At 39.7% G+C, this 72,089-nt stretch overlaps 2 protein-coding genes and 1 long non-coding RNA gene across 15 annotated transcripts; all 3 read right to left on the reverse strand.

Moving 5' to 3' along the window:
- Positions 1 to 2,685: 2,685 nt before the first annotated feature.
- LOC128015500 (uncharacterized) lies at positions 2,686 to 12,279 on the reverse strand. 12 transcript variants are annotated; one of them, XM_052599365.1, is made up of 7 exons: positions 8,896 to 12,268; positions 8,482 to 8,601; positions 7,614 to 8,306; positions 7,374 to 7,442; positions 7,096 to 7,264; positions 6,884 to 7,016; positions 2,686 to 6,657 (listed from the first exon to the last, which is right to left on the reverse strand). In XM_052599365.1, exons 1-6 carry the CDS (start codon positions 9,077 to 9,079, stop codon positions 6,887 to 6,889), a joined length of 1,365 nt encoding a protein of 454 aa, XP_052455325.1. In that variant the 5' UTR covers positions 9,080 to 12,268; the 3' UTR covers positions 2,686 to 6,657; positions 6,884 to 6,886. The 12 variants fall into 12 exon arrangements, 3 of the variants coding, with proteins under 3 accessions (XP_052455325.1, XP_052455324.1, XP_052455322.1); XR_008183934.1 differs by lacking the exon at positions 7,614 to 8,306 and having other exon boundaries at positions 8,896 to 12,279; XR_008183929.1 differs by having other exon boundaries at positions 7,374 to 7,689; positions 8,896 to 12,279.
- A 7,615-nt stretch (positions 12,280 to 19,894) lies between these two features.
- On the reverse strand, positions 19,895 to 21,981 carry LOC128015142 (uncharacterized). Its single transcript, XR_008183809.1, has 3 exons — positions 20,747 to 21,981; positions 20,560 to 20,665; positions 19,895 to 20,482 (listed from the first exon to the last, which is right to left on the reverse strand). It is a non-coding gene; the product is annotated as an uncharacterized LOC128015142 (long non-coding RNA).
- A 6,861-nt stretch (positions 21,982 to 28,842) lies between these two features.
- LOC128015501 (uncharacterized) lies at positions 28,843 to 33,712 on the reverse strand. Of its 2 annotated transcripts, XM_052599366.1 has the most exons (8): positions 33,619 to 33,712; positions 32,600 to 32,670; positions 31,960 to 32,271; positions 31,530 to 31,847; positions 30,952 to 31,077; positions 30,483 to 30,512; positions 29,964 to 30,010; positions 28,843 to 29,792 (listed from the first exon to the last, which is right to left on the reverse strand). In XM_052599366.1, the coding sequence occupies exons 2-7, from the start codon at positions 32,661 to 32,663 to the stop codon at positions 29,973 to 29,975; spliced, it is 888 nt and encodes a 295-aa protein (XP_052455326.1). In that variant the 5' UTR covers positions 32,664 to 32,670; positions 33,619 to 33,712; the 3' UTR covers positions 28,843 to 29,792; positions 29,964 to 29,972. The 2 variants fall into 2 exon arrangements, with proteins under 2 accessions (XP_052455326.1, XP_052455327.1); XM_052599367.1 differs by lacking the exon at positions 30,483 to 30,512.
- Between the last annotated feature and the right edge of the window lie 38,377 nt (positions 33,713 to 72,089).

Raw genomic sequence — 72,089 nt, forward strand, 5'->3', positions numbered from 1 at the left:
AGCTTTTTCAGTCTTCACATCATGCAATAACAGCACACTATCAACCTATGCAACCTATCACCCAGCAGCATATGATTTCATAGCAAGAGAGAGTAGAAGAAAAATATTATTTCAACGTGAGTTCAAATAAATATACTTACTTACTATATACTTACTGGCCACTTTATTAGGTACACCTGTTCAATTGCTTGGTAACAACGCAATGCATTTAGGTATCTAGATGTGGTGAAGATGACTTGCTGAAGTTTAAACCGAGCATCAGAATGGGGAAGAAAGAGGATTGAATAGACTTTGACCATTAGACAGCTGCAGCATATCCAGAAGGCTGCTGCCAGGATTCTGACTAGAACCAGAAAATCTGAGCATATCACACCACTCCTCAGGTCCTTACACTGGCATCCAGTTGCATTTAGGATTGATTTTAAAGTACTTTTACTTGTATATAATTCACTAAATGACCTAGGACTGAAATATATTTCAGATATGCTCACTGAATATAAGCCTAACAGACCACTCAGATCACTAGGATCGAGTCAGTTAGAAATACCAAGGGTTCACACAAAACAAGGGGAGCCTTTAGTTACTATGCCGCCCGCAGTTGGAATTAGCTTCCAGAAGAGATCAGATGTGCTAAAACACTAGTCACATTTAAGTCTAGACTCAAAACCAATCTGTTTAGCTGTGCATTTATTGAATGAGCACTGTGCAATGTCCAAACTAATTGCACTATATTTTCACTGTTTTTTTTTTGTTTTTTTTACCTTGTGGTATATATCTGTAAACAGGAGATTTACACACATATTTATATACAGATTTCTGCATTATTTATACAGCTGTATAAATAAAAATATGTACATGTTTACATAATACTTGAGGGATATATATGTATAACATATAACATAACATGCAAAGTAGAGTCTTTTTAGTTTTATCAAAAGCAACAAGTAAAATAGGGTGTTTTTATAAAATAAAATTGTAACTTTAATTATTGTCCCCTAAGGGGGAATTATTTTCCACAGCACTGCCCTCGTTTGACACACAACATAACATTACATAAAAATAAAAATACAACCCTTATGATAACCCTCAGCGATGTCTGTTTTTGAGATTCATGCTTCTTCCAAAAAGGGCCCTCCTGCACCTCATAGCCCTGTACATGCGCCCTGAGGACAGTGGGGCTAAATACTCATTAAATGGATGTGTGGAGACCTATTCTATTGAAGTTGCGATGCGTTTAATAGCTCTGTCATTGAGTTATGTGAGGTTGGGTGTTGAAAGACTTATAACTTTCGCAGTAATATTGGACACCTTTGTACGTTTGGCCCGGTTTTTAACAGAAAGCATGTTGAAAAAACATGTAGAGCAATACAATAGAATTGGCTGAATGATGCTCTGATAATGTAACAATTGAGAAGCAAAGTCCTTTGAGTGTGAGGTGAAGGGGTCTGACTATCAGCTCTTTTGTCTTGCTGACGTTAAATTTTAGATGATTATCCTCACACCACTGGGAAAAGTGTGCGACAGTGGTGTAATAGTCCATAATGGAGTTGTTGTCTTTAAGAAGGGCAAGAATGGATGTGTCGTCAAGAGTATTTTATGCTTGGTGATGCACTGATATTGTCATTTAGAAAGGACTTAACACACAGCCCTGCGGTGCTCCAGTGTTGATAGTGAGAGCAGAAGATGTGACTGAGCCCACTCAAACTACTTGCTGCCTGTTGCTAAGAAAATTGTGTACAGTGGAGATATTGAGATGATGCAGCTTCTGAATCAATAGATGCCTTTGGACGGAATTAAAAGCAGACCTAAAGTCCACAAAAAGTATCCTAGCAAAGTTGCCAGGAGAATCCAGGTGCTGAAGGAGAAGATCGAGCAGACAGGCTACAGCGTCCTCTATACCGCTTTTAGCTTTATATGCAATTCAGCAACAGCTTCTCCAGGCATTTCACAATTATGGATGTGAGGGCAACAGGTCCGTTCTTGTTTTGTGTTCATATTGGAAAATTAATTTTCCAGTCTGTCCTTGTACTTCAGTTTTGCCCTGAGTACCTCATTCTTGATATTGCAGTTTGCCAGTTTCAGGTTAACCCAATTCTTCTGTCTGAAGGCTTTATGTTTTTCTTTAAGGCATTGTTTTATTTGGGGGGGTAATCCATGGCTTGGAGTTGGGATATGTCCTTACTGTTTTAACAGGGATGCACGTGCTGATACAAAAGTTTATATAATCAATATTAACAGAAACTGTTAATCAGTGCATGCCAATGAACCCTCTAAGAGGGCGATGGCATCCCCTGACCACTGTGGGGAACAGTAGCATTGTGGACTATGTCGTTTTAGTTGTTGTTTGTGCAGCAGGGGGCCCATTTTTCGTTGGTCACTTACTCAGTTGGATTTGATTGTTGACAATTTGGCATGATCTTGGATCATTTGGATCTTCGAAACTCATCCCAGACTTGCTGTCATAGCAACAGGCTTGTAAGGTTAAACCTGCTCGGAGGCTTATTTCATGTAAACAGGATTAGATCACATATTTTTAACCAGAACTTTCATTAAAAATTATGGGACTTCTAAATTATTTGTTGCACTTACACTAATTAGACCAGAAGATGTCGCAATTGTTTATTATTATTATTATTATTATTATTATTATTTATTTTATTTTTTTTTCAACAAAAACGCTTTAGAAAGAGGAACTAGGAGCTTTTTATTTTAACAATGTAAAAGTTTACATTTGCAATGACACTCATTATGCACATAAATAAAAATGACAGTATCTTACAATATTTACATAACACAATGCCAATCATAAGAGTTCAATAGTTACATCTCCAGTTTGGAGTTGGGATGTGGAAACAGATTTAACTAAAAGGTTCTGTGGGTGAGTTGGACATTTGTTTTGGTATCACAGACATGAAGGGGCAAAAAAACTAAACATAGACAACAAAACAGGGTGTGATTGTAACACTCTTCCACACTCAATAACCATGAACAAGGTTTCTTTGAGCAAGGTAACAAACCCCAACTGCTCCCTGGGTGCTGCAGCAAAAATGGGTGCCCACTGCTCCATGTTTGTGTGTGTTTTCACTAATGTGAATGCACTTGGATGGGTTAAACCCCGAGCACAAACTTAGTTGTCTAATAAAAATCTATACACCGCATCACTCATGCCATGGTTTCACAAACAGGACTTAGATTAAGCCAAGATTAGGCTATAGTTCAATTAGGACATTTAGCTTTTACAAACATAAAACACAACAGGTATGCATCTTGAGACAAGACAATGGGACATGACATAATTTAGGAACAGTCAGAGCTACACTGTAAAAAATAAATGTATTTTTACAGAAAAAAACGGTAGAATTTAACAGTATTATGACATTTTGACCAGAACTGTGAAATTCCATAAAAATGCTAACTTTTACATCTAACATACATTTTCCCTGTTTTTTAACTATTTAAATTTGTTACTGCAAAAAAATTACATTTTCCTTTAAATAACAGTAATTGTTGTCTATTGTTATCCTGACATGTCCTTAAAAAAACATTCCTGTATATGTTTTGGTCAGAGTTGAAAAAAATTTAGTTTTACAGAGAAAACCAGTAGAATTTCACAGTCATTTCTCATTTTCATCAGAACGGTGAAATTCCACTAAAAATGCATACATTAACACCAAATATAGCCTACATTTTCCCAGTTGAATTAGGCAGTGACTATGCACTAAGTGCAAAAAGCAACAGTTGTGATTTACACTAAAAACAAATAGCTATATATTCTATTTACATCATGTAAATGTCACGAAAGTTTGCAATAAGTGTAAATAGTAATTAGATGCTATATTCTATATTTTGGCAGATTCTGTTTGCATCTCAGTAATTGTGTACATTAACAGGATGCAATAATAGTATTAAGTGTTTTATTAAACACTCGTTAGACACTTTATTTCTACTTCATTTTTGTTGAAAATAAATGCCTTTTCGATGTGATTTGTGATACCAAAAGGTATAAAATACAGATTCGAACCAAGGACTTTGAAACAAGCATCAAATAAACGAGGCTTCCACACTAGTGCCCGTGCCACTGAAGACATTAGGTTAAATTGCGCATCTTTTCTAAACTTTATTGGTGATCCATTCGTGATGTTGTTTCCTTGATTTATAGTCAGCATTTAGCCTACTATTGTCTACTAGTGTTGTTATGCATATCATACATATCGTTCGTTTGTTAATGTTCGTGTGTTGTTTATAAAACCTGTTGTTGTTTTTTTTTGTTTTTTTTTTTTGCCGCTGTGGTTAATGGTGAAAGGCATCAGTTTTCTCTTGTGCCTGTTAGAGCATTTTATTACTGTGGGGTCAGTTGTAGCTTAGTGGTTAGAGAGTCGGGCTTGTAACCCAAGAGTTGCCGGTTCGAGTCTCACGGCCAGCGTGTTGCGATTTATCCTAATTGCTCCCTGCACTGTGTGTGCTCACCACTCACTGGGATGGGTTAAAGAGGTCACATTTCGAGTATGCGTTTCACTTATTGGTATCCCCATCCAAACACACACTCCTGTCCAACCCACTTGTTACACCACTTTTGGAAAACCATTTATTGTTAAGGTAAGCTAATTGTCATGATTTCCATATCAAAATCCGAAATAACCAGAAGTAGATGCTATTTACTACGGAGCCCTCAAAGGGACGTGGTGGTGGAAATTTTTTTGCAAATCTTTTGCCTTCCCCCGAGAAACTTAGCGTTCCCACGTAAAACCTGTTTTGAGCTCGGACAGACCCTTCCTGTTTAATGTCCCGCTGGCAGTGTTTCAGAGCTCCGTATACGTTAATGGAGCGTTTCGTAGTGTTTGAACTTGGACTCAAATATAAAGAAATGTGGTCAGTTCTTAACTCAAGAAGGAGTTTAGTGAAGTTGGTAATATTCACATAGGCTATTCGAACTTCCCTATTCTTGAGCTAAACTTTAAAACACAAACGACACCTATTTAAAATCACAGTCACCTAGACAACGAGCTACAACCCAATTAATTTTTACGTAATGCTATTTACATTAGGTGTAAATAATTTTCATTTAAAAAATATAATTATCAAATTTGCAGTAAGTGTAAATACTAATTAGATGCTATCTATATCGGCAGATAGTTGCACCTTACTATTTTTGTAGATTAACAGGATCCAATAATTATCAGAGTGCAAATGATTATATTTATTAAAATTGTTAAATGGATGCTACATTGTTGTGAGAATAAAAGCCCTTCTACACCGACCCCTAAGCCTACCCAATTAATACTTTATTTTTAATAAACACTCTTCTCTTAATAAAGCACTTTATTTCCACTTTTCAAACATTTTCTAAATTTTCATTGCAAATAAATGGCTTTTTTTTATCACAAAAAAGCCAAATCTATAAGCCAGTGGTTCTTAAACTTCCTCGGTGTACATTAGTCAAAATAAATTAATTTGTTCTGATAACCACAAAGAAAGTTATACAACCTGAGAGTACAAGACAGATTTTCAGTTTTATCACATTAAAGGTAAATAGCAAGCATCTTAACTTAAAATGTGCTAATATTGTTTTTGGCAGAGAAAATACAACTAACTTCAGGATGAATTTGAATGTTTTCTACGAGTAAACTATCAATGTGCAAGAACAGAATTGCAGCAGCTCCCTTCCATAATGACCAAATAAAAAATAAGTGCAATTAGCAACCATTACTGGCAGGTCAGGCACAAAAAGGGTTAAGGGACGCTTTCATAAAGGAAATTTCCTACAAATGCATATCCAATAAAGATGCAATAATCACTGTACATGCCTTTCTATCATGTCTTCTGAAAACCCTGACACATTCAGAAAGTGTGCACTGCCACAAATAGTTAGCAAATCTGGGCTTACATGTTTTCATGCCATAATCTTTTTCTAGTGAATTTATTTATTTAAACCAAATGTAGAGGGACATCTTTGTATACTGTGTGACAGAAGTAATGCTAAAAACTAATTAAAAATACTCTTGAAACACAAATTTTTGTAAAATGTTATACAATAAATTATGGTAGCCAGGGTAACTTCAGCTTTTTATTATATAGCAAACCTTCAAGATCAAACAATGGAAAAACACTTCCCAGCAAAAGTCATGTTTTAGAAAACAAATTTGTTCAATTTAAAAAAAAAAAAAAAAAAGACATTAATTCTGATAATCCTGAACATGTCACATGGAGAAAATGGATAAAGCATGTTTCAGAACACAAATGTGTTCAGTTTAAAAGAAACAAAAACACTGGGCCTGGATTCTGATAATTTTGAAGTTGAATGAATTATCAAGTATTATGTGAATATTGTATATGGGGCTTTAGCTAATTTATTGATAAACGATGTACTAACTGTAGATGTAAATTTTATTATGTAATGTTTTGTGACCAGTGTGATTTTAGCCCGTGGGACTACGGATGGAAATTAGCCTTTGGCTACAATCCAGCATGTTTACATGCATGTATTCCATGTTTGTTCATTAACATGCACTGTCCCAATCAAATAAATAAATATAAACTAAATCCTAATCACGTCACAAGGTAATAAAAATGATTTAAGCAACAAAGCGCTGCACTGAAGTACAAAAAGTCGGTCTGTCCTGTTCTTCAGCGAAATGTCAATCTTCTGAAAGACCACATCTGTGGGGACACAAACAGTTACAATTAAAACCCAAACCAAAAGAAGAGCAGAGACAGCAACAAGCCTTAACCAAATACTCTCAGTTTTGGCCACAGACAATTAAATCACATTTATTGGAGTTAATTCTAAAAATGATTGGACCTTTGGTCCACTTTATCATCGATGAATGATAAACACTGAAGATGTAGTCTACCACTACTATACAAGACAACAGAGCTTCTATACCTGTTACTCTCCCCAATCAAATGCAGCAATTTTTGATGTCAGACTCAATACTCTGGGGTTGACAGAGTACGCTCTCTTTTTCTCTCTCTTTTCCACCTTGGTACCTTTAAGAGGATTTATCCTAAAGATGCACCTTTAAAACACAACACAAACAATATCCTTAAATAATTGTTGTATGCTTCTTAACCAAAGGAATGCAGTCTATGAAATACCTTTGCAAGAATTCTAGTGTGGCTCCCAGTTCTACAGGGTAACTGATGTTCAATGTATAGTAAAGAGAGAACATCAGATACAGGGCTTCTGTAAAACTCAAGAGATGGTCATTTACAATCATCTGGTCTACTGCTACCATGTACACACTGGCTGTCAGTGGGTTCTCTCCTTTGAACAAACACAAAATCAGTAAGACATAATATTTAACAGAATGTGAGTTCTGATCACCCAAAACCAGGAATTATTGTGTTGCAAGATCATAGTAAATAATACCCACCACACACTACTATACATGGTGTTGCTGGAAGCTGTTCTGAGCATATATCACTTGGAACAGAGGTGTCTTCTACCATCACAAGAAAGTGGTCTTGGTCATTTTTGAAATGGGTTAGCAGCAACATCACGGCCCCACAAACATGATCCCCTCCAGCTCTATACTTTGTGAGGATTCTCCCTGCTCTGCTTGCTCTTTCTGTGCACTGAAATTGAAAGTAGTCCAATATTCTTCTGAACTTACTGGAAGCAGATTCTTCAAAGCTGTTGTTTATGTCAATGCCAGTGAGCTCTTTAAAGTGTGCTTTCATTCCTGCTGGCTGAAAAAGATATGGCCACTCATCAAGTAAATCTTTGGTTTCCTTTCCAGATTGGATGCTGTTTCTTTGAGGGGTGTATGTAGAAGTCATTAAGTCATAGATTGTCTTTACATCACTTTCATTATTTTGAAACATTACTACCAACTTCTCTTTCTTTTCCTGCTGCAATTCGGATGTTTCTCCAACTAGCAGTTGTGGATCAGAATTTATACAACCATATAACAATTTTCGTTTCTTTGTTGATACTTCTAGAGTACCACAAAGTGGTATACTAATAGCTTTTGCTCTTTTCAAATTGTCAATTCTACACACCAGTTGTTTGAGGAGAGAATCATATCCACTTCCTACAACCTGGGAATTAATCTCATCTCTGAAAGACTTTGGGTATGCAATCACCATTTGTCGGGCTATTTCTGATACATGTTTTTTTGCTGGACATTTGCTGACTTCCAGGATCTCAGAAGCAACAATGCGGACCAACTGTCTTCTCTCAGAGCAACTTGGCCTTTCGCCATTTTGCAACTTTCCCATAAAACTTGCTGGCATTTTTTGCCATGGATCATCAAAACTATAATGCCAGTCATGGTCATAAAACGAAGTTTCACAGCTACTGTCACCTAGAAGATAAGCCAATGTCCACAGGTTACAGGATAAACACTTTTCATGCAGCTGTAATTTTTTGGCAAAATTGCCTATTCCCAAGCTGCAGATTTATTGAAGTTTAATAACGGACAAACAGAGATGGCATGGGGCTTTGTGGGTTGTTTAATGTTGTATCAGCGTTTTACTCACGTCTTCCACTTGAAGAGCTGGATGGTGAAACTGAGCATCCAGGAGCAGGTGAACCTGATGCATTAGAATTGTATTCAGCAGACAAATCATTTGCAGTGTTTTGCAGAGTGGAGGCAATATCTACATGGCATAAACAAAACTGCATTAAAAACCATACTGCAGAAACAAGAAACACATTGACATACTGTAATACAAGTAAAGAGTACAGCTAACAAAGTACAGAATGAAAGAGACTGGGGTGTTGTTTCATCTAATTATATGCATGTACACAAGTCAACATTTCAAGTGGATCAAACCTTTCATAATAGTTGTCTTAAAACCAATACCTGTTCTTGTGAACTTAATGAACTTTTTGATCCGCTTCAAATGTTGACTAGTGTATATGTAAAAACAACCATTGATTTGAAAACTTACTTGGGATTTGAGCTATTAGTTTTCTTGCTTCAATCGGTCTCAGAAAGCCACCTAGATCATCATCTTTCAAAAACTGTAGGTCATCTATGGTCTCCACACCTAGGCTGTTCAAACCCTCTATGGCTAGCTTTGAAGTTATAGGGTTTGGGAACACATTCTCAATAAAAGTCAACAATGCATCCATTTCTGTTGGGAGAGGACAGTTTATCCTTTTTACAGATGAACAACGCTGTGCTTCAGAGTAATGACCTTCAGTCCCATAAAACTGTACTCATTTAAGGGATAATAATCCAGACATTCCTCAGCTTTTACACAAATTAATTCCTTTGTCGCAGACAAAATCTCATAAAGTCCATAATCATGCAAATACACTGAGGGGCGGGGAGTCACAAGGAAAGTCACCTCATCATCTTTCACGAAAATCAGCTCAATCGGTCCAAACTGTAAAATAGAAAACTCCTCTTCACATTTAAGGCAAATTAAGTTTCCTTTCCTGTACAGGGTACCCTTGTATTCTACACGTGTGGAAACAAAGTCTGGTTCATTAAGCAAGCTTGTCTCAACAGCTTTGCACACAGCATCACTGTACAAATGAGGAGAGTATGTGGCCAAGTCAACACTTTTAAGCTTTGGTGAAAAAAAGGACCGTGAGTGAAGATATGCTTGAAGAAGTTGATGGTTGTGTGACAATGTCTTGCATACATTTTTGAAGTTCTGTGTTCTTCTCACACTTCTTTTGAAGTAGGAATGTTTGCTTTCAAATCTCAATGACCACAAACGAATTAAAGGTCCAAGACTTAAAATGAGTGACGTATAGTGAAGCATGTAATGATGTTTTGGTTTCAAATTTTCACCAGGAAACAGCTCCTTTCTTGTTTCCAGATATTCTGGTATTAAGACATTGAGATATGCAATCTGTGCTGTGGTAATCTTGGGAGCACACACTAGCTCAACCAGTTCTTTCAACTTAACAGTCAGTTGCCATACAGGGTCTTGTGACTCTACTCGGTCTCCAATTATGACAGGAAGAAATCTGAGGAGACACCAGTTCTCAGCTGCTTGACCACCTAACTTTCTGCCTTTTTCACATATCTGGGAGGGGGCAGAACCAGCATCAGAACCCACATATTTGAATTGTGCAAGTCTCCTGTTCAGCTGTGTATATGAAAACCACTTCCTTTTTACAAAGTTTTCCAAGAAAATGCCAAGATCAATAACTACAACGCCTTCAAACAAATCGTGGCCAAGGCATGGGGGAAGGCCAGGCTGAGCAACATGAAAATACTTGAGAGAGTTGAAAATGGAGTCAAACTTCAACCCATTAACAACATTTTCTTCGGTCATCCTTAGAGTTTCCACTGCCGCCTTATAGGACTCAACTGTGCGATTGGGAAAGTCTACACACACATTCTGAAGTTCACTGCGAGATACCAAGCAATACCTACAGCAATGCTTGGCAGTACTGAAGTTCTGTGAGTACCCACCGATGCAGTGGGACCCCAAATTATCACCGATAATAGCCACTATTGTTGCACGTACTATGTCACCTGAAGATGTCACAAATCCATGCTCTTCAAGTTCTTTGACATCTGCCAACAACTTAGCAAAAATCTTGGTTTGACCAAAATAGTTAAAGTCTCTCTCATAACACAAAAGTGATAACTGAATGTTATCAATGCATGATCTGTAAAATGGCTCAAAGTTGCCAAGTGTAAAATACACTCCAATCATTTTGTGTCTTTTTTTAGCTGACCCAAGGGGATTCACAATCTCAAAGGCATCCTGGTACAAGATAAATTGGAGTGTAATCTCAGGCTGCTTAAACAAGTCATTGGATTTGAATACAGAGCCATCACAGATGTCAGAGAACACAGAAGAGTGTACATGCTGATGTCTGGCACACTGCTCCCACACCACTGGGTCTATTAACATGGTTTTTAAAGTGTTCTTCAATGGAATATACTGTGCATAACGTTGGTTTCGGTTCTCATCACGACCAAGACACATACTTTGTGGATGCACGTACGAAAATTTTTTCTGATAATACTGTCTTCTTTGGTATTCTGTGGAAAGTAATGAATTACAAGCTGAATGTAAATCTTGGCCTTGCAAAGTCTGCACCACAGATTCAATCTCACATTGTGAGAGGGCCGTTTTTGACTTGAGTATTTCCCTGAACATCTTCTGTGTGTACTGATAACAGATATAATTTAAACCACTGAATTCCTCCACAATCATCTGAATGGTTGACGATGGCACCAGGTATTTTGCTTGTAGCTGCATATAAAACAGGCAGAGATTTTTCATGTACAATGACTTTGCGTTACATTTCATCAGGGAGTCTGTGAATTCACTTTCATCAACCTCCTCCTCAGTAACATCAAAAAATGCTGAAGAAGGTTGCTCAGATAAAGTATCCATAATCCGTAATTGTGCAAATGTAGAAGTCCTGTGCTTTCGTGAAACATGGGCAGTGAAACTTGATCTTAAACTGAATTTTTTGTCACATTTTTCAAAAGGACAACACACCACCTCTCCCTTGGCTAAATGTGACCTGAGATGAGAAAGGACATTGTTCATGTCTGTAAATTGTTGTTGACAGTCTGTATTGTTGCAAACAAACGTGCCCGTCGAATCATCAAAATGAGTATGTGGTCTTTTGTGATGGCGATAAACATGAGCTTTGAGAGCATTGTATTTTGAGAATTTACATTTGCATTCTGGGAAGCAACATGGAAACTGAGCATTTGCTTCATGTCTGTGTACGATTTGATGATTAACATATCCCTTAACTGTCTTCAGAGAGCAATCACAAAATTTGCACAAATAGATCATCATCCATATGGTTAAAGGTAACACACCTCATAAGATGAAATCCGTTGTCCATGCATATGAGTGCTCTTAAATGATCGTGAAAGCAACGTTCTAAAACAACAACACAATTCTGAAACCTATTTATACTTTTTAATGCAACTTGCGTCAAACATTAAGAATAAGATTTCAAAACGTATGTGATTAGCCATTGTAATTGTATTCACCTGTTGCCAATTAACTTTTAAATTACGTTGGATGATACGACAACAGATTTTTTTTAACACTTACCATTCACCACTCGACATCGAGGTCCATGATTGTTTTGTTGACATTCTGTTATATATTGCATGCATACAGCAGAATATGTTGCCTAAACGGTCACGTTTACTCACAACGCTTAACAAAGTCACTTACGATTTTTGAAAACAAACTGACGCCTGTAAATATTCCAGCGAACCCAACTCCGCTCCGTGATTTTTTCCTTGAGGTATTTGTACGCTGTTTTGGAGCCATGATGTGCCACCTGCAGTTAACAGGCTGCTGCTTTGTTTCTTGGCTGATGCCGTTGGGCCGAGGCCAATGATTGAGAAGCAGTTTGACCAATGGCGTGCGTAAGGCGGGACTTAACAAGAAAGGTCAAAACAGTGCAGAAACGCACACCAAAAATTGTCTACCATAGAAAGCAAAAGAGGAAATTTCCTGCGACATTGTGAGGTCATCATACTGGGTAAATATGCTGGCATGTAATTTTAAATATAAAATTGTAATCAACAAGTGTTACTGTATTTACGTTGTTTCTGCTGTTTCAGTGCACCCTTGGCCTTGTTAGTGGGTGAGGTCACATTACTAAACTGTCTGAAGAAGTAAGGTGTCATGGACCATCATAAAATGTGCATTACATATTTAATGAACAAAAAAATTTTTGAAGTAAAAAAACTATATTTTTTTTATGTACGAAACTCAAGAACATATAAAAAGAGTAACATGATCATACATGATAATGAATATAGATATGTGATGTATGATATATAACCATTTTCTCTCTTATTTTTTAAAGGCATCAACATGGAGATTGAATTGGAGACCATTGTTCTGTTCGAATTGTAGTTTGTGGAAGATGCAATGATGAAATTAATTTGAATTGTCAATGTTGTATTTTAAGCATATAAGCGATGTTCAGATGATGGTACTGTAGCACTGTTTAAAGTTTTTAATATTGTTGTTATTTACAATGGAAACTACTGTAACAGAAGAAAATAAAGAGGGAAAAATACAAATTATTTTCTCTAATTACTTTTTGTGACATATAACATACATTTCATGAACTACATATAAAATTATCTGTGAGCCATAATCAAAATCAAAATGCTGTACATCCCTTTCAAAATTATGGTCCATCACAGTTCATTTTTTCAAATAACGGTCAACACATGTTATTTCAATTTACAGTCAAACTGTTAAATAATGATCAAAACATGATTTCAGTTTACAGTCAAAACATGCTTTATAAAGTAATGTTGTCAACATGTCATTTATATCTACATTCAAATCATGTTTAGTTAAACAACTGCTACACCAAGTTTTTACATTTACAGTTAAAACATGTTTTATTAAATAAGGGTTTAAACATGTTACGTGAACTTACAGTCAAATAATGCCATTACATTTTATGGTCTATGCATGTATTTGCAATTATACAGACAAAATATGTTATTTCAGATTACGTTTTAAACATTTTATAGTACTGTATGGTCAATGTTCTTTTTTCCTGTTGCTGTGTAAGCATGTTACTTCAGTTCATGAGGTTTTACCGGTATTTTCATTAATGGCAAACGTTTGGCACCCTGTGCTGCCATGCATTTGCTCGTTTTTTTTCATGTTTTTTTTTTACAGTGTAGTTTTTTTTTTTTTTTTTTTTTTTACTTTCAGTTAAAACAGCTCAAACATGCATTTTAGTCTGGAATGGGATGAAGACTTGTCTGTGAAACCAGGGGTTAATCTTAAAAGAACTGTAAAAGAACATATGCCATTCCAGTATTTACTTAAATTTTAACAGCACAATGTTTTACATAATGGAACAAATGAAGTGCCTGGAGGTGCATTTCATTATTGTCTACGTCCAATATACTTTCACTTTCCATGAAATGGAAGAGTTTCTAGTAAACAGTAGTCAGTCCCCACCACATCACCACAGAGCCTCTCAATTATTTGGTTATGAGTGCGCCTGCCTCTGATGACACTGCCTCTTTCTGATCCCCTGAAAATGTTCATCATGACACAGACAGCATTGTTTTTTCCTCCATGATCTGCCCTAACCCTTTAAGGCACTCCATATCTGGCCATGGCGTTTAAGAAACAAACTATCACAATACTGCTGGCAGCAATTAAAAAAGTCCACGAACAGGTTATTGCTGACAAGACATGACATTTGGTAAAGGGGGAAATATTACATTATCACTAAATAAAATGATCAGTGCTACTACACTAGTGGCGAGACAGATCACAAAACTTATCACCGAACCGTGGTTTGATTAAAGGCAATTTTATTTTAAAATGCGCTACGCTGCTGCGTAGCCTCTCTGTATTCGCCACTCTACAGACTTGCTCAATGTCCCGCCCACGGCGCTATCTGATTGGTTACACCGCCGGTCCGCTGGGCAGTGGAGTTGCTAAATTGGCGACTTTGTCCCTAGATTTAGCAACTTGTTTTTTTTTTTTTTTTTCAAAAAAGCGACAAGTGACAAATCTAGTGACTTTTTGGTCAATCATTATTAAGTCTCTGAGACTCTCTGGAGCTGCCGTACGAGCACTAGGTCTCTCTTTCTATAGCGCGAGCCTCTCTCTGCATCTGCGAGCGAGCACAGAGAGCAGCAGCACTTTCAGTTAAAAAAAGAAATATATTCTGTTGCTTCTAATTCTAAATCTAATTCACAGCACAACCACTGACTTTATCGTATGTGTATTTGATTTCATTAGTGCAGATTAATGTTTGAGAGCTGATTATGTAGTCTGAATGGACCGCGTTTCAGTCATTATAATATTCATTCCATTTTCTGACAACAGAAACATTCAAATATAGTAATAAAAACAGTTTTATTGAGAATTAAATTAAATGGCTAAATTAAATTGCAGTATGTGAGCATAGGGAGGCAATACAATACGACGCACTTACGTCATACATATGCTAATTAGCACATGACGTCATCTAGTTCATGTTCTCATTATTTATTTTTATGAAATTAAAATGTTTCAAAACATCCCCCCTCTGTTTTTTTCACAAATCTCACCCTGAGTATAAGTCATTATAAACAGTAACTATTTCCCCACTGGATTCAACAAATGCCTTTGTAACTGGTTTTATTGTTTTTGTCTCATCCTGCCAGGACATGGCATCACAGTATGTTTAGAGACGTGACATTTCCTTCAAACGCTTGAGGTATTGGGCCAATCACAATGCACTGGATAGCTGGCCTATCAGAGCACACATCGCTTTTCTGAAAACGATGAGTTTGTAAAAATCGACACCTTTCAGAAAGGCGGGGCATAGAGGAGAAATATATTAAATATATTAAAGTAATATGCATGTTGTTTTACTCATCACCCAGCTTGGTTACCTTTTAAATGTATTTTTTTTTTTTTTTTTTATGAAATGTTTACAAGCATTATATTTAGTGTAATGTTTGCATGCATTGTTTTTAGTGTATCTAGTCTCTGTATTGTGGGAAAAAAAAAAACATTGCAATGTAAAATGCAACAATATATGAGCTTCAATAATCACAATGTACAATTTTTTATTATTATTATTTTACTCTGCATAAAAAGAAAAGATACTGGTAACACTTTCTATGAAGCCCATATTTATAATACATTATAAGAGTATTCTCCTGGAATGTCCCAGCAATTTTTATGTATTATATATATAAAAAAAATAAATAAAAATAAAAACACTTGTATCATCTCATGATTAATCATAACAACAGTTTTAATGTATTATATTATTTAATTGTCTGTGGTTATAGATTTTAAGAGTAAGATGATTTGCAACACGCAATGAACATATCAATAGTGTTTTTTTTTTTTTTCTTTTTTTTACCAAATAGGGAAGTAAAAGAACAGGCAGGAATACACTGAGCGCCAGCCTCCTGCTCACTCTCGTGAGGCCAATAAGGAAGTGACTAAAAGTGCAATTCATCGACTGGCCTCTTGAGGCTGGCTGCAAAAGGGAGTCAGTCCCATAGACTCCCCATGTTAAAATGCTCAACTTTACAGCAAAAAATTAAAAAATAACGTTTACAGCCTGGTGCAAAAAATTATTTTGGCCTAAATAGCAAATTTTGCCCTTCATGACAACTGTGATGGGGGTGAATTTTTTTTTTTTTTTTTTTTTTTTTTTTTTTTTTTTTTTTTATATAACCCATCTGTTTAAATTATATTAAAGAGTAACTAAACCCTAAACCAACTTTTCTTAGTTAATGATCTATAAGAACGGGGCTTTATTAGTGCTGTTCATTGATTCAAGTAACTTTTTTGACATTTGAGTATAAAGTGTTTTAATTCTACAATATATGGTGTAAAAACGTCTAAGTGCTGTCCTCTTCAGGTTGAACGGTGGCTACCGCAGTTGATTTTTCCTATTGGATGTTGCGGTGGCAAGTGACGTAAGCGGTGACAGGTGACGTAAGCAGTTTCCAGCTCACCACGCCCCTATGTACGAGTTACCACGCCCTTGGCAGTATAAAACCATCTTGTTCCATCAAAATCACTGTAGTGAGTCAGGAGTTGGATTTGCGAGTGTTGAAAACGACCAGGATAGACTATTATAGCATCTATTTAACATAGCAATTATATAGTTATTTAGATTATTTTGTGTATGTAGTTAATTAGCATAGTTGTTAGTGTAACATTAGTATTGTTAGAAGCACAGTTAGTTTGTAGCATAGTATTGCATCAGTTAGGATAGCTTCAGGTTAGCGTAGATTTATCAGTATTTAGTACATTGGTTAGGATGGTACATAGGTGTAGCGTTGCTGGATGCGACAGCACTGCTGGACTGCATAGTTTTCCAGCCGACTTTAAAATTAGGCGCCAGTGGTTGCGTACACTTGGCCTGGAAGACCGTGAGTTCCCGGCCTAGAGCTTGAGTGTGCAAACTGCATTTTACGCGGGATTGCTTCTCCAATGCAATGGAGGTGGAAATGGGCTTCTCCACACAGCTCGCGCTGAAAAGTGATGCGGGACGCGGGAGTTAAGACCGCAGTTTGAGCCAGCGGGTGGAATTGATTTGAACAGACACCTCGACATCCTCAACTTCAGGTGAAGTTGGGGGAGAAAATTCTTCTACTTCAAATATCGCTCTGTTGCAAAGCTACTTGCGTCACTACAGTCACTCTCCATTTTAGCGACTCTGACAGCAGCTGTCAATCAATCCGTCACTCTGGGTCTCAGGTTCACGCCGCACTCGCTCAGCCCTGCCCTAGGTTCGTCCCCTCTATCTCCGCTGTGATCTGCCCACTTTTCAGCATTTTTCAAATATTGCCAGTGGGTGGAGTCAGGCTCTGACTAGGGGTTTAGTTACCCTTTAAGACTTAAAGTTCTTCATAATTAAGGGCATGGCCACGTGAGTGACAGGTGGTTTGCCGCTGCTGGCACTGCCGCCACGCTATGTGGGCGTGGCTTCAGCAACCAGCTCCCGCCTTTTTGCCCATTTTCGATCAAACGGGAGAGTCACTCGGTGACGCACTGCCAAGATGGCGACAGCTCGCTCTGCACCAGGGGGGCAGGGTTTCATATTTTATTCAAGTACCCCTGGGCGACGCCATTGGCTAGTGGACCTCTACCTGCTGTTAGCATTCCATTGACTCCCATTAATTTTGGCGTCACTTTGACAGCGAATAACTTTACATCCGAGGCATTTAAAGACTCAATTTGTCCTTTAATTATTTCTAAAGAAACACAAAAATGTACAATTACCTTGTATCTTACGGTATGGTCCCGTAGAAGCAGCTCTTGTAAAAAAATAGGCTAACGATTGCGTCATAACCTGCGACTCTCTGTCGCACAGTAGAGAAATTACCTTGTGGACAGGAGGAGAAGCTCGCAGGCAATCTTTTACTGTCTATGAGGCTATCGGGGGGACGTGGAGGCATAAAGTCAAGGGAGATAATTAATCAGAATACTTACCAAAATTTGATCCTGTTCATGCTCGCCTTCTCTGGAAGATTCGGTGGGTGATTCAGATTTCACTTGGCACAGCTATTAGAAGACTTACAGTTTGCTCACGTGACATCCACGTCATCAGGCTCAGTTTAAGTCTGCACAGTACACCTGACCCCCAGGAAGTGTGTGCTTCTAATTGACTTCACTTGACTCCGTTGAATCCAACAGGATCACTGTGTCCATTTCTTTTACTGTCTATGCTCTGCACACTTTAAGCTTCAAAAACAGGCTTAAGGGCTCTATGGGTGACATCACGGACACTACGTCCATGTTTTTATACAGTCTATGGAATACACTGAATAGCATTTGGGTTAGACCAGGGGCCCATTGCACAAAAGTAGAATTAAGAAAGTCAGGATAACAGAACAGTCGCGGCTTGACCTAGTTTAATCAGTGCATCCTGGCTTAATCCATTGCACGTTTGTTGAGCCAGGATGAGAACACGCGGATATGTAAAGCCAGCTTTATATAGTTTGGATAAATGCACGTTCATGGCATTCTTATAAAGATCACGAAATCGATCACAGATTCACCGATGCAAAATGGATAAAAACCATGTGGCATACTTTTAGCCTAATGAGCAACAGCTTCTTATGGGACAGTATGAAGAAGTCAAACATATAATATGTAAAAAAGGCAATACAGCTGCTGTAATAAAGCAAAGAGGGAATGCCTGGCAAACAATAGTGGACCGATTGAATGCACAAGTAGTCCAAATAACCAGTGCTCCATTGAAACCCTCATAATTACAATCCAAGGAGTTTCTTAGAATTTTCAAAAATAATTGTATACTTTGCTTTAAATGTGACCACTGGACATGCATTTAACATGAAGAATAATTGCAAACACTTTACCCACTATGTCCATCTATTTGATCTATTTAGTTTCTTCTATAATCTGTTTAATCTTTTTACTCTTATGTATTTGTATGTAGGTTTTGTTTCTAATTAATTTGATGTAATCTATAATCAGATAATTTGCTCTATTTTAGCCATTTAATCTATTTTATCATTTGTATCTATCTATTTCTCTTAAATAACAAACATGTCTGGCCAAAAAAGGACTTGGCAGCAAGTCAAGATTAAATACAAGAATATTTTGCAGGCTGGTAAGTGACTTGTTTGTGGAGAACATAGGTGACATGTTTGATGACATTTTATTGTCTGTGCTGATTTTAGCAATAAATAAAAAAAGTCATATATCTGGTACGGGGGGTGGCCCTCCAACCCAAGACTTCACCACAGCAGAGGAGTTGGCCCTGGACTTAAATAAAGGGAAGCCAGTGATTGAAGGGATCCAGAGAGGGATAGCCACTGACTCGGGCCCAGCAAGGTATACTGGCCTCCTCATACAAGGTTATGTTACTGTGTGACTTTGCCTTACCTTGCAGTGGCTGGTAAGACCCGTACACTTTTGGAGCCACCAGACTATAATTTGTAGGTGAATACTCTTTATTAAATCATAGGTTTTGCATGTCCTGTCAAAAATATCAATACAAGTAATGAATATGGCAAAGGGAAGCCACATCTAAAGTGTTTTTTTTTTTAAAGTAAAGTGCACTTCTGCCGATGATGAGACTGTGTCGCTGGACTCCAGAAGGCTCGGGGTATCATGTCAAAAGAAATAGACACATTTAAGGTTCATAATAGATAAGAAGTCAGGGAAGTGGTACTAATAGAAAATATTTTTTACAGGATCCTGACACTGGGCAGCCTGATAACATAGTGAGTATTGCCTACAGTAAATTTACATTATTGAAATAATTCTGCTATGCTATGTGTTCACAAAAGAAAGCTGCAGAACATGGACCTTGAGATGCAAATGAAACACAAGACTGAGGAAACTGGAACTAGAAATCCAGAAACTAGAAAGAGAAGTAAGTGACTTCAGTTCATACTGGAACCATGACTTTAACACAATGTATTAATCATCCTATTTTTTTTCTCTCCAAAGCTCCAAGCTGACAAGTGATAACAGCAAAATAACATAAAAATATTCCAAAGCCATTGTGGTCTTTGTGTGAATGTCAAGTACACTATAGTTATTGATTCAGTGAAGTGGAACTAGAATTTGGGAAGATAACCACTGTGTGTGCTACCGATGCCAAATAAAATAGAGGTACATATGAAAGTTATATAGCCTACATTATCCTTTATTAAGGTATGGGCTAAATCAAAACTAAATTAACTGAAATAATTTGCAATGTATTGTTCTCTAACAAGTCTACCATTTCTGTTATCTGGGAATATGGCAGCATTGTCCCAATCAACATCCAAAGCAACTCTGTGAACCCTTTCTTTTCTTAGGCTGGCAATATTGTGAAGCACTGTGCAGGCAACAATCACATCAAATGCTCTGTCTTGGGAGGCTCTCAGGTGGTGCAGGCACTGAAATCGTGATTTCAGGAGGCCGAAGGTCATTTCAATTTGAGCCCTGGTTTTGGCATGGGCATGGTTGTTAGCTTGCTGTGCTGGGGTTTGGGGGTCTGTAAGGGGAGTCATCAGAAATGTCTCACAGGCATAGCCTTTGTCCCCCAGCAGCACACCAGAGAACTCACCTGCGAATACAAAACATACTTCTTACAAGTACTGTACTCTTGATGTTCAAGGTGCTTAAAAAAATGGGGTGGATTACCTAGAGAGAGTCTCTGGTAAATTCTACTGGCCCGAAAGATTCTGGAGTCATGGACTGAGCACTTTGCCTCTAAATTTGTGATAAGACAGTCAGCATCACAGATCATCTGTAAAAATATATAGCCTATTAAGGTCATTTAATGCAAAGAATAATTATGTAGCAGACAGTAACCATAAGTCATTCTTACCTGAACATTGACACTGTGGAAGGATTTCCTGTTAAATTAATATCCCTCATGTGCCCCTGAGGGGCGTTGGATATGAATATGGGTGCAATCCATTGTACCAATTACATTAGGAAAAGCTGTAACACAAAATAATGGGTGTCATACTGTGGCTGTGCTAATGTAACATTTCATTATTATTCATGTTACCTGCAATCTTGTAGAACTCATCCTTGATGTGGATGAATCTTCTGCGACCAGTGAAGGTGATAAATATGTGCACAAGAGATTTCATTGCCAGACTTACATTTCATATTGTCTGGCAAATAGTGGATTTATTGAGGTTTTCTGCATCACTGACAGAATACAGAAACATGCCACTTGCAAAGAATCGCAGTGCAACACAGACCATCTGTGGGACAGTGAGAGCATGGCTTCATGCTGTCTTGTGCTGTATGTTTGGACCCAGCAGCCTACACAAATATCTGATGCCATCACCTGAGAATCTGTACCTCTCAGTCAGATATTCGTCTGAAAAGGCCAATGGGTCTGCCCTATCTCAGAAGACTATTTCACGCCTGAATGCTCGTCTGAGTATTGAAACTTCCTCATCAACTACATCATCAACAAAGGGCAAGGCATTGTGAATAGGAAACACACAAATCTTTAGTCTATATATACTACATACTGACATTCAACAGTACATTTCTACTCTATTCTTGCATATACAGATATACATAGTCTATATTCTATTTCTCATATTGCATAGTATAGTTATTTTGCACTGTGTTGGCATTCATTGTGGACAGCAAATAATTATTGCTCAGGAAAATCTGCTTTCCTCACTGGGTGTATGACAATAAACGCTTTGAATCTTGAATATATTCATCAAACCTCTGACAGTGAAATGAACAGCAGTTTTCAATTATAACTAAAATAACAGTACGCATACTTAGATGAATGACAGTATATCTAGTATTTTAATGCAGGACCTAAGTGACTAAAACACATTAATATCTAGTAGGATTTAGGGAGGAACTAGCCAATAAATCACTAGGATTAATCAGGCTAACTGCAAAGTGTCAATCTCCATAGAAACTTAATGTAGATTAATTTAGCCTGCCTTCATGCAACCGAGTCAGGGCTAAATTCAGCCAGGATAACTGGAAAATCCCAGCTTAATCCCTTACCTTGCTTTTGTGCAATACCCCCCAGGGATCTCCAACCCTGCTCCTGGAGAGCTACCGTCCTGCAGACTTCAGTTCAGTTCCCTGCTCCAACACACTTGTCTGTAATTATCAAGTAGCCCTGAACACTTTGATTAGCTGCTTCAGCTGTGTTTGATTGGGTTGGGTTAAAATCTGCAGGACAGTAGCTCTCCAGGAGCAGGGATGGAGACCCCTGGGTTAGACATATATGACAGCACATAGGACTCTGGAAACACAGGGCTTAAATAGGGTTACATCAGGACAGGAACAGGAAAACCAAATAAGGGCAATAATAAACATTGTGCATGGGGGAAGAAAACACAACACAAGACATGGAACAGAGAATGACAATTTCCTAAATTTATAATGTATTAAAAGTCTCATATCTTCCCATTGTTAACTTGGTTGTTTCTTAAAGACAAGAAAAGGGCAGACAAAAAGACAGACAAAGCTCTTTTAAATAATAATGACAACAACAATAATATATATATATATATATATATATATATATATATATATATATATATATATATATATATATATATATATATACAGTACAGACCAAAAGTTTGGAAACATTACTATATGTTTTTGAAAGAAGTTTCTTCTGCTCATCAAGCCTGCATTTATTTGATCAAAAGTACAGAATTTTTTTTTTTTATATTGTGATATATTATTACATTTTATAATAATTGTTTTTAAATTTATTATACTTTAAATTATCATTTATTTCTGTGATGTAAAGCTGAATTTTTAGGATCATTATCACATGATCCTTTAGAAATCATTTGTAACGATAAAGACTTCCTATTCATCGGGAAGAAGGAGGCGGGAACCGGCGCACAATCAAAATACATTTTAATATCCAAAATAAACAAAACAGCGCGTCAGCCCCTCACGGCGACTGACGCGCACAAATAAAAGCAAACACATAAAATAATGTCCCAGGCCTGGTCCTCTCTCGTCCTTCACGGTCGTCACTCCAGTTTTATATCCTTCCATCTCCTACGTGGGACTCAAGACCGGCGGTGGGGCGCAGGTGTAGCTCATCTCCAATCACTACACCTGGCCTCACTCCTTGTTCCCACGCCTCTCGGCCCCGCCCCACTCACCACATCATTCTAATATGATGATTCATTGTCAAAGTTGGAAACAGTTCTGCTGCTTAATATTTTTTTCAGAAAATGTGATACTTTTTTAGGATGCTTTGATGAATAAAAAGTAAAAAAAAAAAAAAAAAAAAAAAAAAGCTATGTTTTTAAAATATAAATATTTTGTAATAACAAGGTTATCTTGCAAGCAAGGTTGGGGGTTCGATTCCCTGGGAACACATGATAGGTAAAAATTGATAGCCTGAATGCACTGTAAGTCGCTTTGGATAAAAGCGTCTGCTAAATGCATACATTTTATTTCATAAAATTTTAAATTTACTAATCAAATGTCAGAAAAATACTAATTAGAAACAGACATACAACCAATTTGTGTTTCAACCTAGGTAATAATGTCATGTAATAATGTAGAGAAGGCTGATCAATCACTTTTGATTTTTCCAGAGACAGTACACTAAACCTTTTGTTTTTGTAATTAACATGTTTAAATGGCAACACCGCGAACACTTCAGAAGGATGCAGAACTATTCTAAGATCTTTAAGATCTGCTTGGATTAAACTCACTTTTAATTTTCCCTTTATTTAAAAATAAAATTATATATAATTTGTCATTTTTAGTAGTCATTGTATGCTGTGGCAGATATCATGTGCGTTACAAGCTTCTGTTTGAAAAGAGTGCTCGTGTACATGTAGTGTATGTGTGTGTGTAGAAAAAAACGATTACAACATTATACAAAACTGAATTAAATTAACCTATGCATTTTACATATACATCACATTTCTCATCAATATGGTTAACAATAAAGATTAATAATAAGGAAAATAAGGATCGTTAAATCCCATCCTACTGTAGATAAACAGAACATCTCCGCTTATTAACTAACAATCATGTGCCTCATAGAAGCACAAATAAAGATATAGCTGCAAACACAATCCAGTGACGTCAACCTTGGTTTTGATAAGCAGTTATTTTACGACACAGAACGCATTGGTGAAACTCATGCATCTAGCAAGAACTTAATACACAGAATAATCATATTGATTCAAGCATTTAAAATTTAGGAATTAATTAAATGTCAGTAATGAACAAGACTGCACAAATTATAGCGATCACGAGGAAGGTCCGCATACAGTAAAGTGAACAGTGTACAACACCCCATCAGTTATATTCAGGTCTAGTGCCACCTGCTGGTGCAGTTTTGTAATTTCTTAGAGAAAATTAAGTCGTTATAACGAGAAAACGACTTTCATTATGTCGAGATAACGAGAAAATTTTAAAAAAGTTATAAAGAGAAAACAACTTTCGTTATGTCGAGAGAATGAGAAAATTAAGTCGTTATAACAAGAAAACAAAAAGGAAAAAAAAATATAATGCATGGCCGCTTACAACTTCCATACAAATAAGCTATTGAATCTCTTTAAATTGATTCTCTTTAATATTCTCAAGATTTATATAAAATTAAAAAATACTGAATGCAAAAGCACTGCAATGTAAAAAAAAAATTGGAAAAAAATTCATTGTAAAAGTGTAAAAGTTTGGCCGTGAAAAAAGTTGTAATACTATAAGTCTGTGATAGAGACTTATAGTGCTACAGAAACTGTATTTAAATTAAGTCTATTCTTTCACCCACGCTGCTAATGCATGACTAATCAGCAATAAATAGCCCCCACACAGGGGTGCTGTGGTCTTAAGACTCTTCCTGTTCATCTTCCGCTTTCCATCTGATATTCACGCTCAACCAAGGTTTTTGTCAGACCAGAGGCCTGTTTAATAAAACAAGTTTACCAAATAAGCCAGGCTTATTTCGATTAGTCTGACTTATTGTGTTGATTTGATTCCATAAAGCAAATTTAAGCAAATAATAATAATACTAATAATAATAATCAGGTGGGGATCCCCAGACCAATACAATTAGTGTGCTTTCTCTATTTTAAAACCCAGGAGCCGCCACTGACACTGAAAGTGTTATAATTAGTAACTTACAATGTTTTTTATCCTGTTAAATATAAAGTCAATCGTATCAAAAATATTTTATGTCATAAAACCCATATGGTAGGCCTACTTAAGTTAAATATAACTAATAAACAACTCTTAACATTAGTCTACTTTTCCCATCGCCCGTTATAGATAAGCTAACATGATCTATTTAAAGGTACAAAATGCATGAACTTACAAATTGTTGAGAGTGAAAATATTTCATGATATAGTTAACATGTTTGGGATTATAAAAAAAAAAAGGAAAAAATAATTAAAACAGCCTACATAATATATATATATATATATATATATATATATATATATATATATATATATATATATATATATATATATATATATATATATATATATATATATATATATATATATACAATAATACAATACAATAATATATATATTATTTACTTTCTTTAACAAATGTTACAATATCACCATATATCTTACTAGCTGTTTTCTCTAATAGGCCTGATAATGTAAAGTCAGGGTGTTTTACCTTCTTCAGTGACTGAATGACTTCCTCTAAAATGTTTTGACTAAATTTTCTCATGGATTATAATAGTTATATCCATACAACCTTTCAGTCCAAATCTTATTTATAATGAATTCATAATCTGCATTTATTTGATCTACCATATAGTTCATGCCATTCTGTATAAATGTTTCTAATCCTCCTTCTCTGCTGTGTTCTCTGTCTTTCTTTTATATCCCTTTATTTTGAAATCCAATTGTGGTTTTAACTTTAATGACTGAACAGAAGAGGTACACAATTATTTGTTATTTCAACAAATAATCTATAAAACCCACTGTGTGAGTTCCATGGACTATCCACCAAAAGGGAAACTATCACTACAAGAGGACTGCTACCATTTAATAAGATGCTATGTGCAATGGAACACACCCTGTGAAATACAGAGGCCCACACAAGGGACTTTTCCACCACATAAATTCATTTGAAATATCTCTCTGAAATAAAAAACATATTTTAGGACACTGTCTCTACTATTCATTTGAGACATGTACAAACATGTATTTTATTGTGATGTGTGGGTCGGGGCCGAGAGCCGTGGGAACGGATTGAGGTCTCGAGTCCCACAGAGGAGATCTGAAGGATAAAAAAAGAGGATTTACAACAGTGAAGGACAAGAGTGGACCAGGCCTGGATTTTATTTTATATTTGGTTTTTGTTTGGATGTGACATAATCACCCTTTTAGATTCAGGAATTCCAGAAGAAAATGAGATAAGAAACTTCGAAAACCCACCCTTGTGTCAGGCTTTGGTCTAGTCTTTACATTCAAGATCCTCTGACTCAAACTGGTTCTTTACCATCAACTAACTTCAACAGAGAACTGGAATCCCAAATTGCATCAGGACTCTCTTTCAAACCACTGTCAGAATCACTTTCCTCTGACTTCTTTCATTTATTATTCCTAAGCTTATCCCATTTTTCATAATGCCCGTTACCTACTTCCATTTTTTTTTATTCATCTTCTCTTCCGTCCCTTCTCTTTGCATTCTCCTGTTCATACACATTCCAATTGTTGCCAGCTACTTTGGGATCTAAGCATCTTGCGATCCGAGCATCCACCCCACACAACCCGGACTTTGCGTTGACCGCGTGTTCCCCAACTTCAACTCACACCTGCTTGGATGTTTCTAGTAATCCTTAAGACCTTGATTAGCTGGATCAGGTGTGTTTGATTAAGGTTGGAGCAAAACTACAGAGCTGTGGCCCTCCAGGATTTGAGTTGGAGACCACTGCTCTAACTGGTCTGCATTTAGGCAGCAAATAAACATTCATGTACATGTATGTATTTATTTGTAATATAGTGCACAACAGTATATTCAGAAACAAGAGACACAAAGTAAACTGCATTCAAAAATACAGCCATGCTACTTGATAGTAAACAACATGTACATAAGCAAAATGTATGTTACTTATTAAACTGAAGCACAAGTGATGTCTTTCTGTTGTCCATCAACAATATCTGCATATTTAATTTCTTCTTGAAAGGAGGCTACAGGACAAAAACAATGGGAAAACAAGGTGGGGAAGGGTTTGGGGAGTGATTAATGTAAATAGTTTGTGTAAGTAACTGCATGGTTGACTTTTCAAAACCATTTCAAATTGGTCTTTAAACACGTCATAACTTATCTTAAGACTTATATAGGCAGTCCACATTCAATTCAGTCCCTGTTGGGCATCTGCGTTACCGCTGGTGACCATAAAACTCAGTTCCCCAGAAAATTACAATGCTGGAAGATGGAGAATATACTGCCAGCATACAGTTTAAACACACCATCAAAATCTGCAGATAGATCACAAATGTATTAAGTAAAAACTATATTTTTTAAAAGAAGTCAGCTAATCAAAAAATTAACTAATTTAAATAAACAAACATCATCCCATGTGAGTTCACTTCTTTAAGACAATTAAATCGCCCTCTCCCGCATCCCAGTCACAGCCGTCCTTTTATTGGGAACATATTTCTGTACTCACCGAATGTCTATCACTAATTAGTTAATTTGATGTAATTAGAAAAATAGGAGGTGTGGCTTTGAGAGAGAGAGAGAGAGAGAGAGAGAGAGATGCAGAGAAGGGTGACATGAGGAACAAAATTGAGAACGCTGCTTTAGAATTCTGGTTTTGAAACTTGTGAATCCGTTTGAAGACAGAATTGTGATTCATATATGAACAGATTTTTACGTGCACACCTAGTTTTATCTCCCTCTTTTATAAAGCGGCACAACATGGCCTCACCCCCTTTGTTGCGTGTTCCTCTGGGCGGGGTTTATCTGGATTCATGACATAATGAACCTGGGAAGAAGCTTGTTGTAGTCCCTTACCAGCCATTTTTGTAGGCATTAAACTGCCAGAATTTTAAAATATTTCATTGAACATTCAGAGCCGCACCTTTGCAGATAATGTTCATGCTCAAACAGTAACATTACACACTAAATAACGTTAAAAAAGTGAAATCACAATCAACCACCCCTTAAATAATTAAATTAAATTTGCATGTTGCACAGTTAACGGTCACATGACATGCAGGGTAAACATATTATTTATTTTTTAATAAGTTTTTTAATTTAAGTGTTTTACTTTGTTGTTATTTTAAATTATTTATTTTAATTTATGACATAATTACTACCTTTTCATTAAACTTGTGACTCTTCTGCAGTTCCTTCACAAGCCCCAGCTTAGGAAACCTTGAAACGTTGTAATATAATGTTCAGTGCACTTCATTATATTTATTTAAATTTTATCATTTGAGATTAGTCTATTTAAATCAATATGATAAACTAGTAGGTCAAAAGCAATCTAAAAGTAATCAAAAAGTAATCTGATTATATTACCTTAAAATTTTAAAAAGTTATGGCACTGAGACTAATTTTCAAGTAATTTATCCAGCTCTATAAATGAAATAAATGCACAATAAATAAAAAAGGAAAACAAATAATAATAAATACATTTAAGAATGTAAATGTGCATTGCTCATTGTTAGTTCATGTTAGATAATGCATTAATTATGGTTAACGGATGAGGCCTTATTGTAAAGTGTTACCAAATAACTGTTACAAAAACTCTAAGTCTAAAAAGAAACTAGGTCAGTTAGTAACTGTTAGACTAGAACATCAAAAATTGTCCACTTCATCACTGTTTTTGTTATTATTATTATTATTATTATTATTATTAATATTATTATTATTATTATTATTATTATTATTATTATTTATAGAGGTTATTGAAAAAGATACCAGATACCCATCAGCTGTAAAGTGACAATTTAAAGATAGCAAGAAGATTAAATGTATTTTTTTCCTTTATTGCAGAATGGTTAAAAATACATTTGTACATTACATTTGTATACATAGTGGTTAAAGATTAAACATCTCTCTACAGTTGCTGTACTCACTGAAAAATCACCACATTACAAGTCAAGCATCATTCACTTCACTTTTAAATGATCAGAATCTGAAAATGAAAGCTAAATGTCAGACTTATTTGAAAGTTACTATCATTGAGGTGAAGTGTAAGTGACCAGTGATACAATGGTAGCAGTATAAACACGATTACAAAAAAAAAAAGTGTATAACATTTTTTACATTAATGTTTGATTCATAAAACTTAGAATAAATGTTTTTAATTTAATTTAATTTGTAAAACACTTACCTAATAAGCCTGAATATTGTTACTAAGATGCATTACAGGACAATATCACCACAAAACCCTCAGTGAATTGTGACAGTAAAACCCAAAAGTGTCAGTAGTGATGGAAAAAAAACCTAGAAATATATAAAACACTTTTTACAAAACTATATTTAGATTTCGATATTGTAAACTATTTCTTAAAACTACAACTGTCATTTTATGAAATTTGTAAAATAATCATGAATAATGATTTCTTACCAGGCTTAAGAAAGCATTTGCAAAATTCCTCAAATGTTCAGAAAACCTCCAAAACCCTTTTTAAAACTCTTGTTTATATTGATGTTGTCATTAATTTGACAAGTATTAGTGTATATGATCTCTAAAGCCACAATTAATCTTAAATGTAAAGAGAAGTTTACAGATTGTTAAGTCTTGTATGTAATCTTACAGTCATTACTTGCCCACATATAACAAACAGCTGCCATTTTCCTTACGCCTTCACTTTGGTTTCGGTCAAATGGCGGCTGCGCTGACCTCAGTATGAAAATCAGGCTTTATAGTTTCAATTTCATCTCCTGATATTAGAAGCTTCAATTCCCAGGACTAATAAAAAAATAAAAAAAAAAACAATAAAAAACACATATATAAAGTACAAATTTCAATCATGTAACTAAACTTACAGGCTAAAACAAATAAAAAACTGTTAACCATTAAGTGAAAAAACATGTGTAGTATTGTTTTGATCTTTGCCAAAATGCAAAAATGATATCCTACCTGATGTTACTATTTTTCCGGATCATCACCGTTTCCTTGTTCATAACCTATTTAAAAATAACATTTCATGCATTACTCACTAATAGGAACTTATAAATATATTAGTGCAGTATAAACAGTAGTATCTGTTTGCAGTCACTGGGACTGCAGAAGCTTATCCCACTAACCACCAAAAATGAGAGGGTTGCACCAGAAAGAAGAATTAAAACCTGTGCCAAACAAACCATGCAGATATTCCCTCATGGGAGCAGCCGACAGAGAGTGAGAGTGCTGTGTATTAGAATTAACCACTTTCTGTACTTTTCCACCAAATCTGCTTTCAGATATATCTACATAGATTTTTAACTCAAGATTAAAAAAAAGAAAAGAAAAGTGGGAAAGTGAAACAGATGATCAGTATGGAGGAACTATTCCAATGTGCAGCTAAAAGGCCTAGTTGAAACAGAAACAAAGAGGTCTTATATAGAAGATGTTTAACCAAACCCAGGGTTAAGAAACAATTACACAAATGTAACATACTTAGAATAGGATTGGCAGAAGGTCGTCTATCTGTAAATAAATTCAGTGCAAAGTTACCTGATATTACTGCTGACTAAAACCTATACTGTTAAATAGTCTTTAAGAACTAAAGAGAAGTGAAAGCACCACTTCACAAAAGCAAGCTCACTGCAGTTTCAGTTATAGAAAAAGAAGCAAGTCTGGACAGTCATGTTATGTCTAAGTACATTTAACAATCATGATAAGGAACTAAGTCTATGCTATCTGTTTTTCAGTAATACATGAACTTCCTGATACAAGATCTGCTGAGGCACATTCTTTCTAACTTTAAACATTGCCACATTTCCCCTTTGAACACAAATGAGTGAAAAGCCTGTGTTTCAAAGAAATCCCATCTGAAGAAATTACTCAAATGTATATGTTAACATAAAATAAGAGCAAACAGAAGTTAATTTGTTACCCTTAGAATGAGTATTAAAGGCATACTCACGAGTATGATTTCTTTTTCTGAAAAACAACAGAGCAAACAGCAGGCCAACAATAAGCGATCCAATGACTATCGCAACAGCGACAATGCTTTTTGTATTAGATGCTGAAGAAACCATGTTTTTTTCATCTGGAGAAACAAAATGCATTCAATTCACATGAGCACAGATTCTCCATGACAGTGTTCTAAAAATATATAATGAACTAAAAGATTATATTCAATACAATAAGCCTTTTTAGAAATCTGCTGACCCACTAAAATATCTCTAGTAGACTATCATGTGGCAGTGGCAGTACATTATTGCACTCCTGTAAATTGTATCGCTAAGACAAAAATAGACTAAGGATACCAGCAAAACAATATACTATTATTCAAATCTCAATTGTTCTTTGTCTCAAAACTTTCATTTTGAGAATGCATATTTTCACACAATGAAATATGATTATATGAACACTCTTTAAATTGTGTTCTACTGTCAACTCTAGACATAATAGCAGATTTTTTTCAGCAGACCATCTCTGTTGCACAACTTGCTTGCTATGTAAAATAAGTACTCATAGAGATAAGAAAATTAAGCTTACTTATAACAGGTGTGATATTCAGATAGTTTTCTCCGACTTTTACATATTTACTATTATAGACGATGCATCTAAATGGTCCCCATTCCAAGAAGATAGACTTGAAAGTCAGTTTGCTAGACAAAGCCACAGATTTTGCACTGCCGTTGTCCTTGGGGTCTTTTGTCAGCACTGAATTCGAGGTCCAATTGTTTCCAGATTGGTCAAACCAATTAATAGTGCCTGCTGGGAAGCCGTCGGTAGCATTGCAGTAAAGGCTGACAGGTCCTCTATCCATTACCTTTTCAGGCCATGTGCTTGTGACAGGATCCTTGTACTTCGCTTTATTGAGAAAGAGCAAAACAATAAGTACCAAGACTCTTGAAAGCGGGGCAGTGTGCTTGTATGTATTTTTAATCATAATGACTAAAGAAATTAAAATTAAAAAACTCACCTGTGACACTGATGGAAAGTTTAATTTTTTTAAAACCACTGTCTGTTATAACATGGTAGAGATATTCACCCTCATCAGAAAACATTGTTTTAGAGATTTTCAGAGATGGACCCTTTGCTGAGTTTTCAAGACTAAAGCGTTGATCTCCTGATCTTTTTGATTCTTCTTGGCTAAATAATGGCTCATCCTCTCCAACTTTTGTTAAATAAACTGCAACTATCTCAATATCTTTTATGTCTTTGAAATAGCATCTGATAACTGTGGTCTCAGCAAAAATTCCAACTGTAGGCGGGCATTCCAGTTTCCACAAATCTAAAGAACATAGGATTACAAACATAAAATTTGGATTGTGGTACTTCAGAGGAAGCAGAACAAATTTCCTGTGGTTAACATATCTATAATTAAAGGAATGGTCATGGCTTTATACAAGTACATTTCTGCTGACAGAATGTGGCATGCTGTTGATTAACCACAGAAAATAATGAACTTATTGTACTGACCCTGGAACATAAACTGCTTTAAGCACCTCAAACAGTGATAATCTCTAGTAATGTGGGTAGTTTCCTTAAACCCTAAAATTAATTTTAACACTGAAAAACAGCAAATGCAATTAATCTATGTAGTAAACCATGTAGCCTACCTTTGCCGGACCTCACAGCAAGTATGAAGAGAGAAACCACACACACAATCTTCACTGAAGACATGTTTACTCTGAAAGAAGAAGTCAAAAAGAGACTTGCTAATTACAAAAAAAAAAAGAAAAAAGAAAAAAAGGAAAATAAAATGATGGTGCATACTTGTTGAGATCGAACCCAATATCTGTACATTCCTACTGTATTGTAAACGTTTGGACTGGGTTTCAAGAAGCAATGTGTACAATGATATTTCATAAAAATAAAAAAATAAAAAAGATAAATCCAGAATATGGTTCTTAATCAAAAAACTATGTGCAAGTAACCATGGTCACTGACAAGCATAAGTAATCGATTACATCTGAAAGAGTTTAAAGATAAACAGAAAGCTATATTCTTAATGCTGATAGCCTAGTATTTTCAGGAAGAAAAGAAAATGTGACATTGCAATAGTTTTTGCTAAATCATCAAGTATGTATACAGGTTTCTTTGTGAATTTACAACTATATCGCCATTAATTCAGACAACCCATCAAAATAATTGGTCATTCCCCATAAACTATAATATAAATAATATAATATAACTATTAACATTTTGTTCCATTTTATAATTTCTTAAATTTGGTGTTTAACAAAGTATTAATTTTATACCAGTAAATTAAAAAAATAAATCCCCCCAGAGGCCATGTTAACCCAACTTGATATATTTTAGCGTTAGAAGTACTGTTCTCATGACAACGCATGCGCCCAGAAAGGTTTAATGCGTGAATAGTTCCGTGTATGAAACGCATTAATAGAATCTAGCCTATACCAAATATGTTTCACTGCTCACGACAAATAAGCATAAGAGAGAGATAATGTTACACATCCCATTAATATGCCAAAATCTTAAAGCCATTGTCTTTTATTCTAAGCGGTATGTTTATATATTCTAGTTAAAACAAACCGTTGCTGGTAGATAGTTCACGCTAACAAATATTAAATTATGACACACTCGGATTCAGACCTAAATAGCAGAGAAAACTTACTTGGTCAAAGTTCTTCAAATGGACAATGCGACGAGAACACAACCAAACGAATTATGAAGGACAGGCTAGTTTCACTTTCATTATGAAGGGAGATTTTTTTTTTTTTTTTTTTTTTAGCCACACCCATTGGTGCTGGCCTGTTGTTAATTAAATACTGGCGCTGTTTCCTCAACAACACAACATATAGCCTCTATAAAACTAAACAGGGCCGGCTCGTGGCAAAGGCGACATAGGCAATTGCCTATAGGGCGCAAAATGAATAGGGGGCTCCTAAAGCCATAAGCAAATACTTTCTGACAGTTATCATAATTTTAGTACTGATCGATCATCGAACTGATTAATATGATGTTAGAATAAAATAAAAGAGACATAAACGAAAACTCATAAGATTTGACATCATGTAATATTATACTAATTTAAACACTTTCTGCGTCATAATGTATTAACTATGCATGGCGAACGCAGTTTAAAATAGTTTTGCCATTCATGTGCTCTTAAAGTACATGATCGATGACCTTTTTTTTTTTTTTTTTTTTTTTTTTGTATGACATTAAAGTTATTTTTAGAATAGCTGTACATACATAGGTTAAGCAAGACAATTGTGATTATGTCTGAGAACTTTTTACCTGCATGAAGACAGCCTTTATTAGGAAGCAGTACAAATATTTGGAGCTTCCTTTAGTCTGTTCCTTATATTTTTTAAGAATACAAGAATAAACACTTTTTTCTTAAAGAATAAAGAATCACAATTGTCCCTTATTTTCCATTTCTGGAGTTAATTGGCACCCTATTGACGACTGATATATTTTGACTCCTCTGACAGCAAAAAAAATTAAATAACAACAACAACAACAACATCAAAATATCTCTTGTTGGAGATATGGAAAAAGTAACAGATCAAAGAAAATGGACAATAGAAAACACAAAGGTGGTACTGAAAAGGCCAGTACAAAAAAAAAAGGTGCGCCAGTCTGAGGCATGGAACTCCAGGGCTGAAAATGGGCATGCCGGGTGCACTCTGGGCCTGTAGGACTATAATCTAGCGTTCATAAAATGAAATAGGCTGCTTTAAGTTTAAGTAGCCTAATTTTCCACTATATGCACAAAATTGAAATGAAAGGAATAGGTATGGTAATTAGACTAGCTAGCTAGTTAACTGGCTAACATCTACAAATAAATTACAAAATGTTGCCTTTATTTAGTTGCCTTTGTTATCTGTTAGAATTGTTTAGGCATTTTAAATTTGTCATATTTCTCTTTGTTGTAATAAGTACTTATCACTGCATAGTTGTGGGAGTAGCTCATGGTCTCTTCAATAGGCTATTTTAACAGATTCACTCATATAATACCTACAAGGCGCTTCAACATCTACAACATATATTTAAATAAACTAATTTAGTTAATTAACTTTCAGCAAAATGTGTTTATTTCAATGTAGCTAAAATAAATTGATTCCAACCACTTACCATAAAAAAATATATATTTTGTAAATTCAATGAATCATTTTTTTCAGTGTAATCTGGCTGGAAGAGTGGGAACTTGTAGGGAAAAAGCAGCATCTATTCAAAATCATTTCAAATTGATTGTTAAGCTAAAAGCTAAGGCATTACTGCATTTATACAAGTCGAATATAATTTTAATGGTAGAACAGAAGGTTTACACACTCTCAGGGGAAAAGTGTCACCGGGTTGTTACCCTTTCAAAATGTACTAACCGTGACTGATTTTTAATTGATAGCTTCGTTAAAAAGATGTTAAATGATGGTGGAAAATGCACAAATGAGCAAAAATTTTAGAAACAAAGCTCAATGCATATGCGGTACTTGAGGATCCGCTGCTTACACCTGAAGTGTGCAAACAGAGGCCGTCTGGAAACCTGCCACTAATACAGGTGTTGTGCCGAATCCCGACTCCCTAGTATAGGCAGTGTTGGGAAGGTTACTATGGAAGTGTAATAGGTTTCAAATTGCAAGTTGCCCTATTTAAAACGTAATGAATAGTGTAGCTATTTCAATTATTTTATTAAAGTAATGCAGCTGATTACATTTGATTACTTTTTGATTAGCCTACATTTCTAAATTTCTAACAAATGTTTTCATCTGTTAATCATTTTGAAATATTTAAACCAGGTTGGGTTAACCTTACAGTATTACTCAAAACTGATTACTGTCAGACTTTCAAAGTCCTTCATTACTTGAATTAAGATTTTAATAGGCCTAATTTAATTGTAAAAAAAAAGACTTTAGCGGCTCTTTTTATTTGAGATCGTTCTGAGGTTCAATACACATAAAAAAAGAAAATGTTTATACTGTTGAAATAAAATCTTTGCATAGCTATAACAGGACTAGCTTTAACTTGTATAACAGTTGCTATATTATCATTTTCTCCTTGCTTCACCAATTGATGTAAACTACAAACTCCATCTTATCTCAGAAGACATTACTTATTTTACCTTTTGACTGATTTCTTCATAGCATTGTGTACTAAAAGTGCATTGTGCCCAAAATATCCTTAGCACACAGATCAAGATTTTCTGGTTTTAAAAATGACTGATGATTGTAACCTGTGACGCAGATTAACTGTATTGCACATTATTTCATAACCGTGTTGCCTATTTTGGCCTGTAACACAGGCTTAACTTCTTTTTTGTGTGTCTGCAGTGCACTGTGGTGGATAGAAACTAAACTTTATTGATGTTAGGACAATGCTTATGAATTTTGTCATACTAGAGTCAATATAATTGGATGTCATACAAACAAGGACATGCATTTTCTTAGATTATCTTATAGCTATACAAGATCATTAGCTTTTTTCATGACTGAAACTAACAGCCTAAAAAAAAATGATTGTTCAGTCAGTGGATGGTTCAGCAGCACTGTAAAGGTCTGTCAGGGTCTAGGATAGATAGAAGACTAAGATGCAGAGTAGTGGAAAAGGAGAATCTTTAGTCTCGCCAACAAAACTCAAATGAACAAACAATAGTTAAATGCTTCTCAGGTGAGCAGGGATACCACAGCTGTGGGGGAGAATCAGATTGTGATCTGCACACCCCCGCCGCGAGATCAGCGATGTTTGCCCAGAACATCTTTAACCAAACATGACAGATCAACACAGACAGGAGGGGAAGCTGAGAAGGCACCACACACCCTTATGGGGTCAATCTGTTACTGTATGTTTTCATGCCATGGCTTTGTAATGGCTAGCCAGTCTCATTTTGAAAGCAAAACTGAAAGTCTTAAACAGCTGACATTTGTGAATGTTGTATAAAACTGAAACATAAATAGATTATAAAATTACAAATTGTTTTACTGTAAACAGAAATAAAAGTGAGAATTCATTGAGAATGAATGATGCCTACAGTTTAGTGGCATTGTGGATGTTTGCTTTTGTAAAAAGGCCTATGTAAAGGATGTCTGTTTGGGCTGAAAATAATTAAATTATACAACAAACAAATGCAAATGTTTTGTTCATAGTAAAACTGAAACATGTCTAGCCAGACATTAGAATTTTAATCGAGTACTTTCTATATGTGTATATGTTACAATCCGTATGACATATTTTATAGACTTTGTAGGGTATAAGAGCATCACCAATAATAAGCAAGCTATGAAAAAAACTTGAGAGTGATGTCATATATTTGCAGTGGATTATTTGCCATGCATTCAGAATCTACACATGAATCTTATAATGTGTGATCTATATCATTTAAAACCTTTTTCTTTTTTGTCATATTTTTCTTTTGTTAAAGTTACTTTGATCTTGATCTCTTTATCTTGATATAAATACAAATATAAAGGTATGTTTATTATTTTCTTCAATCAACAGCATTTACAAAAGCAAAATTTAAAATTGAGTCTCAAAGCAGGGATGCACAAAAGGATCTACTGAAAGGATAACAGACATAACTAAAGCCATTTGGTGACATGCTAAATCAGGTTAAAATAAATAATAATATAAAATAAATAATGTGTGTTTTTCTTGCTAAATATCTTTGTAAATAATGTTCAGTAAATAAAGCATTTCTTATAGGGCACTTCCAATTAACAAGGGAGAATGATGGTTTATGGCCTCTATTTGTTTTAGTTTTTTTTTTTTTTTTTTTATTTCCTGCACAAGGTCATGAGAATGTACTCTCACAGCTATAAAGTTATAATTGGGCTTTGGATTTAGTAAAGAATTCATACATATGGATGCAAATTATGACAAATCTTCAGGGGTTTGACATTTGGGAATTGTAAACTTCTATACAGAAACCCACAGAGTAATTATATTTTTACTAAATAGTGTTGTGCCTCATCAGTTTTCACTCTTACTCCCCTGGCCTTCTAATCACTTCCACCTACATTAAGCCTTCTATGTTGAGTGCTCTTGTTAGCCCTCTCTAGTGTTGATCCCTATGCTCTTGTTTTTATTTTCCATGTTGTTTCGTTGTATTTTGTTTGTCCAGCAGCTGGTTTCATCATAGCAATTTGTGTCTGACATCTTAGCGTCCAAAAACTAGATAAACTAAATAAACACAGCAGGATCAGTGTTCCAACAGTCCCCTGATTTTTCATAAGGCATTCGCATTATTTTTGCCAAATGTCTTTATTCTTGAGAGAAAATATTGAGGTAAAGTGTTTTAATATGTGCTGTATAAAATATACTTTATATCAGTAGTTCTTTAACAGATTCTCAAACAACAGCTGTTTTGTTTTGTTCTCTTTTCTTTGAAGAACCGTGTTGGGGGGTGCCATTTGAATATGAAGTAGTCCTAATTACAAGTGCTGGTTATATAATTAGAATATCATCAAAATGTTGATTTCACCAATTCCATTCAAAAAGTGAAACTTGTATATTATATTCATTCATTCATTCATTCCACAAAGACTGATATATTTCACATTTTTATTTCTTTTAATTTTGATATTTATAACTGACAACTAAGGAAATTCCTAAATTCAGTATCTCAGAAAATTAGAATATTGTGAAATTGTCCAATATGGTACCACACTCTAATCAGCTAATTAACTCAAAACCCCTGTAAAGCCTTTAAATGGTCTCTCTGTCTAGTTCTGTAGGCTATATAATCATAGGGAAGACTGCTGATTTGACAGTTGTCCAAAAGACGACCACATTGTGTCCTTGCACAAGGAGGGCAAGACGCAAAAGGTCATTGCAAAAGAGGCTGGCTGTTCACAGAGCTCTTTGTCCAAGCACATTAATAGAGAGGCGAAGGGAAGGAAAAGATGTGGTAGAAAAAAGTGTACAAGCAATAGAGATAACTGCACCCTGGAGAGCATTGTGAAACAAAATCCATTCAAAAATGTGGGGAAGATTCACAAAGAGTGGACTGCAGCTGGAGTCAGTGCCACAAAAACCACTATGCACAGACTTATGCAAGACATGGGTTTCAGCTGTCACATTCCTTGTGTCAAGCCATTCTTGAACAACAGACAGCATCAGAAGCGTCTCGCTTAAAAAAGGATTGGACTGCTGCTGAGTGCTCCAAAGCTGTTCTCTGATGAAAGTAAATTTAGCATTTACTTTGGATATCAGGGTCCCAGAGTCTGGAGGAAGAGAGCGGAAAGGCACACAATCCACGTTGCTTGAGGTCCAGTGTTAAGTTTCCACAGTCAGTGATGGTTTGCGGTGCCATGTCATCTGCTGGTGTTGGTCCACTGTGTTTTCTGCTTTCTGAACAGACAGGGCAACACAGACCGCTGGAGAAGCTGAGACGGCACCCTGCACCGTGACAAATGTGTGATTTCTAGACCTGGGAAAGTCAGGTCAAATAATTAAATCTTGAGCATTTTTTATACTATATTTTTATTCTATATTTTACTTTTATAGTTATGCCAAGTTCTAATAGACTTTGTCAGGTACAAACTAATTACCGTATTTTTCGGACTATAAGTCACACCTGAGTATGACTGCGTCTGAAATCGCATACTTAACGAGTAGGTACTTAATTTCAATAAGTACTTAATTAACGAGCGCTAAAGGAGTACGTACTCTACAGCCAAATCTGAGTATGAATGTGGTCCGCCATGTTTACGTTATCATGTGACATATGACGTTATAACAAGCGCAACAACTTCAAATATATGACTGACTGCGACAGGTTTAATATTTACTATCTAAATATTTTGATGTTGATGCAATTTGCTCCTTTTGTGGTCTTGTTGAATACACAGATACCCTTTTATTGTTATTGTTGTTTAACCAATATATTTGTGTTGTTTTTATGTTTTAACTCTGTTGAAATGACCCACAGTTTAATCCTTAAAGATTAAACCCTTCATAGCATCAATAACTCCACAACTCTACCTGGTACAGTTTTCCTCTGCGTTTGCAGTATTTGTAATATCTGCACAAATAAGACGTTGATCAGCTGCTTGAAGATCTCGCCTTTGGAGAAGAGAGTTGATTTTACACTTGAAAAATGTAAGTATTACTACTTAAAAACTAAGATTATCACAGGAAGCATATCTAGCCCACCCCAACACTTATCAACAATAATAATTCCAACAATAACAATGATAAATGGATAAATGGTGACTAATAATTATATATGTTTTTGTAAAACAAATTATAAATCTTTTTTTTTTTTTTTTCATATCTATGACTTCACACTAGACAAATGCAGCCAAGATGAATACATCTAAATATTCAATCAAGTAATGAATGAATTAATGTGTTAATGAAACAATTAGGCTATATTTTATTTACTGACAACAACAAGAGACATGAATAAACAAGTAAAATAATATATAAAAGTAACTGTCACAATAAATAAAATACAAGTCAACAACACATGAAACAAAACTTTATTCAGACATTGAATGTTTACAGATGGTGAACCCACATCCGTCCATCACGTCCATCTCTGCTACAGTCAGACTGAATCTGATCATGATGAGAGAGGGACATCGAGTCCTTTTCTGAGTGCACAGAGAGAATGAGGAGGACCATGATGAAGACCCTGAACCACACAACCCTGAACAATAGCAGGAGAACATGTGCTGCTGTGTCTGCTCCAAACATCTGTGTCTGCTCACCATGAGCACCACTACCTGGAAAACACTTACACAGAGTAAAAAAAAAACAAAAACAAAAAAAAAACACTTTATATCATGTTGTCAGCGTTCTATTTTTTGATGAATTTAATTTTATATTTTTACAATTGCATGTTAATTTGCTATAGCTTCATTATTTCTGTGGTGTAGTGAACTGGACTGGTCAGCAGAAGGTTTCTGGATCAATCTCTGCAGTCGTCTGAGGTCCTGTAATAAGAGCGCTGTTAGTCACTTCAGATAAAAGTGTCTGGCCAATTAATACATGTAAATGTGAACTTTGTGAATGCTTTTTTTTGTGTTTTGGGCACAAATGCTCAATAAAGCTGCTTATTCCTTAAAGATTTTTTTCTTCAATGTTCTACTATAATATTAATGCATGCACACATTTAATACAGTTTCTGTTTTGGGGTTTAAAGGATCAGGTCATCTAAACATATAAATTCAGTCAATAATGACTTGCCTCCATTCTGTTCAATCATTTGTCCAAAGTTTCTCCTGATGGTTTGTTTTCATACAGTATCAGTCAATGGAGCCTGACTTTCAGATTCTTCATGCCATTATTTGATGATGCTTTAGGAGCTTCTGAAACTCAGGTTTTATTGACTGATGTTGTATGAACAGAACCCAGCAGAACAAACTTGACCAAAATCACATCCTCAGTGTTTTTTGGTCTTTCTCTAGATGTTCTCACTGGCTCTGGGCTCACTGAGGATGAAGAGACCACAGCAGCATCTGGTCCTGATGAGAAATCAAGAGGAGATGCAGTGATGGAGCATTTCACCAATGGCACTCCATCTTCTCCATCCTCAGTGCACACAGCAGTCTGCAGACATTTCATATCCCGGAAAGATGCACAAACACAAAACAAAAGCAGTAATTTTAACAGCACAGTGTCACTTCATTTCTGTATTAGAAGTAACAGAATGATCTTACTTTTTATTTTGGTTTCAGGTTTATTCCACAGATGCCGCTGTCACCTCAACCACAAAAGATCTGCATCAAATGTACAGCAATCAAGAATCAGAAAAGTGCTGTAATAACTGTTTATTAATAAACTACAACTTAAGATCTAAAATATATTTTATTGATGACTGTAGTTTACTCAATGAGAGTCTTTGATGGCAGCATTCTTCATCGGTCTCTCTTCATCAGATAAACACACGTGTGTCTCATCTGTCCCTGTAACATCCAGACAAGAGTCAGTCTCCTCTCTGATTTATCTGTGATATACTGTGTTTACATGTTAAGCTAGTTACTGATGTGTTCACTCACTTTATCCAACACAAGAACTCCACAATTTATCAACAATACTAATGGTCAAATGAAATAGTTAACTTATGTTTACTTAATGTAGATTTATTTATTTACATTAGGGGAGAGCAGGGGCGAAAGTACCATTTTTCAGAAAAACTTCATTTTAAAAGATAATGTTGTATACAGAGATATATTTCTTCTGTGGCCAATAACTCATAAGCGTGGTCTAACAATACCAGGTGGTATTTTGTAGAAATGTAGAAAGACTTCAGTATAATTTCACTTTGAACATAAGTTGAACATTGTTACTTTCGAACCCATCGGTTGGGACGAAAGTAACACAACAATATAAGCTAGATTTTTTTTTCCGTTAGTCTTATTTCTCTTAAGTATACCTGATTGTGACAGGAACTCCTGACATTTAAACTCGATTTCATTTTATATTAAAAAAAATTGAAAATGCAAACTTTAGGATGTGTTAAAGCACTAAATAACCTGTAGATTGGTCATTACTTTGACACATGAAACAAGAAAAACAACACGACTAAAAAAAAAAAAATAACTGCTTCAACAATTTACTTTTTGTACTCGAAAACAGTTTTACGGACCCAACTTCCGGAAACGTTGAGGAAATAACATGATATTTCTCAGCTCCGTCAAGGATTGCATGCTGAACATGCTGTCATAGCTGGGAATGCAAATGCAGAAAGTGACTTGGAGAAAATCGCTTTGTTACTTTCGCCCCAGTTCTCCCCTATTTACATTCATCTAAAGCAATGTAGACAGTCTACATCGTACAATGTAGAAATCTACACAATAACACACACATCTCTACCTCAGATGTCTGTTCATGTTAATGTTCATGTGATTTGCTCTTTTGCAATGCTTTTAGAACATTTCTCTGTCTCATATTAAACAGACTTTTAATCGTCTTTAAGATGTATATGGTTCATGCAAATCCACTTTGGAGACTTACATGTGCTTACTGGAGATCCGCTGTTCACTTTACATAATAAAACATGTTTTGTTGTTGTTGTTTTTTTATTCATTACAAATATATCAAGAGAAAACATTACCGTCTCCAGCCGCGAGAGGGCATTATATGTTTTTAGTGTAGACTACAGGAGCACTGAGCAGTATTGAGCGCCCTCTCGCGGCTGTAGTCGGTAATGTTTTCTATTGGTTCATTTCTCTTGGTTCATTTCTCTCGATTTGTGTCAAATTAATTTTAATAAATAAGTCGCACCTGACTATTGTCACGGTTTACGCTGCCGGAAGGAACACGGAGCCGAGGATAGATGAAATTAGGCTTTTAATATATACCATTCATGGAGCACAGCGATAGACACATGTAAGTGAGTGAGTTAGTCACAAGTGAGGAGACCCGACAAAACAGAACTGAAAGGACAAGGCTTATGTACAAAAGGATAATTGGGGAAACACAGGTGGATGGCATGACTAAATTAACAGGGACATGGAACACATGAGGAATAGAATAGACACACCTGGGAACTAATCAAACCAAACACGGAAAGACAGAAACTGGGTCACGGGCAAAAACACACTAAATGAGTCCAGGTGTGACAGTACTCCCCCCTCCCGGTAGGTGCGTCCTCGCACCGTAGAAACAACAGAGGGAGGCGTGGGTGGGAACTTGGGAGGAGGTTCCGGTGGAGGACGGACTCCCAGGAGGGGGCCAGCAGACAGGGACCACAGAAGGAGGAGCCAGGGAGGAGACGACGGAGGGAGGAGCCAGGGAGGAGACAGGAGCAGGAGGAGCCAGATGGTCCACCAGAGACCAGCCAGGATGGAGATCCAAGGTGGAGTCGATGGAGGGAGGAGCCATGGTGAAGGAGGGGTCGACAACACCAGGGGACCGACAGGCGGAGACTGCACCGGTGGGTGAGGAGCCCAAGATGGAGCAGCACAGCCGCAGAGCCAGGGGGACGTCGAGGTTCCGGAGGGCCTAGGTGGAGCAGAAGGCTCAGGCGACCAAGGCGGAGGCAGGGTCCTGGCAGACCGCTGTGGAGCCGGAGTGACCGAGGATGGAGGTGGAACCGGAGGGAAGGAGGAGCCTGACAGAGCCAGAGGGATGGAATGACGAGGTGGAACCGGAGGAGTGGAGTCCCGAGGCGGCGGATGGTCGACGACTGACCAAGGTGGAGCCGGAGGGACGAGGGAGCCCGGTGGAGCAGGTGGGATGACAGGCCACGGTGGAGACGAGGGAGCTAAGAGCCAAGGCGGAGCCGCTGGGTCGAAGGACCGAGGAGGAGTCCAGGGCTCAGAGGCTGGAGGCGGAGACAGGGCCTTAACGCGCCAAGGCGGAGCTGGAGACTGGCAGTCCAGCGGCGAACCATCGCGCCCCGTTGGCGCGGACTGAGGGTGAGCTGCAGGACTGACTGGCACCAGCAGGGATGACGAGGAACTGGCTGGTCTAGGAGGAGGAGAGAGGAGAAGGATGGGAAGGACAGGAGGATCAGGGCTGGACAGAACCAGCGGAAGTGGAGCAGAGGGACCAGCAGGTTTGGGAGGAGGTGGGAGAGGGAGGCTGGGAGGGAATACAGGAGACACAGAAGATTCAGGGCTGGGTGGAACCAGCGGAGACACAGATGATTCAGGGCTGGGCGGAACCAGCGGAGAAACAGAAAAATCATGGCTGGGCGGAACCAGCGGAGACACAGAAGATTCAGAGCTGGGCGGAACCAGCGGAGACACAGAAGATTCAGGGCTGGGCGGAACCAGCGGAGACACAGGAAACTCAGGGCTGGGCGGAACCAGCGGAGACACAGAAGATTCAGAGCTGGGCGGAACCAGCGGAGACACAGAAGATTCAGAGCTGGGCAGAACCAGCGGAGACACAGAAGATTCAGAGCTGGGCAGAACCAGCGGAGACACAGGAAACTCAGGGCTGGGCGGAACCAGCGGAGAAACAGAAAACTCAGGGCTGGGCGGAACCAGCGGAGAAACAGAAAATTCATGGCTGGATGGAACCAGCGGAAATGGAGCAGAGGAAATGACTGGAGGAGGTAGGAGTGGGAGACTGAGAGGGTATACAGGGGAGTCAGGGCTGGACGGAACCAGCGGGGAAACAGGAAAATTAGGGATTACCTCCATAGACCAGTCCATCAGATCCAGAACTTGCTCCATATGACTTTCAGAGACTGCATGCAGCTCACCCTCAGTCGCAGGAGTGTGGGCAGGGCTTTCCTCCACGCCCTCGATCTCCACGAGGACTCCCAAGATGCACGGTGTTGCCGGCTCACACACCTGGTCAGTCGCGCTCTCGAGATCCTGTTCCCTGTCAGTGGATGGCTCGGGCTCTGCGGCTGCGGTGGGCTCTGGCTCTGTGCGGCGTGATGGTGGCTGACTGGTCTCTGGGTCGGGAGTGGGGCTGGCGAGGTCCTCTATGGGGCAGATGGTGAAAGATGAGCCATTTCTCGCCAGAGTCCACTCCACGAATGCGGCGAAATCCTCCCGAGGACCATCTTCGGACGACAACGCTCTGCATTTGGAGTTCAGGCTGGTGTTGTAGAAGGTGCAGAGCGCGTCATCCGGGTAGCTGGTGGCATTAGCTAATAGAAGAAACTGTCTGGTATGGTCCTCGAGAGAACGTCCTTCCTGCTTCAGCAGGAGGATGAGGAATTCGGGACGATAGAGGGGATCCATAGAAACTAAGAAAAGAAAAGACTGTGAAAAAACGAAAGCAAAACGGAGGGGAAAACACGCAGTTTTAAACTTTCTTTTTTAGGTCGGGTCTTCTGTCACGGTTTACGCTGCCGGAAGGAACACGGAGCCGAGGATAGATGAAATTAGGCTTTTAATATATACCATTCATGGAGCACAGCGATAGACACACATAAGTGAGTGAGTTAGTCACAAGTGAGGAGACCCGACAAAACAGAACTGAAAGGACAAGGCTTATGTACAAAAGGATAATTGGGGAAACACAGGTGGATGGCATGACTAAATTAACAGGGACATGGAACACATGAGGAATAGAATAGACACACCTGGGAACTAATCAAACCAAACACGGAAAGACAGAAACTGGGTCACGGGCAAAAACACACTAAATGAGTCCAGGTGTGACAACTATAAGTCGCAGGACCAGCCAAACTATGAAAAAAAGTGCGACTTATAGTCCAGAAAATACAGTAAAAGTATTTAAGTAAAACTACAAAAATATTTTTCCTCAGTACTTATCCAGTAAATCATGAACAACTGGAGAAGTCATGTGGCTTTGGAGTGAAAAAGACAAGAACCAAAATCTGTTGGGAATTACTTCCTGCCACAACTCCATCAGTGCCTTCAGGTTATCAGCCACATGAATCTCAGAATTACTGGTGGGGCAGGGGTCACTAATGTCAGTGTAAATTTAAAGGGGTCATATGATGTGATTTATATTTTTCCTTTCTCTTTTGGAGAGTTACAAGCTCCTGGTGCATAAAGAAGATCTGTAAAGTTGCAAAGACTAAAGTCTCAAATCCAAAGAGATATTCTTTATAAAAGTTAAGAGTCAAGCACACCTACCTAAACACAACATGCCACCACCATGTTGTGATGCTGTGTGTTTCACTGTGAAAGCAAAACGACTTTGTTTGGCCTTCCAAAATAGAACGATATGCCCTTTGTCATGCCAATAGCTGATCCTTGCTGGTTGCTGAGGAAATAAATCAACTTTGCATTTTAGATCGCCAGATCGCCTTTCACCGTGGATGAAGCAGAGTCCAGCCTGGGGTTGTAGCGTGATTGCTGAAAGCCCTCCGGCCGCTCCTTCAACATATCCACTGTGCTCACTTAAGACCACCAGCAGTCAAAGAGAGTCTGGCACTTGTGACTCACAGCCTGTAAGCAAGTTTTTTTTTTATTTAAAGAATTTGCCACTGATGCTTCAAATGCGAGTTTTGAGCAGTGTAGAATAGTGCTTGTTTTTTCTCTGATCACAATTGCAGACATGGTTATATGTTTATGTGGCTTGATACACAATGCAATGTGTATAACAGGAACACAGTAAACAGAAACAGCTAGGGAAGGCCACTAGGACAGCTTCAGAAAACAACTGGCGCAATACTTTGGCAACAGAGAGGGTGGCAAGACCAGGCTGATGGAAAAGACCACACAAGGCACCATACAGTAGAGCTCAGACACTTGTAGACCGCCGACTCTGAAGTAGACAAAGTGCCAAGCAGGTAGAAACAGGGCAGGACACACGGGAACAGGTCAGGAACTCTAACACAAGACTAGACAGGACAAAGCTCCACAGAAACACAAATTAAAACCAAGACAAAGGAAAATATAAACCAATAAACTAAAAAGTAAAGCAACAAAATAAGAAATAAACTATTACCAATTTAACCAACTTAGAATATCAAACAAAACCAAGAATCAGGACTAGAAAAACTAAATGAACTATTACAAATAGGAGCAAAAATGTGAAGAATGTGGGGTGAAAAAAAATGTGAAAGTGAAAGTCAGCATCATAAGCGGGGTTAGCACTGGGCTTTGGCAGACTGTACAGGAACATCTTCAGAGGTCATGACAGGGAGAGTAGTATACTTGAGGTCAGCCTCCACAGGTGAAACATGACTAGCTGGAACATACTCTGAGGGACTCGTTAGAAGCAGCAGATAGCTGATCTGATATGATCTCAGTGAGTGCAATTTCTAGCAGGAACAACCTCCATGGGCTTAACAAGACAAACAGGAACAATCTTCAAGGACGGGACAAAACAGACAGGATAGCATCTTCAGGTGGCTAACAACTAGTAGGAACATCCTCAGTGGGACTTGTCAGAAGCAGCAGGTAGCTGGTCTGGTATGATCTCAGTGACTGTACCTTGAGTAGCAGAACCAACCTCTGTGGGCTTGAAAAGACTAACAGGAATAATCTTCAAGGATAGAACAAAATGGACAGGATAGCCTCTTCAGGTGGATTACAACTTGTAGGTACATCCTCTGAGGGACTCGTCAGAAGCAGCAGATAGCTGGTCTGGGATGATCTCAGTGGGCGCAACTTCTAGCAGGAACAACCTCCGTGGGCTTAAAGGGGGGGTGAAATGCTCGTTTTCACTCAATATCCTGTTAATCTTGAGTACATATAGAGTAGTACTGCATTCTTCATAAATCCAAAAAGTATTTAGTTTTATTATTTTCATAAGAGAAAGATAGTCTGTAACGATTTTTCCCGGAAAAACACGACCGGCTGGAGGCGTGACGTGTGGGCGGAGCTAAAGAATCACGAGCGCGAGTAGGCTTTTGCGTTGAGAGCATGTGGAAGCTGTGACATTACCGTGAGGGAAAACCCATCATCCAAAACAAACCATGGCTTACAGTCAGATTCAGCCGTTTATTTATGATCCAGAATCAGATCCCAAGGCTGAAACTGAACGAGAGCAGCAGCAGCAACGACTCGCTCCGAGCGGGGCTCGAACCCAGGTCTCTGGCATGGGAGGGGATGCACTAACAAGGAGGCAGAAATATTTGAAGCAGTTTTACTCACCGCCTGCGGTTCCAACACACGATCGTGACCCTTTTTCCTTGGGATTGCATCATCCTTAAGAAATAAACGATACGCAAATCCGTCGTCAAACTGGGCTTTGTGAACAAGCATCTTCGAAATGCAGGGAACAAACAAAAACACTTGCACAACTCCGTTGATGCTCTGTAAAAATAAACTCCATCCACTGGTCCCTTAATGCTGTTTTTTTGGTAATCTGTGCAGGGTTGTCTTGCCCTGGCAACCAAAAACACACTTCTTTTGTGACTTTTCGCGACGCTCTCGCTCTGATCAGTGAATCGCTCTGATCAGTGAAATGTCTGTGCTGCTCAGCCTCACTGTACGGGAGCAGGCGCTCTTCCGGCAAAAGTGCCTTAGGACCCATATAAGGAAATTCCGCTCCATCTAACGTCACACAGAGCCATACTCGAAAAAACTTTCCGAAACTTGTGACAAACCGGAAGGAGTATTTTGGGAACAAAAATACTCCTTCAAACGTACAACTTAATTTTTGAAACTTTGTCCATGTTTAGCATGGGAATCCAACTCTTTACCAGTGTAAAAAACTCAGTATGCATGAAATAGCATTTCACCCCCCCCCCCCCCGCCCCTTTAACAAGACAAACAGAAACACATCTCTATGGCCATGACCCAAGTGGCAAGGTCGACCTCAGAGGACATAACAGGACCTACAGGGACATTTTACATGACCATAACTTGACAGGCAGAAACACAGTCTAAGGCCATGACCCAACTGGCAGAAACAACCTCTGTAGGCCTGACAGGACAGGCAGGAACACTTTACATGGCCCAGATGTGACCAGTAGGAACAACACTTGAGGATTCAACAAGATGACAATCTCTATGGCCATGACCCAACTGACAAGGACTACCTCCGAGGACATAACAGGACAGACAAGAACATTTATTATAGCCATAGCTTGACAGGAATACCTTCTATGGCCGTGACCCAACTGGCAGGAACGAACTCTGTAGGATTGACAGGACAGGCAGGAACAGTTTGTATGGCCAGAAAGAAAAAGTAGATAGGGACAACCTCTGAAGGTGTAACTTAACAGACAGGAGTGGTCTCCAAGTACATGACTGGCAGAGACCATTTGGGTGAATATGGTTTAACAGACAAAAAACCTCCATGGACTGGACATGAAACCATGAGGGATCTCTGAACACACGGCTGGCAGGAACTGTGAACAAGACAGGAGTCATCTCTGGGGGACTTGACAGGAACATTTTTTATGGACATGACAGGAGTGACTTCAACGGGCATGACTGATAGGATAGATGGTGTGACCTGAATGTCTAGGCATAACGGGACTGATCCACCTCCAAGTTTGTCGATGAAGATGGTGTTCTCACTATAGAGCATCCTTTGCTGAGACACTGATTCAATGCTACATTTCTCCAAATCTGATAAAGAAACAAACTCATCTTAATCTTGGATGGCCTAAAGGTGAGTACATTTTCTGCTAATTTTTTATTTTTGAGTGAACTATTTCTTTAAGTGTGCTTATGGTTAAAACAACCCAAAAATTTTGTTTTTCCTTAGAATAAAGTTTATTATATATATATTTTTTCTTGTATTAATCATCAACTTAATTTCGATCCTTTTTTGTAGAAAACAATACTTGTCATTGTATATCTCAAATGTACCTTGGTTTAAGAGTTTTTAGATGTACTGGAAAACAATAGAAATTAAAACACATTTTTGCAGTGCATCATTATATATTTAACCACCTGCAACCAGTGATGACAAACAGACGTCAGCCTGGTAAGTTCTTGCTTATTAGTTGGAAATTATAATTACGACACGACTTAAATAATAAATAAGAATAAAACTGACATCTCGAGCAACATATTTCATATTTCACTCTTTTTCACTTCTCAACAAAGACAGGAAGCTTTTAGCGCCAGTGCCAAACAATAAAGCAAAACAATCAGCACATTATGTGTGTAATTGATGCTTTGTGTGCATTTTATCATTCTTGTGGTGCCACAGGGAATTATGGGAAATAGTCTGTTTCTTTAACTGGCACACCCTCCACTTCCACAGTTTCCACACTGGTGCCGTTCATTTGAGCCTGTCTTGTAAACCCCATCATAATGTCATGACTTTAGAGTTTAATAAGTCAGACAGACAAACAAACAAACATGTGTTATTCAAACGTTATTTCATTTTTAGAAGAGAATCTTCTTCTTATTCTCTTTAGCTTTTGTGAGATCTTTGTTGACATTTTTGCTACTAAACTTCAACACATGCATGGGCTAACTGTATGTGTAAAAGCTCAAGCTAATTCTGTTTTTAATAGAGTTTCTAAAGGCTTAGTTGTGCTTTGAGACCCCACCATGCAAATAAGTGATTTAACCCTTTAAAACCGAACGTGTCGGCGCCAACACAATTTACCATGCTATATTCATGTTATCATAACTAACTAACCGTCTGCACTATGAAAAAAAAATCTAATTACTCCTGATAGTAGACAATTTGCGCTTTTTGACAATATGTGGCTTATTATGGTAACTGCATGCTTTCCAGCAGCAAATCACAGCGGCTTTCGGGGAGAGGGGGAAGGGCGGATTTGAAGCGGGAGATACGGAGCGCAGCAGGTTGGAAAGTTTGAGAGTGCAAAATATAATTAAAAAACGGAAAAAAACATGGCGAAGAAAGGATTTACAAGGGAGGAGGCGATAGATTTGATCTTTGGTGACACCTGGGTGGAGGCTGAGCATGACTCTTCGGACCCGGAGTCTGTGTAATCAGATGTTGAGGAGGCGTATGCTGCTGGCATTGACCCAGATGTGGATTGGTAAGTGATGCTTATGAATCTTTTTGATGAATCTATGATAAATGTGAGTAAAATATTATATTAATATTACGCTTATGTCGGATATGTGCGTTAATATGCATAATATGTCTGTGTACATGCGTTCATGTTTCGTTGTGTATTTGTGCGTGCGTGTGCATGCAAGCGTTCATGTTTGTGCGAACGCACATGCACATATCTCTGTGTGTGTGCTTGTGTGTGTATGCGAATGTGTGTGTACACTGTGCATATGTGTATATGTATGTGTGTGTGCGTGCATGTGTGTATTATGTTTATCTGATTGTTTGTGTGTGTGAATGTGTGCACGTGTATGTGTGTGTGTGTATATATATATATATATATATATATATATATATATATATATATATATATATATATATATATATATATTCATATATATATGTATATGTGTATGTATATATGTATGTGTGTGTGTATGTGTGCGTGTGTGTGCATGCATGCATTTATGTGTACATAAGTATGTTTGTACGTGCATGTATGTGTGTGTGAATGTGTACATGCATGTCTTTGTGTAAAATTAAGCTGTAGGTCACTGCAATGTCCAATTGTCCCTCACTTTTAGCAGATCCATCACACCCATGTAGAGAAGCAGACCTACGTACTTACTTATTTCTTTATACATCAGCCCATGTGAATTTCCTACCCCTCTCCATATTTCTCACCACATTATTGTTTGTTTGCACACAAGATGTTTATGTAGGTGTGTGTACATGCATGCATGTATGTGTGCATGTGTATATCTGCATGTTTTTGTATAGGTGTGTATATGTGTTCATGTATGTGTGTGTGTGTGTGAATGTGTGTGCATGCGTGTAAGCAACTGCAGACTTTATTTTTATTGTTATTTCAATGTTATTGTATTATTATTGTTATTATTATTGTCACGTTAGTTTTTATTTTGCTCTTATTAATAAATTGCTTTATTATAAAAAGTATTTTTATGAATATATAGTTAGTTTGTAACATGCTTTTATAATTTTTTCTTTCCAGTTTGGCTTCTACAGTTTCCTACGAAGAAGCAAATGTGCCATCAACATCGATTACAACCCCACCTCAGAGGGGCCGTGGCCATGGGCCACAGCTGTAGCCGTGGTTGCAGCCGTAGCCGTGGTCGCAGCTGTAGCCATGGTTGCATTCATGGCCGTGAGGAATCTCACAGCCTCTCACTGGTATCACATGATGGAAGATGGAACACTGAGGCAGATCCTGATATAGTGCCCAATATTCCAAGGTTTACTCATAAAAGAATACCTGGAGTGCAGCCTCCACTCACATTTGGAAAAATGTCTCCACTTGATATTTTCAGTCAATATTTTGACGAAGAGATCATAAACATCTTGTGTGCAAACACAAACAAGAATGCAGTGAGAAATCTGGAGAGGGGTAGGAAATTCTCATGGGCTGATGTATACCCTGAAGAAATGAAGAAGTACATAGGTCTGCTTCTCTACATGGGTGTGATGGATCTGCCAAAAGTGAGAGACTTCTGGAGGAAAAAGACTTTGTTTCATGTTCCTTTTCCTGCTACTGTGATGTCCAGGGATCGTTTCTTAGCAATCTCCTGTAATCTGCACATCAGTGATCCAATGGAAGATGCAGAGAATGACAAGAAAAGGGGCACAGAGGAATATGACTGTCTCCACAGAGTCCAACCACTATTGGACATCATGAGGTGCATGTCTATTTACCACCCTAGACAGCACATTTCTGTTGATGAGAGGATGATTGCAACCAAAGCCAGGATATCCTTCAAGCAATATATGAAGGCCAAGCCTACTAAGTGGGGCATAAAACTTTTTGTATTAGCTGATGTCAACGGCTACACCACTGACTTCAAAATTTACACTGGGAAATCAAAATTTGCATCTGGGAAAGGCCTGTCTTTTGATGTTGTCACATCGTTGGTGAATCGAGACTACCTGGGGTCAGGCTATGTGATTTACTGTGACAATTTCTACACAAGCCCTCTCCTCTTTCTGTCACGGTAGGAAATCCATTGGTTCCTCCGTGTCATGTTTTGTGTTTGTATTTGTACTCACGTAGTCTCCATGTGCTCGTTTGGTTGATTGTTGTCACCTGGGTGTTGATTGTCTCGCTCCAGCTGATCCTCATCTCCACTCAGCTACTTATACTCACTCATCTCTCTGTCTGTTGTCAGATCCTCATTCATGTTACAGCCTCACAAGTTGGATTACCGTCTCCCGTGTTCGTGTTCTGGATTGTGTTCGTGTTGTCATCTTCGTGTGAGTGTTCTGGTCTGTTTCTGGGTTCATCCATTGACCGTCTTCACCTTCACCACCGACTTCACCATCCAGCACTTCTCACGCCACCGTAGACCTTCTATCACCATTGCCTACATTCTGGACTCAGTTTTCATCGTACTCATTGCTGTGTTTTAATACCATCTTCAATAAACCATTTCTGATTTCCTGCATTTGCTTCCTCCTCTTTTACGAGTCGTCACAGTAGGATCTGACCATCATGGAAGCAGCAGGCGATCGCTCCCCATCTCATCTGGAGGAATTTCTGCAGAGAGCCATTGGTCGTATGGATCGCCAAGACAAGGCGATAGATGAGATGGGTCGAGCTTTCCAAGCAATGGTGACGAAGGTGTCTGAGCTCGCTCTCCAGGCTCAACAACAACAACAACCGCCACCCGCTGCGCCTCCCACGCCACCCACACCGCCGATCGTCTCCGGGGGGATTTCCCAGTCCGAACCACGCCTCCCCATTCCAGAGAAATATGCGGGTGAGCCTAAGTTTTGTCGATCATTTCTGTCACATTGTTCTCTGCACTTCGCCCTGCAGCCCCGCACGTTTACCACCGAGGAGATGAAGGTGGCATTCGTCTTGTCACTACTGACGGGGAGGGCTGCCCTCTGGGGGACGGCGGTGTGGGAGAACCAAGACAGCTGCTGTGCCTCGTTCCACGCCCTTTCGGAGGAGATGAGACGGGTCTTCGACCGCTCCGTCGCCGGGAGGGAGGCGGCTAGACTTCTCACGGACCTACGTCAGGAAGACAGGTCCGTATCGGACTATTCTATCGAGTTCCGCACCCTGGCGGCGGAGTGTAAGTGGAATGAAGAGGCGCAGTGGGATCACTTCCTGCATGGGTTGGCTGACCGCATCCAACAGGAGATCCGCGCCGTTGAACTCCCCACTTCTCTCAATGGTCTGATTGACCTCGCCATCAGAGTAGACAACCGACTCGACCAAGCCGACAGATGGAGGGGGAGAGCAGTTCTCGCGACCAGACCGGAGGCTCAGCGTCAGCGCTCAGAGGTTGCGGTCAGCCCACCTGGAGATCTTGAACCCATGCAGGTGGGGCGAGCTCGGCTCTCCCGGGAGGAGAGGATCAGGCAGAGATCCCTGGGACTGTGTTTATACTGTGGCAGCCAAGAACATCACATCCAGCGCTGTCCGGTAAAAGACCAAGCCCGATAGTAAAACTGAGGCTACTATCGGGTGGGATCTCTGCTAGGAAGACCTCATCTACATCGACACTCCTTCCGGTGAGTCTACGGTGGTCCACCCACGCACTCGATCATCACGCTTTGTTGGATTCTGGGGCCGAGGGTAGTTTCATGGACTTCAAGTTTGCTAATAAGCTCAACATTCCTCTCACCTCCCTCAAACACCCCATTGCACCTTTTGCACTCAACGGACACAGACTGCCAGTCATCACACAGACCACTCTACCTGTTTCTCTCATCACATCTGGTAACCATACGGAGGAGATTTCATTTTTCATCACGGACTCACCTCTATCTCCCATTGTTCTCGGTCACACCTGGCTCCATAAACACAACCCCAGGATCGATTGGCGTCTCGGATCTGTGGTTAGCTGGAGCGAGGAGTGTCATTTGTCTTGTCTTTTGTCTGCTGGTGTTAATGTTTCGGAGTCTGTGTTTCAGGGGGAAGCAGTGGATTTGGCTAACGTGCCCGCGGAGTACCACGACCTGAAGGAGGTGTTCAGTAAGTCTCGGGCTGATTCTCTTCCTCCTCATCGTCCCTATGACTGTGCGATAGAGTTATTGCCAGGTACTTCTCCGCCTAAGGGCAAGTTATATTCTTTGTCTATTCAAGAGACGGCGGACATGAAGAAATATATATCCAGTTCTCTAGCAACGGGGTTCATCCGCCCTTCTTCTTCTCCAGCGGGGGCGGGGTTCTTTTTTGTGGGAAAGAAGGACGGATCCTTGCGACCTTGCATTGACTACCGAGGGTTGAACAACATAACGGAAAAGAATACCTATCCTTTGCCGCTTATGTCTTCAGCTTTTAAGAGGTTGCAGGGAGCGTCCGTTTTCACTAAATTGGACTTACGTAATGCTAATCATTTGGTCCGCATCAGGGAGGGGGATGAGTGGAAGACTGCCTTTAACACCCCTAGAGGTCATTTTGAGTACTGCGTCATGCCTTTCGGGCTAACGAACTCGCCGGCAGTCTTCCAAGCACTCGTTAATGACGTGTTGCGAGACATGGTCGATCTGTTCATATATGTTTACCTGGATGACATATTGATTTTTTCTTTGTCTCTCCAGGAACACGTGCACACGTACGACGAGTGCTTCTGCGGTTTCTAGAGAATGGATTGTTTGTCAAGGCGGAGAAATGCGTTTTTCATGCACAGTCTGTTTCTTTTCTAGGACACATCATTTCGACTGAGGGTGTTCGCATGGATCCTGAGAAGGTTAAGGCTGTGGCAGATTGGCCATCCCCAGAGTCTCGCAAGGCCCTGCAGAGATTTCTGGGGTTCGCCAATTTTTACCGGCGTTTCATTCGCAATTTCAGCCAAATAGCCGCGCCTCTAACCGCTTTGACCTCCCCTAGATTGACGTTCAGGTGGTCAGACGCAGCCGAGGCTGCGTTTGCCAAACTGAAGAGCTGCTTTGTTTCAGCTCCCATTCTCGTCACCCCTGATCGCTCACGTCAATTCATAGTGGAGGTCGACGCGTCAGAGGTGGGGGTAGGAGCAGTGTTGTCCCAGCGTGCATCCTCAAACGGAAAGGTGCATCCTTGCGCGTATTATTCTCACCATTTATCTCCTGTGGAGGTTAATTATGACATTGGCAATCGAGAGTTGTTGGCAGTCAAACTTGCACTGGAAGAATGGCGTCACTGGCTTGAAGGGTCGGGTTTACCTTTCATTGTATGGACGGACCATAAGAATCTCGAATACATTAGAACCGCCAAAAGACTTAACTCCAGGCAGGCTCGGTGGGCATTGTTTTTCGGTCGTTACGATTTTACACTTTCTTACCGGCCGGGTTCCAAAAACATCAAACCCGATGCTTTATCCCGTCTTTTTGAGCGTTCCGATCGTACTGCTACTCCCGAGCCCATTTTACCGGGGACCATCATTATCTCCGCGCTCAGATGGGAGGTCGAATCGAAGGTTTTGACTGCCTTAGAAGGGGTAATGCCCCCGGCTTATTGCCCACCGAACCGATTGTTTGTGCCGGAGGGGTTACGGTCAGACGTTCTCCAGTGGGGTCATTGTTCCAGTGTTGCTTGTCACCCAGGGGTTAGTAGAACTAGGTTTCTAGTCAAGCAACGATTTTGGTGGCCGGGTATGGCTCATGACGTCCACGACTTCGTCTTGGCTTGTTCGGTTTGCGCTATTGGTAAGACTTCCAATCGACCTCCAGATGGGTTACTCTTACCGCTGTCTGTCCCTTCGAGACCCTGGTCCCACATTTCGCTAGATTTCATTACCGCCCTCCCGCCCTCTAAGGGCAACACGGTGATTTTAACCGTAGTGGACCGGTTCTCGAAGGCGACTCATTTCATTCCCTTGCCCAAATTACCATCAGCCAAGAAAACAGTGGTAGCTGTCATTGACCACGTCTTCCGTATACATGGCCTTCCGACAGACGTGGTTTCTGACAGGGGTCCCCAATTTGTGTCCAGATTTTGGCGAGAATTCTGTAAATTGTTAGGAGCAACTTTCTTCCGGGTTCCATCCCCAGAGCAATGGTCAAACCGAGCGAGCCAATCAGGATGTCGAAAGGGTTTTGCGATGTTTGGCTTCCAAGAATCCTTCCTCCTGGTGTCAGCAACTCTCAATTGTGGAGTACGCACACAATTCTTTGCCAGTGTCATCTACGGGCATGTCTCCATTTAAGTGTAGTTTAGGGTACCAACCACCTAATTTTGTCAGTACGGAATCCGAGGTTTCGGTCCCCTCCGCACACGCACTAGTCCAAAGGTGTCACCGCACCTGGACCAGAGCTCGCAGAGCTCTGCTCCAGGCTAGGTCGCGCACCAAGGCTAAGGCCGATCGCCACCGGTCAAAGCCTCCCCGTTATGTCGTCGGTCAAAAAGTGTGGCTTTCTACCCAGAATATTCCGATGCATTCCGTTTCGAACAAGCTTGCTCCCAAATTTATTTGCCCGTTTTCTGTTACCAAAATTATTAATCCGGTAACAGTGCGTCTTAGCCTTCCTCCGGCGTACAGGAGGGTTCATCCCGTGTTCCATGTGTCCAAAATTAAACCGGTGATTTTTTCCGTCTTAACCCGCCTGCCACGGTTCCCAAGGGAGGTCTCCATGTGCACAACTATCCACACAGTGTACAGTGGAGAAACTGTGCTAAGATGGATGACAACAAAGGATGGGCGAAAAGAGAAGGTCCCTGTTCCCAGGCCAACAGCAGTTCAGCAGAACAATAAGTACATGGGAGGAGTCGACACCTCTGACCAGATGCTAGGAACAAATTTGATGCACCGTAAAACACGGAAGTGGTACATGACCATTTTTCAGCACTTCCTGGATGTTGCAGTGACTGCTTTATTTTGCACAAAGAACTGTGTGCCATTCACCATGACAAACACATGACACGGCAAAACTTTCAAGAGTTGCTTGCTGCTCAGCTCACAGGTGTTCCCCTGGATGGCAGCCCAAGAGAGAGATGCGATCATCTACCTGCTCCTGTGAGTGACACTCAGGGCCTTTCACAAAGGGCCAGCATGGGTTGGCGTCGTTGCATACGTTGCAAAAAGAGCACCCCATGGAAGTGTCAGGAATGTGATGTGGAACTTATCTTGCAGTTAGACAGGAACTGCTTCAGAGAGCATCACATTTAAAAGACTGCATTGAAGGATCCAAAAAACGCCTGTAGAACTGGGGTAAAATAAATGGCTCCTGAGTGAACACTTTACAATCCAGTGTCCCAAAAAGACTTGTATATATGTATTATAATTCCTTTTTCAAGATTCAGGCATTAGATTCTTTCGTTCATGAGTTTTCAGATTTTTCTTAATAAAAAGCAGTAAAATCTCTACTCGTTTTTTTTTTTTTTTTTTGTCTTGCTATTTAAATTCTATTTGCTACCTCACCACACACAATAATGTACAATAACTGTAATATCCTGAAAGCCAATTATTTTCTGAAAAAGAAATGACACCTTGCACTTGAATATACCACATTGTGTTATAATTTTATACTCAAAAAACCTAAATGAGTGAAAATTGCCTATTTTAGCCTTGGGTTCTAAAGGGTTAAAACAGCAATGTTGAATAGGGGTTGAATAATTATGACATAGCAGTATTATTAAAAAATCTTATAACTCAAAAATATTACATTATATATTGACAATATCACTTTTAATATGCAAGTGAACTGTCATAGATGCAATTTTTATTTTATCCTGGATCTTCAGAAAAGCTTGTATTTGTAAAGTACTTGTAATGTAGGACTTGGGACACAGAGGTAAAGGTGAATTCAGAATGGTGTTTAATATAAAGAGTTCAAGTGCTCAGTGTATCTTAGGTGCTCGTTGCACAGTGAAGTTCCGTTCATCCAGTGCAAGCAGTATTGCTCGTGAAACGGGGAATAGCACAGGTGCGAGAGATTGGATATCAGATATCACAGCCACAGTTATAGATTGCTTACTTATATTCGCTTCCTTCTCACAAGCCAAAGACAGTATTCACTCGGAATGATCGTGGGAGAATACAGCGACCATAGAATCACATGGCATCGCACGGTGATCCACAGACCTTGGAACAGCAGAACTAGAACACAGGTTAGCATAACACTGAGGTGAGTATACATTACGTCAGACTTGGAGGTGCTGGGAGACAACTTTGCGAGGATCATTCCTGTTGGAGGCTTGACGGGGAACTGAGGTGCGGGTTAGTGTATTTATAGTGCTCTTGATTGGTTCTGTGATACGTAGCAGGTGTGGCTGGTTAATAGTCAGGTGAATAGTCAGAGGGTCACTGCAGTCGCCCGGATCCAGTACGTATCCAGACCAGATGGTGGATCAGCACCTAGAAAGGACCTCTACTGCCCAGAAAGACAGCAGAGACCAGGACAACTAGAGCCCCAGATACAGATCCCCTGTAAAGACCTCAGAGGACCACCAGGACAAGACCACAGGAAACAGATGATTCTTCTGCACAATCTGACTTTGCTGCAGCCTGGAATTGAACTACTGGTTTCGTCTGGTTAGAGGAGAACTGGTTTTCTCCCAAGGTTTTTTTCTCCATTCTGTCACCGATGGAGTTTCGGTTCCTTGCCGCTGTCGCCTCTGGCTTGCTTAGTTGGGGTCACTTCATCTACAGCGATATCATTGACTTGATTGCAAATAAATGCACAGACACTATTTAAACTGAACAGAGATGACATAACTGAATTCAATGATGAACTGCCTTTAACTATCATTTTGCATTATTGAGACACTGTTTTCCAAATGAATGTTGTTCAGTGCTTTGACGCAATGTATTTTGTTTAAAGCACTATATAAATAAAGGTGATTGATTGATTGATTGATTGAGAGCGTTGGTAATTGGTGGGGCCTGGGCTTGCCAGATCCCTGACACCACTCCTCCTCCAGGGTCCGCGCCAGCGGACCTAACTCTCCGACGACGTGGGGGTCTACCTCTGGGTCGTGGAGCGGGCTTTTCAGGATTCTGGTTATGAAAGTCTGTGAGCAGGTTGGGGTCGAGGATATGTTGACGTGGTACCCAATATCTCTCCTTGTCTTAAGCGGATATCTCGGGTAAAGAGCCATACCAGTTGACCAGGTTGGTACATGGGGTTTGATATTCGTTGGAGATCAGCAAAGCATTGCTGCCAGTTCACTGCTTGCTGGAGATGCTGGGGGGCCTGGTCCCAAACCTTTTCACTATTTTGGAACCAGGTATTGACTGCTAGGACTTCCGAAGGTTAACCTGATGTCTTGGATTTTGCGCACAGTTTGTCCATTGGCCTGGGGATGATAACTGGAAGTGACTGACAATAACATTTAGCAATGAGTAGAATGCCCTCCATTCTGGAAATAAATTGTGGTCCTCGATCGGACACGATGTCTTCTGGGATCCCAAAGTTTCGAAACACGTGTTCGAACAATAGTTCAGCAGTCTCAAAGGCTGTGGGAAGAGCTCATAAAGGGTTTAGTTTGCATGCCTTGGAAAATCTGTCAATGGCTACTAAAATACATGTCTTGTCATCAGAAACAGGGAGATCCATGACGAAATCTACCCCAATGTGAGACCAAGGGCGATGGGGAATAGGCAAGGGTACTAGCTTTCCTGTGGGTAGATGTCATAGGACCTTGGTTATAGCACACAGCACACATCCTCGGATGAATTCTTGCATGTCCTCCTGCATTCCTGGCCACCAATATTTGCGCTGCAAAGAAGCAAGAGTTTTAGTTACACCTGGGTGGCCTGTTCCTACTGAGGAATGTACCTGGGAGATCAGAGCCTTGTGATGATCCTCTGGTACAAATGTCTTTCCCGGTGGGCATGCGGGTGGCATGGGTTGCTGTTGAGCTTGTTCTCTGAGCATTTCATCTAAGTAACATTGAATAGGATGTACAAACAACTTTGTGGGTAAGATAGGCTCTGGCTCCTCAGGATTCTCTTCCATGGCGTACAGACGTGACAGGGTATCTACTCGGGTGTTCTTGGATCCAGGGCAATAGGCGATCTGAAGATGAAATCTGGTAAAGAAAAGAGCCCACCTGGCCTGGCGAGGGTTAAGTCTCTTGGCTTCTTTCAGGTATTGCTGATTTTTGTGATCGGTTAGCACAAGAAACTGTTGCCGGGCCCCTTCCAGCCAGTGTCTCCTTTCTATTAGCGCCAGTTTCACTGTTAGGAGTTCTCGGTTACCGATGTCATATCTCCTCTCTTGCTTGGGACAGCTTCTTAGAAAAGAAGGCACAAGGCATTGGTTTAGTTGAGTTTTCTGAATGCTGGGAGAGAATGGAGCTGACGCTGGTTGTGGAGGCTTCTACTTCAACTATAAATGTTTTCTCAGGATTTGGATGTTGCCTCTTTAAGCATCTGAAAGGCTTGCTCAGCTTCAGGGTCCAGTGGAGTACTTTGGGTTTCCCCTTTAAGAGAGTAGTAAGTGGGGGAGTAATCATACTGTACTGGTTAATAAATCTGCGGTAGAAATTAGCGAAACCCAAAACCCTTTGTAGTTCCTTGATGGTCTTGGGAGTTGGCCATGAGGTAATGGCTTGCTTCTTCCTGTTGTCCATCTGTACCCCCTCTCAGTTAATCGTGTAGCCTAGGAACTCAATGGACTGCTGATGAAAGGCACACTTTTCGGCTTTTACATACAGTGAGAAGTCTCTGAGATCTTTGGCCATATAATACTGGTGTTGGCGCATCGGCATCTGCGAACTCAAACATGTGTAAGTACGATGTTTTATACAGGAGTATAAAGGCGTGATTGGATAATGATGAAGGTAATTAGTGACGAAGTGATTGAGTCTTCCTGGCAGAACTTAGGCTAAAGCTTCCATTTTCCACTCATCTGCTTCTCTGATTCTGATTCAGGTTGTATGCGCTTCGTAAATCCAGTTTGTGAAGATATGGACATCCCTGAGCTGTTCGAGGGAAGATGGGATTAGTGGAAGAGGATAGCTGAACTTTGAACTATTATTTTATTTAAAGTTCTGGAGTTGGTGCATGGTCTCAACCCTCCATCTTTTTTCAGAACAAAGAAGAAACTAGCTGCTGCTGGGGAAGTGGATGGTCAGAGTGCAGGATTTAGTTCTCGTTGGTATACAGTTAGTAGGGCTTTTTCATTCCATCCACTTGCTGCGGCCAAAGTGCGAAACTCAAAGGAATATTCTGTTCCAGTGTGAGTGAACATTGTAGCAGAAACCCATTGAAATCTTCCTCCCTACCAGAGAAGGGCGCTGGTCGGGATATTGAGCTTGCCATGTACATCAATGTGGGAGTAGGATTAACGGAAGTGCTGTTCTCTGGTTGCGCTGAATTCATCCTTGTTGTGGTTTATTTCAAGCCTTCTGTCATTTAGGACTCGGGACACAGAGGTAAAGGTGAATTCAGAATGGTGTTTATTATAAAGATTTGAAGTGCTCAGTGTATCTTAGGTGCTCGTTGCACAGTGAAGTTCCATTCATCCAGTGCAGGCAGTATTGCTCGTGGAACGGGGAATCACACAGGTTTGAGAGTTTGGATATCAAATGTCACAGCCACAGTTATAGATCATTCACATATCTTTGCTTCCTTCTCAAAAGCCAAAGACAGTATCCATCTGGAATGATCGTGGGAGAATACAACGACCATAGAATCACATGGCATCTCACGGTAATCCACAGTCCTGGGAACAGCAGAACACGAACAAAGGTTAGTGTAACACTGAGGTGAGTATACGTTACGTCTGACTTGGAGGCGCTGGGAGAAAACTTTGCAAGGATCGTTCCTGATGGAGGCTTGATGGGGGACTGATGTTCGGGTGAGTGTATTTATAGTGCTCTTGATTGGTTCCGTGATACGTGGCAGGTGTGGCTGGTTAATAGTCAGGTGATTGAGAGTGTTGGTAATTGGTGGGGCCCGGGCTTGCCAGTTCCCTGACAGTACTGCAGTCTCTGAGGGGTTGAGTAATTTTGATTGCAACTGTATATATATATATATATATATATATATATATATATATATATATATATATATATATATATATATATATATATATATATATATATACTGTATATGTTTTTAAAATGGCACAGCTTTTTAAATACCTGAAAGTACACTCTTAACTGTCAGGCAAGCATTATAATATGATATCTGGATAATCAAGTATTATTCAATGATAGAACTTTAGTAATTATAATTAAAACTTGGTAACCATGTATGAATCCATATACATTTTAAATGAATTTAGAACTGGACTAGGTTTCTGTAAAAAAAAAAAAAAAAAAGTAACAATGATACTGATAAGATAATAACAACAACAATAATACTACGAATTTACTAATAAGAACCGTAAATGTAGCACATCAATTCTGCATGTATGTAAGGCTCGCTCGCTCGCTCGCTCTCTCTCCCTCACTTTGCGCATGTGAGAGAAAGCGACGGCGAGTCGTGTGCCTTAACACTAGAGCTCAAGATATGTCAAACACAGGTGCACTGCGGGTCCATTAAGATGAACTGACAAATATCACAGATCACTTCACGAGAAAGAACTCTGAATCGCTTAGTCAGAGATTCGGCGAGTGAAAATATATGTGCGCTAAACTTATACTTAGCCTTTAACTCAAACACTGGCGAGTAAAATCTTAGAATTTATTAGACATTGCTAATATTAAATTATCATGCTGATGTTCTTAAACATTACAACTCTGAGTGAACCACTTCAGACGCTCAGCACGTGCGGCAGGGAACTGAAGGAATCATTCTAACTGATTCATGAACCAATTCACTTGTTTGCCAATTAGTTTGATCAAGCCTTTGAACAGAATTTACTCAAAAGAATGAATCATTCGCGAATGGGCATCGCTCATTGTCATTGTGAAAAGTAGACGGAGCGTTTGGAATAAACTGAAGCATCTATAACATTTATTGTATTAAGATAAAGTAACGAGAGGAGCTTCACCTACAGTAACGAAGTAAAAGTACAGATCTTTTCCCAAAAATTTACTCAAGTAAGAGTAAAAGTACCCATCTTTAAATATACTCCAAAAAGTATTAGTTACCCCAAAAAATTACTCAAGTAAATGTAATGAAGTAAATGTAAATCGTTACTACCCACCTCTGGTTAGCTTCCTCCAGCCAGTGTCTCCATTCTTCTAGAGCAAGCTTGATTGCTAACAGCTCCCTGTTTCCAATGTCGAAATTTTGCTCCACTGGGGCTAGTTTCCTGGAATAGTAAGCAAAAGACTGGAGGTGTGGAGGCTCACCGAACTGCTGGGATAGCACAGCTCCGACGCCGGTGGTGGAGGCGTCCACTTCTACCAGGATGGGTGCCGTGCTAAAGGCGTTCTTCAGATCTTCGAATGCTTTTTGGGCGGTGGAAGTTCAGGACAGGGACTAAGGCTTACCTCTAAGGAGAGAAAAGTCTTGGATAAAGTGTCGATAGAAGTTAGCAAATCCTAAGAACCTCTGGAGTTCCTTCACAGATTGTGGAATGGGCCATTCCTCAATGGCAGATACCTTCCCCTGGTCCATCTGGATGCTTTCAGGGCTGATGTTGTACCCGAGGAACTGTACCCGTGGAGCAATGGAACTCACACTTCTCCAGCTTCAGGAAGAGATGGTGTTGTCTGAGCTTCTGGAGGACCTGTGTCATGTGGTGGTGATGTTCGGCCAGGTTCTGAAAATAGATCAGGATGTCATCGTTGTAAACCACTACTGACTTGTGGAGGAATTCCCGGAACACCTTGTTCATAAAACCTTAGAAGATAGAGGGGGCATTGCTGAGTCCATACGGCATAGCGCAGTACTCGTTGTGACCAGAAGGCGTGATGAAGTCTGTCTTCCATTCATCCCTTTGCAGATTCAAATGAAGTTATAAGCGCTGCGCAGGTCCAGCTTGGAGAAGATGCAGGCCCCATGGAGTTCCTCGAGGGTGGCAAGGACCAGGGGAAGTGGATATGGCAGCTTGACTGTCTGCGAATTCAGGACTCTATTATCAATGCAAGGCCTCAAGCCCTGTCCTTTTTGCCCAAGAAGAAAAGGCTGGAAGCAGCCGGTGAGCTGGATGGTTGAATGAATCCTTGCTTGAGGGCCTCCTTGATGTACTCCTCCATAGCCTTGTGGATATACTTGACCCTTAGGGAGTTTAGGATCAGGCAACTGGTCGATGGCACAGTCCCATGTCCTGTGAGGTGGTAAATGGGTGGCTGCCTGTTTGCTGAACACATCCTGGAATGCCACATTATCAGGTAGGATCATTGGAGCAACATCAGGCTCAGGGCTGTTGACAAGGGTGGAAGCCACTTGACACCCTGGAGAAGAGAGAACTGGACAAGGAAGATTGGTGATTGTGATGAAGGCCCAACAGGCTTAGGTGCCGGACCACCAAGCCCCTTTGCTTGCACAACTGATCCCGAGATTGTGCTGATGTAGCCCTATGGGAATTTTGGATATTTCCTAAAATCATTATTTTTATTTTGTTTATTTTCTTTAAAATGTAAATTTCACGATGTTAAAAATGTTTAAATAATGTTTGTATGTTTTTAAAAAATTGAGTTAATTAAAATGTATATACCCGGAAGAAAGATCCAATCAGCAATCGGGGTGAGAGGTCGGGAGGTGGAGGAAGAAGAGATCGGGAGGAGAAGATGGAGAGACAGAAGTGAGAATCGCGCTGTGACTGTCACGTTAGAAATTTGGTAAAACACCAAGTTAATGTTTGTGATAGTACATGTACTTGTACTGCACGAAGAGTGAGGTACAGACATTTTTATAGACGTTTACAGCGTGAAAGTTTATGGTTTTCCGGAACTCGGTCAGAGTTTTCCACGAGGAGAAAGAGTGAACTGCTAGTCAGAACAATTTAGTTATAAGGACTTTGCATGCTCGGTTGCCCTTTTGTGCACTGTCTGAGAAAACGCACTCCTCTCCAGAACCATTCCCTGCTTAGCTGTCGGACGACGTCTTCAATCACCAGCATCGCAAGCATCGCGTTGCCGTGGCGTGAATGACGACACGCCTAGCACTACAAGAGCAGGTGAGTTTTTTTTCTGCGCCACAGCGCGAAGCGGCCATTGTGTTTAAGGTCTCCCCGCTCCCAAGCCACACTTCAGGCCTGCAACGTGTCCTCCTATGACTGTTGGGGTATTAATTTTATTTAATTGAGTGGCCATTTAGTCATTTTGCCAGCTTAGGTTCAATTTTGGGGTTATTTAATTGTGTTTCATTTGAATTGCACTTGATATTTGAACTGTATATATGTACATACTATATTTTGTCGAGTAAATAGTTCAAACCAATTACATTGGGTTTATGACATTTATAATTTTGATACTTGAGGCAAGATATTGAGTTTATAATAGACTGGTTTAAAGTGAAAGTATTTCACTATTTCACGCTTACATATAATTAGCTGAGGTATGGTATGCGTATTTGGCGTGCTGTCCGGGGAAGGGATCCGAGCTCGGGAATGGCCCGAACCTAGAGTACCCCCCCTTCCCCGTATATTATAAAGTGAACTTGAAGTGAGGAGATGGGGTGGAGGAGGGATGCTGATAAACCGTCAATGGATAGAGGTAAGTCAGCGATATTTATACTATGGGATTGATTACTTGATTGTGGTCCACCTTTGTTGATTAGGCTAAGTATCTGACGCGCTCCTCCCGAATCTTATTGATAATTACATTTCACTAGTTCACGCTTACATATAATTAGCTGAGGTATGGTATGCGTATTTGGCGTGCTGTCCGGGGAAGGGCTCCGAGCTCGGGAATGGCCCAAACCTAGAGTACCCCCCAAAAAGGCAAATGTACAAGAGGACAGCCGCCAGTTTAAAGAATGCCCCCCAAAAAGCAGAGTACTGGCGGGGGCTGATTTGGTTTCTGAGAAGTCATCTCGTTGGCAGGCTGGAAGGGCCTACGTACTCCGGAGGGAGCGACTTGGGTGTAGGGAGAGTAGGCCCTACCTTGTTGGCGCCCGGTCGGTAGGGCTCGAGCCGATGCTCAACTGGAGCTTTTTGGCATTGGAACGGTGAGCCCTACTGGTCGATGAGGAGGAGCAGTGTGGTTGTGGTGCCCGACCGGGAGGACCCGAGTTGCCTCGACCGGAATAGGTCACGGTGTCGGCGTACGGGCCCTACTGGCTAATAGCCCCTGCTATTCAGTGGATGAAGGGCCTAACGCTGACCGAGAGGGCCCATGAAGCCTCCGACAGGAGATTGAGACTCTGTGTCCTCTCAGTTTGGCAGATAGAAAGCTTTGGGCTGGCCGACAAGGAGGACTCTGGTGACATCCGAAGGGAGATCCTGACTCACGGCATCGGATGGATGAGACTCGCTTGCGGCCGGCAAGCATAGGCCCGTCCGGGAGACTCTCGCCAGACGTCTGAAGGGAGCACACGCGACAGACGGGTAAGCCTCGGCGGACGGGGAGGGTTGGAAAGGAAAACCCGACTGGGAGGACTCTCGCAGCATCCGATGGGGCCTCTAACTCAGAACATCGAACGGGTAAGCCTCGCCAGACGGGGTTAAAAGATGTGAGAGTAGCTGAGGGTAGCTGAGAGTTTTTTTTTTTTGTAGGATTTGGCGAGAGGACGAGACTCGTAGTGTCGGACGGTTAAGCCTCACCTACCATCAAATGGAAAGGTAAGTTGTTATTGTTTTTTTTTATATTTGGGTATAGGAAAGGCTCCTGCGGGAGAAGACACTGCGCGGCAGTGAGGAGGTATAGGAAGACTCCTGCGGGAGCAGACACTGCTGCGGCAGTGGGGAGAACAGGAAAAGCTCCTGCGGGAGCAGACACTGCTGCGGCAATGGGGAGAAAGGGAAAGGCTCCTGCGGGAGCAGACACTGCAGCGGCAGTGGGGAGATACAGGAAAGGATCCTGCGGGAGCAGACACTGCTGCGGCGGTGAGGAGGTACAGGAAAGGCTCCAGCGGGAGCAGACACTACTGCGGCGGTGACGAGGTACTGGAAAGGCTCCTGCGGGAGCAGACACTGCTGCGGCAGTGGGGAGATACAGGAAAGGCTCCTGCGGGAGCAGACACTGCTGCGGCAGTGAGGAGGTACATGAAAAACTACTTGCTTCGGCTGCTGTAGATGTTGGCTGTGGGAAGAGTAAAAAGGGTTAGTGACATTTGATGGGGCAAGCTAAAAATTAATGGGTAGCCTACTGTGTTACCAGCTTAGCAATTTGTTGCCTGATTTGACAATTCCTCAAGCCTTGTCCACCTTATTATGTTCCTGTTGGAAAAGCATCTTTCCTCTCATTTGGCCTCCGGGCTCTTTATACGGTCTCCCGAGCGGATACGTTTGGAACGCTGTTTTCAGGTTGTTTTATGGACTGTGGAAATGGAGGCTTTTGGAAAAGATTGAGCATGTTTAGTCTTGTAAGACGTTGTACCGAAAGACATGATTATAGCAGTAACGTTAGCCCCTTACCAGACATCCCCCATTTTTTGCATGGAGACAGAAATTACATACCCAAAATAAAGATGTTTCTGTTCATGATTCTTTCTGACTAGATCCATGATCAACATTTGTCCATGAGCTAACACTTTGACGTTTACTGTTCAGGAATAGGAATAGTTTTCCTGACATGATGGAAAATTATCACTGGAATGATGTTTTATCGAAATATTGGTCAAATATAAAAGCCAAAGTCTTTAGACTTCAATTGATGCGCAGTTTATCCAGATCAAGTAAGAGAGTGATGTTTAACGTGCTGTGAAAGTGAAACGATAGTAGACTGGGGCCGTTGGCGATGCTTGCAGCAAATGGGTTAACAGCAGTTATGTGCTATTCGCTTCCAAGTGGTTTCTAAAGATATTTACTTGCCAGTTTTTCCGTATTACGGTCCTTAAAAGGCGACAGTAATTTTACTCACACTTGCTATCCTGCATCAAAACACGAGGGCAGATGCGTTTTAGATTAATTTTGAGTTATCACGCCAGTGAATGGTGTAATAGGTCCCTAAATGATTTGGTCCTACCAGAAGACTTGCATGGAAATTAAAATTTTAAATTAAATTAAGCATTTAGCAGACGCTTTTATCCAGAGACTTACAAGGTTTTTTTTTTTTGGAACTTATGTCTGTATCATTTCGGTGAGGTTTAAACGTGCGCGGTAAGGCGAATGTAACAATAATAATAATAATAATAATGGATTTTATTTGTAATGCACTTTTCTTAAACCCAAAGCGCTACAGTAATAAAGTAATCAAAGAATAGAACAAAACACCAAAGCAATACAATAGAGGTGCTCCGATCACGATCGGCCGATCGTTAATGCGCATCTCGTCAGTAAAGCCGGTTCTCTAATCAGCGGTTAATTCCATCAGGTGCATGATTTCACATAGAGCAGCTGTTACTACACAGAGCCGTTGTTAACTGAGAAGATGCGCCAAAAAATACTGAAATTAAAGTGGATTTGTGCATCTTCTCTATTAACAACGGCTCTGTTTAGTAACAGCTGCTCTATGTGAAATCACGCACCTGATGGAATTAACCGCTGATTAGATAACCGGCTTTACTGATGAAATGCGCATAACGATCGGCCGATCGTGATCGGAGCACCCCTACAATACAACAATTCATTAAAGAAAGACAGTCTTGAATAAATGTGACTTAATCAACTTTTTAAAATCACCCAACGTTGGTTCATATCTGACGTGCAGAGGAAGTACATTCCATAGCTTAGGGGCTTTATATGAAAAGGCTCTTTCCCCCATGGTCTTTAGCTCACATTATGGGTGGTGAAGTGAAAGAGAGTTAGTAAAGCGAAGAGAGCGTGAAGGAATATAAGGACTGATGAGTTCACAAAGATACTCAGGTGCAGTCCCATGAAGTGCCTAGTATGTTAAGATAAGAATTTTAAAATCAATTCTCGCATTTACGGGAAGCCCGTGTAATTGTGAAAGAACCGGTGTAATGTGTTCAAGAGGAGAAGTACAAGTGACCTCGCGTGCGGCAGAATTTGTATATACTGAAGCTTGCTCAACGATTTAGCTGGAAGGCCTGAGAACAAGGCATTACAATAAACTAACCTAATGCCTTGGCAACGTGTTTAAAAGTGGCATCATCATCCAACGGAACGTTGTATCTGTAGTCCAAATCTATGCGCGATCCAAACCCCGGATCAGCGGGTGGCGGTAATGCACCTTTACACTGGTTTGCCAAAACCGCCATAAAACACTAGTAGAAGATGACTTTAGCCGTGAAACTGCTTTTAGATGCAACACTTTGGATGCCAACTGCCGTAAAAATCCAATGAAGAAAAAGAAGAACCTTTTTTTAGCGTCTTCACCTGGAAATGTATTGGTTAACGTCACGCGGTCTGCGCCACTAGAGGAAGCGGCCTCAAACTGCCACTCGGCCGGAACGCCGTGGTGAAAGACTGAGCCGCGGTGAAAACTGTTCAGCCCAGGCTGGTTGGATTCTTTCTGCTGCAATCCAGCGCTCGACGAGAGCTCGGTCTCGGGCGGCACGATCGTGTATCGAGCAAGGCGAGCTCGGAGCTTGCACGGTCTATTGGCCACGATGTGTGGCTTGGCGAGGAGAGTAGCTGTCGCGATGATGCTTAATGCTGCTCAACGGCCATGTTTGGCTGAGTAGAAATGATCTCAGGTCCGGTAAAAAGCAGCAGGTCTTATGAATCCCCTGTGTAGCACTCTTCGTACGAAAATTGGGTCAGTGATGAGGTGACTGATGAAGCTAACCAGCATGCTGATAAACCATCAATGGATAGAGGTAAGTCAGCGATATTTATACTATGGGATTGATTACATGATTGTGGTCCACCTGTGTTGATTAGGCTAAGTATCTGACGTGCTCCTCCCGAATCTTATTGATAATTACATTTATCACTACTGATTAAGATAAGTGACCTGTGAATTGATGTTTATTTCACTTACAGTATTGATAGCCATTTAAAACGGGTGGAATATTAATGAAACTATAAAAGTTTATGTTCATTTAACCCAGCATTTGAGAAACCTGCATACAATTAGTGTTTTACCTTAATTTGGATATAAAGACACTGTATCACCACTTTGCATTAAGTTAAAAGCTGCTATTAAGGTAAACAGTAACAAGTGATAATTAGGGAATTACATTTATTGCATTAATTTAGAGAGAGAGTTTTTGAAAGGAAATCGGGGAGCGCACTCCACACTAATAGCTAGACATGCTAGGGGGCGCTACACTAGTATCAGCCAGTCGTCTAGATAGTTAAAAATGTGAACATCCTGCTCTCTGAGGGGAACAAGAGCCGCCTCCGCGACTTTTGTGAAGACACGGGTAGACAGGGACATCCTGAAGGGCAGGACCTTGTACTGATATGCCCGTCCTTCGAACACAAACTGCAGAAAAGGTCTGTGGCACGGAAGGATCGATAAATGAAAGTACTCATCCTTCATGTCGATCACTGCAAACCAATTTTGGGGACATATTCACCCGAATATGCATTTCTGCGACAAAATCTTGAACCGTAGTCGATGAAAGGCCTAATTCAAAACTCGCAAATCCAAAATCCTTTCTTGGGTACAATGAAGTAAAGGCCGTAAAAGGGCTGTAAGGGCCATCCTCATATTGGCTGGAGGGACCAGCTCTATTGCGTCTGTCGCCAGTAGGACTGCGATCTCTGCCCACAGAACAGGGGCATCGGCTGCTTTCACTGTAGTGAAGCGGATACCGCTGAACTTGGGTGGACGCGGGGCAAACTAAATTGAATAGTTGAGGCTGATGGTCTGTAAAAGCCAGCAAGAGGGGCTGGGTAGCACTTAGAAACCGTACAAGTGGGACTAGCGGAACCAAAGCCGTACCAGCAGTGGGGCAGTGAGGTGGAACCATGCCCTGACATGACTCATCCACGAAGGCCACCTCAGCGTGCTCGACACCCAGACAA

The sequence above is a fragment of the Carassius gibelio genome, chromosome A6 (genome assembly GCF_023724105.1).
Source record: "Carassius gibelio isolate Cgi1373 ecotype wild population from Czech Republic chromosome A6, carGib1.2-hapl.c, whole genome shotgun sequence".
Taxonomy (NCBI): domain Eukaryota; kingdom Metazoa; phylum Chordata; class Actinopteri; order Cypriniformes; family Cyprinidae; genus Carassius; species Carassius gibelio.

What these genes read in the sequence shown, in the direction of transcription:
- LOC128015500 (XM_052599362.1), bottom strand. Translation starts at nt 9,079, where the DNA reads ATGGATGCATTGTTGACTTTTATTGAGAATGTGTTCCCAAACCCTATA. An exon ending in ACCATGTATAGTAGTGTGTG is followed by an intron (nt 7,265 to 7,373) that starts GTGGGTATTATT and finishes GTTTGTTCAAAG; the next exon opens with GAGAGAACCCACTGACAGCC. An exon ending in ACACTAGAATTCTTGCAAAG is followed by an intron (nt 7,017 to 7,095) that starts GTATTTCATAGA and finishes TGTGTTTTAAAG; the next exon opens with GTGCATCTTTAGGATAAATC.
- LOC128015501 (XM_052599366.1), bottom strand. Translation starts at nt 32,663, where the DNA reads ATGTCTTCAGTGAAGATTGTGTGTGTGGTTTCTCTCTTCATACTTGCT. An exon ending in ACTTTCCATCAGTGTCACAG is followed by an intron (nt 31,848 to 31,959) that starts GTGAGTTTTTTA and finishes TTCTCAATAAAG; the next exon opens with CGAAGTACAAGGATCCTGTC. An exon ending in TTCTGCCAATCCTATTCTAA is followed by an intron (nt 30,011 to 30,482) that starts GTATGTTACATT and finishes ATTTTTAAATAG; the next exon opens with GTTATGAACAAGGAAACGGT.